At 44.8% G+C, this 71,600-nt stretch overlaps 2 protein-coding genes and 1 long non-coding RNA gene across 9 annotated transcripts; all 3 read right to left on the minus strand.

The window, feature by feature from the left end:
* Nucleotides 1-13,204: 13,204 nt before the first annotated feature.
* LOC309532909 lies at nt 13,205-34,378 on the minus strand. 5 transcript variants are annotated; one of them, XR_014220064.1, is made up of 7 exons: nt 32,915-34,378; nt 32,123-32,196; nt 30,608-30,775; nt 19,346-21,045; nt 18,257-18,424; nt 16,729-16,807; nt 13,205-14,291 (listed from the first exon to the last, which is right to left on the minus strand). It is a non-coding gene; the product is annotated as an uncharacterized lncRNA (long non-coding RNA). The 5 variants fall into 5 exon arrangements; XR_014220067.1 differs by adding an exon at nt 30,076-30,149 and having other exon boundaries at nt 16,729-18,424; nt 19,346-19,461; XR_014220065.1 differs by having other exon boundaries at nt 16,729-18,424.
* A 2,977-nt stretch (nt 34,379-37,355) lies between these two features.
* LOC309532015 (uncharacterized protein) lies at nt 37,356-43,759 on the minus strand. Of its 3 annotated transcripts, none has more exons than XM_082221966.1 (4): nt 42,844-43,759; nt 40,790-40,981; nt 38,929-39,199; nt 37,356-37,915 (listed from the first exon to the last, which is right to left on the minus strand). In XM_082221966.1, exons 1-4 carry the CDS (start codon nt 42,869-42,871, stop codon nt 37,795-37,797), a joined length of 612 nt encoding a protein of 203 aa, XP_082078092.1. In that variant the 5' UTR covers nt 42,872-43,759; the 3' UTR covers nt 37,356-37,794. The 3 variants fall into 3 exon arrangements, 2 of the variants coding, with proteins under 2 accessions (XP_082078092.1, XP_082078091.1); XM_082221965.1 differs by having other exon boundaries at nt 42,817-43,759; XR_014219524.1 differs by lacking the exons at nt 38,929-39,199; nt 40,790-40,981; nt 42,844-43,759 and adding an exon at nt 38,519-38,806.
* Nucleotides 43,760-44,006: 247 nt separating this feature from the next.
* On the minus strand, nt 44,007-46,772 carry SOX14 (SRY-box transcription factor 14). The gene has a single exon (XM_082221959.1). It carries the CDS (start codon nt 46,019-46,021, stop codon nt 45,299-45,301), a length of 723 nt encoding a protein of 240 aa, XP_082078085.1. The 5' UTR covers nt 46,022-46,772; the 3' UTR covers nt 44,007-45,298.
* Nucleotides 46,773-71,600: the final 24,828 nt, after the last annotated feature.

Consider the following 71,600-nt stretch of genomic DNA (forward strand, 5'->3'; position numbering starts at 1 on the left):
GTTGCTGTCCAGTAACAGTCACAGCTTGCATACCAGCCAGGGCTGGTAAAAAGATTCTCCTGGCCACAGTGGTCACTTGGGCCTCTAGTGACATAGATAGAGCTAGGAGCACCCCTAAATTGCTTGCATGCTCCTTCATTCCGGGATTGAATCAGGAGTTGGGATGGCTTTCGTAATTCTGGGACTGTCTCTGGAAAACTGGGACACTTGGAGGGTATGAGGCCTGTATAGAGGAGGGGGTGGCAGGCAGGCACACTTGCCCTGGGCCTCAGAGGGCTAAGCCAGCCAGGGGACCTTGCCAGGAACTGGCTGCTTTTTTGTTTGAGTTTATAACTTGATTGGGTGCCAGATGCAGAGGCAGGAAGGGTCATGACCAGCCCGTGTGACTCTGCAGACTCCCTCACATGTATGGGGAGGGTCATCTGAATCCTCTGTTGTCTTCCTACTCAACAGAGTGTTTTCTGCAGTATTTGCTTCTATACAGTGTACACTAATCAAGTGTCCCTGTTGCTCTCAATATAGCACAGTAACTGTAGTGCAGTAGTGTTATTCTATGTTTATAGCTGGCGGGTGGTGGTGTGGAGTCGAACCTCTCTTTCTTTTTCCAGTAGCTGGCTGAGTTGTTCCCAAGAATGTATTCCCTGTGGAGATCTCACAGTTATATGCCAGTGACTCTTCCTATTCTTAGCAATAATATGAATTGAAATGAAATATCGGCAGCCCATCTTATCCGGCATATCTGTATTTCAGATCTGTATTTTTGAAAAGAATATTGAAAAACATAATACCAAGCCTTCGGTAACCTGCTCCACTTTATTATACAGACCGCATGAGTTTTCCATTTTTTATTGAATTGGCCACTCAGTCATACTAAACATGGCAGGAAAATAAAGAAAATAAAATGAACCAATAAATAAAGTCAGAGTGCCCAGGGCTTTCATACACTGAAGCTCAGTGGAGTGATCTTCAAAGTTTATCAGAGAGCAGATTAAAATAACACTGTGCAATGAGACAGAAAATAAGATGTTAAAGCAAGCACACTATGGACATTCAGAGCAAAGCCCAGCCTGTCCTCGTGCGAGGAGACTAGGGTCCACCCAACAGCACACCTTTTCCCTAAGAGAGTAATAGCCTATCTACAAGTGACTTGTTATGTTCCCCTAAATGGTCAGCTGGGTCCTGTGGCCAGGTATAAATACAAACTAAATAATGAAATCACCTCAGAGAGGTGGATGAGTCTGTTGCCTTCAGCTCTCACCAGAAGGCTGTTTAGTATGTTGCAAAAGTGGAAGAGTTTAGCTTGCCGTGACATCTTATTTTCTGTTCTACTGCACAGTGTTATTTTAACAAGGACACTGTGCTCTCTGATAAACCTAAAGGGACCTAATACTTACTAATATCTTGCATTTAAATGTGTGTGTGGGTTGAAGAGAAGCAGAGAGGGGAAGGTTAGCTTATTACTAAACTAACTTTGACTCCTAAGGACTTCGATTTGCAGTTTGTGCTGTTCTTGATTTGCAGTTTGTGCTGTTCTTTGACGTTTAAGGACCAGGGACAGCTCCAGGATTATGTAATGGAGAGGGAGAAAGAGAAAGCCTTGGCAAAGGGCCATTCTGTGTGTCCCTCCTGTACCGCTGGTTCATGGGGGTTCGACCAGGAGGGACTTACTTTGTCAAGACTATTGAGCATGCTACCTGACACCAAGTGACTTCTGCTGCCATCTTTGTTTCCCCCATAAATCAATTCCATTTCCAATTAAACTGTTTATTGCACTAGCCATAGGCCATGGCATCATTCAGAAGGAGAACAAAAAGAGAGAAAAGAAACCAACAATAACCATAAAAATCATTGGGCACAGACATACAATAAAACCACGGTCATGGCTACTAAAATTATTTGTTGCATTAAATAAAATAGAATAGCAGATTCTCACATAAGATGTGCCAAATTAAATATCCGAATCCCCTTTGCAATTGACCACTATTTTGTCTAGTTCCTTTCTCCTGATCTTCTTAGCCGCCAACGCATAGAGTGCTACTTCATAAGTAACAAAGTCGTCAGTGTCACTCAGCAGCCATTTCACCCTTTCCACCCTATTCAAATGTGTTCCATTCGTAAACAGGGGTTTTATAAATTGGTCTCTTGGGTCTATATATAGTGGGCACTGCAATAAATAATGGCACAGGTCCTTCACACAGGGTTGTCCACACAGACAGAGTCTCTCATTGTAATGTACTTTGCTGTACCGTCCATCCAACACCACTAAGGGCATCGATTGGAATCATAGTTCTGTAAAAGCGATTCTTAGTACGGCAAGTGGAAGCTTTGTCAGGTATCTAGCTCAGCCATGCTCCATTTTGATAAGTGGGAACCATGGTGAGCTCTTAGTAGAAGCAATCATGGTTAGATCCCTTTCTGCATTGCACCTAAAGACACAGTCTCTTAAGTGCCTCTTATCCATCTTCATGGTCACCTGAAGATCTTGTAATTGCCATGAATCAATGAGTTATTCCGGAACACTGACTAAAAAATGGCTACCATCACAAAAACATAGTGGACCTCATTGGTGACCACTATGTTTTTTCGTGGCAGCAGTCATTTTACTTACCTATTGATTGATTTAGCCACAATGTCTACAGAACGACTTGACTTGCAGTGCATTGGGGAGCAACAAAGGTTTTTGTTAGAAGCTGCTTGATGCCAGAGTACTGGGGGGGGGGGAGAATGTGTTTTTGTTTTGTTTTTTAAGATCCCAGTCCAAAAGATTGTGTGTAGCTTATAGGCGAGACAGGGCCAGTGGAAGAGTGGGCAGGCATAGGGTTGCTCTTAAAAGTGATGGCTGGCATATGTGGCCAAGGGCCAGTCAGGGATTAGATTCCACATTGCATTCGTTTTGGCCTTTAGATCAGGCATATCCAACGTGGTGCCCTCTATATGCTGTTGGGCTACATCTCCCATCAACCCTGACCATTGGCCATGCTGGCAGGGGCTGGTGGGAATTGAAGTACAACAGCATCTGAAGGCACCAGATTGGCTACCTATGTCTTAAGCAATAACTGTGGTAAGTTCTAATGTACAGCCTGAGTGCAAAAAAAAAAGCACTCACCTTCTTTCTTAATCTTTTTATTTAATTTCATGGTACAGGAGATAATTTTGAGAAAACAATTATTACAACAGTAAACAACAAATAACTTGTCCTGATAAAATTGCAGAATATTATCATGCCATGGACCTCGTTTATGATGCTTGGTTTTTTGTCATGTGAAGCAAAGGTGTGTCATTCACTGGGTCATACAGAGATGTGACAAGAAGATTTCACACCAGTCTACAGTCATCTCATCCTGCAGTTCTGTCTGACCACACATTCTGCCAAGAATGTTTGCTTCCCATTTTCCAGCTCATTCTGGAATAACTTCCATTTTCCACTTTGAAATGCTTACAAAGGAGTATGTTGAAATGTTGGTGGTAATTTGGAAGCCGAATGCAACAGTTTGGCATGTCAAAATGCAAGAGGGTTTGTCTGTCAGTAAAAATACCTTCAACCCTCTGTTGTGGATGGTTTCCAAAGGACAGGTAGATTATCAGAAGCATAACTGAGGGGGTCTATACTGTGTCACATGGTTTCACTCTGTGCCTCTGTAAGATGAATCTATCTGTAGGAGAAAGGAAGGAGTAGGTCTCCCCAGGTTCACTCCAATACAGCATGCCTGTGGAACTTCTTCACCCATCACTTTAGTGGGGAATACGGGATGCTATTGCATTTATTATAATAACCCTACAGGAAACATGTTTGTGTGTTTTTTCCTCAAAAGCTAAATGCTAGCCAGTCACAGACTGATAGTATATGGCAATCTCTTTAAGTGTCCATCAAAGAAAAAAAATTAATATTAATGACAAATCAAATACCATCAGTGAGAATCACTCTGGTGTGACAAGCTCAATTTCTAGCCTATGGTGTCTTCCAGTTCAACATATTAAAATTGGGCTGACCTTCCTAACCCTATCTGTGAGATCTGCCTGGGGGGATGAATAATAGAAAAGCATTAGGGTCACCCAGATTTTAGGGGTCACCAATCCAGTGTGACTAGCAGCTTTTAAGAGGGGCATTGGTTCCTGTATGCACTGTGCTGACTCACTGGATCCCATCACAAATCTTGAGCTATTTCTAAACCTCAATTTCCCCGAAGGATAACCCAAAGGATAGCCAAGGTGCAGGCCTTCTTTGACTTGTCCAAGGAGAACTGCCCTATTTCCCTCTCCCATGAACAGTCCTTCACATGATCAAAAATCCCATGGTGATTCTATGGTATTGTGATACACACATACCTAGTTACACAACACCTTTGAGCAAGACTGGCTGGCTTTCCCTATCACAAATTCCTAGGTGATAAGATGATTCTGTGTGACACTTTTCTCACTCATTCCTAATTCCCTAATCATATGATTCTTAATGGCACCCAGATAATAATAATAATAATAATAATAATAATAATAATAATAATAATAATTTACTTTGGAGAAGTCACATGGAGCATCTCTGTAACAGCTTCAGGGTAGCTAATTTATGGATGACAGCCATAATTTTCCATTAACATCACAATCCTATTCACTTTTATTCAGGAGCAGAGCCGTCTTTCCCATTGGGTTTACTGGCGTGTTGCACCAGGGCGTCGGCCTCTCAGAGGCGCCCCAGTGAGTGGGGGAGCTGCACGGCTTTGCCGGCTGCCACCGCTTTCCCTCCTGCATGCCCGCCAGATGCACCAACCATATGACTGACGGGCATGCAGCTTCCTTCCCAAGCCCCCACAGGAGGAGAGCAATCCCCACAGATGCTTGAGAAAAGGTCGACAACTCTGGGAAACAGGGGGTGGAGCGCCAGAGGGATCTTTGCACCACGGCACTGGATATGCTTAAGACAGCCCTGTTTGGGAGGAAGACACTTTTTATATAGTGGGGTTTACTCCATAGTATCTGTACATAGGATTGCAGACTTAGGAAGCTACCAGGAAATGATCTTGATCATTTTTGGTCCGTGAACTACATAGTAGAGGAGTAACCAATGCTTACCAATTCTCTAATGACTAGTGAACCAGTTTGCAAACACAGTATCTTAAAGGTTATAGTAGCTTGCTGCTTTGGGTATAAAAATTATTGAACATAATTTTTCAGTGGCTTTTCTACGTGATTCACATCTGAAGTCTATTCCTTTGAATAAAATCTTCTCAGGGTTCCCTTATCCCTTATTTGAAGCTCCATTTCAAAGCAACAAGAGTTTTGCTGGCGTCCATATCTAGTGGGATGAAAAGCAGTTCAAAGTCATTTCCCCGTCTTTCCTCCGCCAGAATCATGTATCATAATAGCACAGCACTAGATTTAAACTGGCCTCTGAGCTGTAGCAAAGTCAGGGCACAATCCACCCAACGTTAAGCACTTTTCAGTTTCATGGGTTTCCGTGGGACTTAAAAGCTCTTCAACTTTGGCTCTGTATTTCTTGTTGTAGGCAAAGCCCTAGGCTGTGGCACTTATTTTATTGAGAGCATGTACTGCTAGTGAAAGGCAGCAGCATCTTCATTATGGTAACTGCTGAGAGACCTTACAGAGCAGGTTAGGCAAGGAATCCAAATAATAATAGTCATTATTGCTATAGTGTATTAAACAGGTAGTGTATGTTCCCCTTGTTGAAAATAACGGTCTAAAATGTGGTTATAGTCGTGTTTTGAGCAGCTGAAAGGCCTAGATACCCATGTTTCAATACTTTAGTAAATTTTATGTTCTGTTTTTAAATATAGTTATCAGGAGGCATTGTTTGTTCCTATAACTAATGCACTCTTTGTTTCATTAGGTGGAGCAACACTTTGTTACTCCATCCTACATTGTACCTCAAACATATGTACATATCCACTGAGTTCAGACCCTCCAAGTGCCCCTATTTTCCAGGGATAGTCCCAGATTTACAGAAGCAATTTCGGTTTCTGATTTGATCTAATAATAATAATAATAATAATAATAATAATAATAATAATAATAATAATTTATTTATACCCCGCCCATCTGGCTGGGCCTCCCCAGCCACTCTGGGAGGCTTCCATAGAAACCAAAAATACACTAAAATATCACACGTTAAAAACTTCCCTGAACAGGGCTGCCTTAAGATGTCTTCTGAATGTCAGGTAGTTGTTTATCGCTTTGACATCTGCTGGAAGGGCGTTCCACAGGGCGGGCGCCACTACCGAGAAGGCCCTCTGCCTGGTTCCCTGTAGCTTTGCTTCTCACAATGAGGGAACCGCCAGAAGGCCCTCGGCGCTGGACCTCAGCGTCCGGACAGAACGATAGGGGTGGAGACGCTCCTTCAGGTGTACTGGACCGAGGCCGTTTAGGGCTTTAAAGGTCAGCACCAACACTTTGAATTGTGCTCGGAAACGTACTGGGAGCCAATGTAGGTCTTTCAAGACCGGTGTTATATGGTCTCGGCGGCCACCCACAGTCACCAGTCTAGCTGCCGCATTCTGGATTAGTTGTAGTTTCCGAGTCACCTTCAAAGGTAGCCCCACGTAGAGCGCATTGCAGTAGTCCAAGCGGGAGATAACCAGAGCATGCACCACTCTGGCGAGACAGTCCGCGGGCAGGTAGGGTCTCAGCCTACGTACCAGATGGAGTTGGTAAACAGCTGACCTGGACACAGATTTGACCTGTGCCTCCATGGACAGCTGCGAGTCCAAAATGACTCCCAGGCTGCGCACCTGGTCCTTCAGGGGCACAGTTACCCCATTCAGGACCAGGGAATCCTCCACACCTGCCCGCCTCCTGTCCCCCAAAAACAGTACTTCTGTCTTGTCAAGATTCAACCTCAATCTGTTAGCCGCCATCCATCCTCCAACCACCTCCAGACACTCACACAGGACCTTCACCACCTTCACTGGTTCTGATTTAAAAGAGAGGTAGAGCTGTGTATCATCTGCATACTGATGAACACCCAGCCCAAACCTCCTGATGATCTCTCCCAGCGGCTGCATGTAAATGTTGAAAAGCATGGGGGAGAGGACAGAACCCTGAGGCACCCCACAAGTGAGAGCCCAGGGGTCTGAACACTCATCCCCCACCACCACTTTCTGAACACGGCCCAGGAGGAAGGAGCGGAACCACTGTATGACAGTGCCCCCAGCTCCCAGCCCCTCAAGACGGTCCAGAAGGATGTTATGGTCGATGGTATCAAACGCCGCTGAGAGATCCAGCAGAACTAGGAAATAGCTCTCACCTTTGTCCCTGGCCCGCCAGAGATCATCAACCAGTGCGACCAAGGCAGTTTCAGTCCCATGATGAGGCCTGAATCCCGACTGGAGAGGATCCAAATGGTCCGCTTCTTCCAGGCGTGCCTGGAGTTGTTCAGCAACCACTCGCTCAATCACCTTGCCCAAGAATGGAAGATTTGAGACTGGGCGATAGTTGGCCATCGTGGCCGCATCTAAAGATGGTTTTTTAAGAAGCGGTTTAATAACCGCCTCTTTCAGCGGGTCTGGGAAGGCTCCCTCATGGAGGGAGGCATTCACCACCCCACGAAGCCCATCGCTCAGTCCTTCCCAGCTAGCTTTTATAAGCCAGGAAGGGCAAGGGTCAAGGAGACAGGTGGTTGGCTTCACTCGTCCAAGCAGCCTGTCCACATCCTCGGAGAATGGCCCACTTTTCCTTAGGACATCCTTATTTTCATTAGAGAACTATTGAAGGGTATGCAGTTATGTGACCCCTAAGCCAAGGAGATAAGTAACTATACAACCTTTAGAAGACATCTGGAGGCAGCCCTGTATAGGGAAGTTTTTTAATGTTTAATGTTTTATTATGTTTTTATATGTGTTGGAAGCCACCCAGAGTGGCTGGGGAAACCCGGTCATATGGGCTGAATAATAATAATAATAATAATAATAATAATGGAACAGGACTCCTGGTTTTCATGGGAGAAATGTTGGAGGGTATGTGAGTCTGTTGCATGTATTTGATGAAGCAGCGTATTGCCGAAGAAAGCTCAACCCACAGTAATATTTATTTGTTTATTTATTTCAGGGCATGTTTTCTCCAAACCTGGCATTAGCTCCCAACATACTGGGGTGTTTGATACTGGCCCACACACCCTGGCAAGGCCCTACAAGATTCAGGCTATGACTGGCCAACCAGTCTCTGTTACGACATATGCCCCCTGGCTTCTGCCACCGCTCTAGCCACCAGCTCCCCCTCAGTCTCATGAGTAAGCCAGATTTCCTAGCAGTGGGACTCTGATAGACCAGGAGCTGCTCAGTGCCTCAGTTCCCCAGGTGACACTCTAGTCCCTGTCAAGGGGCAAGGAAGGGCTGGTCGTCACCCCACTCCTTCACACTCACCAGTGACAGGGCTCCTCAGCCCATTGTAGCCCTAGTGCCACCACACCCAGGTAAGTCTGTTTGTACATGTGGGGACAGGGAGGCTGGTGGTTGTAGTCATCACCAATGAGATACCTAAATGGTTGGTGAGGAGCTATAAGGTCAGCCTGCTTAGGAGCCTTTTCTCACCCTCTCCTCCTCACCCCACCCACTGACTGAAGATAGCAAGACTCCCTGCTCAATCAGACCAAAATCTGACTATCTAGACTAATATCCCCAAGCAGATGCCTCCAGGCACCCCACAAACACCAACATCAACAAGCCACAATGGGCAACCTCACAGATCAGGGCCAATTCAGTGAGTCTGGTGCCCTCATTGTGGAATTCCCTCCCAAAAACAGTTTGTAAGGCCCATTCTGTCTTGAGTGTCAGAAAAAAATGGTGAAACATCAGCATCATGGTTGTTGTTGTTTATTGGCAATAACCAAGCCCTTCAGCTGTAATTTTGACCTCAATTGTAACTTTGCTTGTTTTTTTTAAGCTATTCATCTCTGTTGATCAATGTCACTCTGTATTCTCTTTTTAGTGTTTTGTGCCATTTAATAATAATCGAAGGAAATAATGACAACAGTTTTTAATGACTTCAGGCTCTCCAGAGAAGGGTTTTGTTCAGCCATGTAACAGGGTTAAAGTTTCCAAATTAAACAAATAAATACAGCTTTTCAAGTCTGAAGATTTGCTCTTAATGCAGGACTTCTGGGGCTCACAGTGAACAACAGGGCTCAAAGAAGACGTGTTTGAGAGTTAAGGTCAGCGCAGTACTCAGCTCAGTGATAGATGTGGCAGGGTTTTGTTTTGTTTTTTCCCTGCTGGACTTCCACAATTCCTTATCAACACTGGTATGTTCCTGCCAGATTTCACCACCAGCTCCCATGTTTACAAGGAGGACACAAGTAAAATACATACAGTTCTATACATCTCTTTGTGTGGGGAACAGGGAATCATTTAAAAATTATGATTTTGCTATATGATTGGGATCTGCAAGAAAATGTTGTAGCATGGAATGATGGTGTTCAGTGTTCCTGCCAGCTAGACAACCATGCCCTTTTCCAGGATACACCATTCCATTCTCCCCAACTCATCCCAACCCATTCCAGGAGTCATTCAGTATTCTGTTATCATAGAGCAGAGGGACCATCAGAAATAGAGGGAATGTTTATGTTGCCTGAATTTTAGCAGTGTTACAGAGCTGTGATTGAGCTAATCTTCTCCCTGTATTCCTGTACACCCTGTGAATGAGCTAATCTTCTATTCTGTTTCTGCACACCTTGCACTGGAGGTAAACGGAAACCTGTAAAGCAAGAGCCAGGATGCAGCATGTCATCCATTTTAGCATAATCTGGGTTGGGCTGAAAGTGAAAAAGCTCTTGTGATGTCATGACTACATTTGCCAGCCTTTCATGCCCCTCGGGAAGAAGGAAAAAGCATTGAGGCTGGAACCAGCCCAAATTAACATGGATATATTGAGATGAACTAAAAGCCCCTCATCTTTCAATTACAAGGGGATGTTTATCCTCACTGAATGAAGCAAATAGGATGCAGGTACACTTAGGGCAATGGGTAGTGCAAGCACATACATCCTTAGGACAATGGACCTCCTTGGCAACAAAGGGGAAGCAGTTGCTAGGGGCACTAAAACCTTACAAGTTGATCTCCACTTTCTCTCTTCTCTGTAGTGGGTCTCCTCCCAGACAGTGTCCCTCCTGAGCAACTTCCCCCCTACCCACTGCAAACAGAAGAAACAGAAGACAGATAATGCTCAATAAACCACTAGGAGGGAGTGAGGAGGGAACTTAATGTGAAACGGCCTCCCAAGAGCTGCTTTCCCTGCGTAGGGAAGCACCGGGTGGATTAACCTTTCGTATATGCAGAAATAAGGGATGAATAATTGAGCAGCTCTTCAGAAGCGTCAAGTCCCCCATGCCACCATCCTGTATCATCCCAGTGCATGCAGCTCAGTTTATGAAACCCCTTCAGTGACACCTTTTCATTGGAGCGCATGCAGGGTGGGGAAGGAGTAGGGCAAGCACTGCTCCCTTGACCTGTCGTACCTATCAAAATGCACAACCCGATACTTCGGTTTCACGTTGCCATTTTTTAAACAGACCAGTGCTCTGAGTTAGACGTGGCACAGCTCATTTCACTGCAGCCAGCTATAGAACTGTGGGATTTTTGATCACTCAGCTTTCCTGTAGCTAAGTGATCACATCAAAACTGAGGTAGGAAACTTTTTTTATCCCAACCCAAGGGCCACTTTCTCTCGTAGGGAACATCCCAGGAGCCACATGTCTGTGCTAAAAAAAAAGGTGGCAAAACTGAATGGAGTAATAGATGCGACTCTTACAGTATAAACTTAACATGTTTGTGCATGGCCCTCTCTCCATCTAGGCATGCAAGAGGCATCATCACAGTTCAAGAACACATCTGAGAGGCCAGGCAAAAGCACTCAATGATGGCATGTAGCAGTGTTGTCCTGGAAAGGAGCATTGCCTAGCAAGAGTTCTGGGGGGCACAGAGAGACTTGGGGGGCCACATTTAACCACTAGACCTGAGGTTCCCCACCCCTGCATTATGTCATGTGAGGTCTGTATTTGGTATCTTAGAGATCTGCTGGTTTAATCACCGCATGATCTTTCATAGGTAACAGGCTCCTTCATCAAGCCACCTTGGAGTGACATAAATACAAATGCATGGATGTTTATGGAAGTATATCTTTATTTATCAAGGTGAAATAAAGAAGATACAGTGGTACCTCGGGTTAAGTACTTAATTCGTTCCGGAGTTCCGTACTTAACCTGAAACTGCTCTTAACTTGAAGCACCATTTTAGCTAATGGGGCCTCCTGCTGCTGCCGTGCCGCCGGAGCACAAGTTCTGTTCTCATCCTGAAGCAAAGTTCTTAACTTGAAGCACTATTTCTGGGTTAGCGGAGTCTGTAACCTGAAGCGTATGTAACCCGAGATACCACTGTATATGAAAAGAGTACACATCTAAATGGGAGACAACTGGCTTTTGCTGGTGACCATGACCAGTAGTCCTCATTTGAGTGAGCATATTTGTTAAATAATTTCAGAGTTGAAGCCTCTTGTAGCAATTTATTTATTTATTTATATTAAATTCCTATACCTCTTTATGATGAAGTTTGCCATCTGCCGTTTCTAAAACTTTGTTTGTTTTTTAAATTTTTATTTTTATTTTTTAATTCATCATTAATACACATATACAGTACAAGCATACAAACATACATTTCATACAATCTTTAAAAATGTTCAAACATACTTACACTCAATCCCACAAATAGTTCCTTTCCCCATCACCATCCACCAACCCTTCACCCCACCTTTGTGTTTGACTTCCAATCTACTCAATTACAATTTCTTTCCACTTCTATTACTTTCTTTCACACACCTCACCCTAATTTCATACTTCTTTTTCTATTACACATTGTTTTCCATCTTATTTGATATTTCAGTATTTGAAACGGAACTTGTTTATTCTAATAGGAGTTCTGATTTTTCGATATGAAAACTTTGATTATTATTATTTAAAAAACCTGCTAGCCAATTAACTGGGTGCCCCTTTTTAGTTGATCAAAAATTTAAAATTTAACCAGTTAAACATTGCAGCTGCTATTGTCCAACTAGACTATTTGGCAGGGGTGGAATTTGGAGGAAGAGTTTTGCTACACTTCTGGTCCTTCCTTGAAGATTAGTTCCACAAGGTTGTGTTGGGGAACTTGTGCTCAAGCACTTTGGCAATTAGCTTTCTGCTAGTTTGCAGCAATAACTTGTCCCCCATGTTATTAAACATCTACATGGAACCACTGAAATTGATCGTCCAAGGATTTAAAGTGCATTTTCACCAACATGCAAATGGCACACAACTCTCTCTCTTGGTTTTTCTACTACCAAGGAAGGTGCTGATGTTCAGGATCAATGCTTGGAGGTAGTAGTGGGCTAACAAATGAAGGCTTCATCCAGATAAGAAAGAGATGCTTCTGATAAGGAAGGGGGGGGACTGTAGAATAACATTATTTTAGAAGGGCTATTACTCCCCTTACAGAACAGAATAGATGTTGGTGCATGGGGCCATGTTACACTACTCCTGCAATAGCCACACAATTCAGAGCATTAAAGCCTTACATGACTTAGATCCAGAATATTGCCTCTTTTGATATAATTTGGCCACTCCCTGAGATAAGAAGGAGAAGTCCCACTTAGAGCAGAAGTACATTTAGAATGGGTTGAGGGCAGGGGTGCTAACTTGTATAAAAAACTGGGGGGCCCAGCTAAGCCACACCCTGCATAATTGAATAGCAATGACCTTCAACTTTGCGGATCTTTGGCTCCCTGAAATATCTTATTGGGGGGCAAAGGAACCTTGGCCCCTAGGAGTTGGGTCCTATGGTTGGGGGGGCTTCTTAGTGGCTGCCCCCAGATTATGGAATGCTTAGCCCTATAAAGTACGCTTGACTCCCTCCCTCATTGTTTTTCATTGGATGTCCACTTTATTCTATTAGGCTTTTATGGTAATGGGGGGTATTCAGCTAGTTTTATTTAGAACAGACCCACTGAAACTAATGAACATGTTTAAGACTATATATTTCTGTGGGTCTGAGTAAAACCTAATTGAATTCCAGTTTTATGCTTGCTTTTAACCACTGATCCTGTTTCCTTGGTTGACTGTTGCTTTAATTCAATTGTATTTGTAAAATTAAATTTTGAAAGGTGCCTTGAGTGGTACTTTTGAACCATAAGTGGGGCGGGGAATCAAATAAATGTGTTTTTTTTAAAAAAAAAACACCACACCATTGTATTCTTGTTGTAGTGGTGGTGCTGTCTATTGGTATAATAATGGGAAGTCATAAAACATCCGAGGCCATTTCCCACCAGCCACAGCACGTTCCATTATGACTCTCACTGCAGACACAGATATGCAAACATGGGCAGCTCCTGTCTGGAAGGCAGGATGGCCTGTTTATAAGGAGTGGGTACATAATGTGATATTTGCTGCTTGACTGAACTCTGCATAACCACATGCCTTTTCATTGAGATTTGAATAAAGCTGCAGCCATTTTTTCAATCCAAAACTTTTTTTAAAAAAATCTCAAAGCTAAAATTTGCCTTGCCTCTATAATCCCAAATCTGCAAAAGACTGACTACCCCCACAATAGTAGGAATTCTCAGAGATAAGGGCAGAGAAAAGCTGTCCCAAGCATAGTGTGGCGCTGGAGAGCTATATTTCATGAACCAGCCCAGAGTTCTGAAACTGATGTCCTGCACTATACTGTATTTGTTTTATTTGCTTCTGGGCAAATAGATGATTGAAAATGTAAAGCGCCATGTGATTTAATGTAGTGTAATCCCCCTTCAGCAACCCCATGGCATGAAAAACAAGAACAACAACAGAAGGCAGTAATGAGGCTTCTAAAGTGCAAACATCCCACCTCTCTATTGGAATATGCATCCATCTTTTCATTTCAAAATCTGTGCATACAAATATTAAAGCAACAGGACATCAATTAATCAGGCAGATGACAAGGTCGCCAGACTATTGACATCACCTTTGCAAAAACATTAAACTTGTTCATTGTCATGAACATTTCACCAATGTCTTGTCGCTCTTTTGTCAGATTTGGTTTCTCTTCATCAGTCAGAAATGTGTCCTTTGTGATGCAGCTGCCGCAGGTTTCAGGTGGACACGTCCAATGTTATGGAAGACAGTTTCAATGTGACTCTCTCAAGCGGCATTGCTGTTAAATGCCCCTACTTGCTATGGCCACGAGATGGCACCATAATACTGTTGTGTCTCCTCCAGCAGAGTAGGGGTTAGGAGCAATAGAGCATCCCACCACCCCCAAGTCAAGCAGAGAGGGAGGGTGTTCCTGTAACAAGAAACATGGTGTTACTGAAGTATAATGGGCAAAGGAACTGGCCTGTTGTCCTGGTGCAGTACACACTGGTGCAGTCGCACATTTCACATGAGCACCTTGCCATGCGGAGCAATCCCCAGTTGGCAGCATGCAATCCTGTCCACCATTCATTCATCCACATCAGGGAAAGTGCCTCCAGTTAGGATAGCCAGATGCAGAAGTCCCTACATTTTCAATAATTGAGTAGAAGAGGGAATTGCAGCAAGCGCAGCCTGCAAGTGATACCTACTGCAGTAGGTCTCAAATTTCAGTGGCGTCCGTGTGGGGTGCCAGAATCTGATGCCTTCCATTCTACATCATAGTTGTGGCATCCCCAAAGCTCTACGCCCAGTACAACCAAACTGGTTGTATTACCCCTAAATCCACCTCTGCCTACTGCAAGGAGCTGGGTATGTTTAGCCTGGAAAAGAGGAGACTAAGAGGAGATGTGATAGCCATCTTTAAATATCTAAGGGGCTGTCACATGGAAGACGAAACAAGCTTGTTTTCTCCTGCTCTGGAGGGCAGGACTCGAACCAATGGCTTCAAGTTACAAGAAAGGAGATTCTGACTGAACATCAGGAAAATCTTTCGAAGTTAAATCAGTCATGATAAAATGGGCCAGAGATATTGGTCATAATATACAATTTAATGACTGGATAAAATTATGGAATGAAAGTATTAAATTTACTGCATGTACTGCATTAAAGGAAAATGTTATGAAAATGATATATAGATGGTATATTACACCAGTAAAACTTGCAAAAATGTACAAAACATGTAAGAGGTGTTGGAAATGTAAAGAAAAAGATGGTACATTTTATCATATGTGGTGGGAATGTAAGAAAGTGAAAAGCTTCTGGGAGTTGATATAATGAGCTGAAAAAAATGTTGAAATATACATTTGTTAAGAAACCAGAGGCTTTTCTTTTAGGAATTGTCGGTAATGAAATAAATAGAAAGGACCATAAACTTTTCCAATATGCAGAAACAGCGGCAAGAATATTACTGGCCCAGAAATGGAAATAAGAACAAATACCAACGTTGGAGGAGTGGAGAATGAAGCTGATGGACTATGCAGAACTTGATAAACTGACTGGGAAGATCAGATATCTACGAGATCAAAAGTTCATCGAGGACTGGGGAAAATTAGTTGAATACTGGGAATGTATAAGTGATAATGGAATAACGCTAGTGGCATTTAGAGAAGCTCTGTAACAGCATAAGAAATATTGTAAAAAGGCAAAATAGAAGTGGGGGGTAGGTATAAAGGCAATAGCAAAATTTGGAAATGCGTAATTAAAGAAGTTAGAATTTGGATGATTGGCAGAGAAGCCGAAGGAAGTCAAAAATGGAAAATTTAATAGAAATTGTAATGTGGTATGAATGTATGGAAAATTAATAAAATATAATTTTAAAAAAAAATCTTTCGAAGAGGTGTTCAACAGTTGAACAGACTCCCACAAGGGGTGGTCGTCTCTCCTTCCTTGGAGGTTTTTAAGCAGAGGTTGGATGGCCACCTGTCATGGATGCTTGAGCTGAGATTCCTGCATTGCAGGGGGCTGGACTAGATGGTCCCTGGAGCCCCTTCTATGGTTCTATGACTCCCATCCTCCCTGACCATTGGGCTGTACTGGCTGGGACTGATGGGAATTGGCTCAGCAACAACAGGAGGGCAGCACATTGGGTGCCCTGCCCCTTCATCTGGAGGGTGCCATGTTGGTGAAAGCTGCATCAAGACCTAAGGTTGTGCTGGGTCAAACCATGACCAGCCTTGCCTTTGCAACAGCAACCAGACATTGCCCACTGGTAAGAATGGCCTTCCATTCTAGTTTGTCCTCACAATCAAGGCTTATTCATAGGTAGCCCACCTCTGAATTTCCATTTAGCTACCATGGCTAATAAGAGGGCCCTCCGTGGAAGTGGCTGAGATGCAGCAGATAGGAGGAGCTCATGATGGGTGGAAGCAAGGGAAGATGTGGGAGAAACAGCTTGACAGGGTGGGTGGGACTTGCAGCATCTACACCTTTTGGAATAGCAGTCGGACTAGGGTTAGAAACACCTGGCAGTTTTGGTTCTCTCAATTTCTCATTTCTTCCAGCCTTAAATTCAATTCTCCACATTGCTGCAGCAATTTATGGATTATTATTTTTATTGTCATGAAAATTATTCAGCATTTTAATGTGAATTTCTCCTAATAAACACAGTTTATTACTGTGTTTTGACTGGTGTGAACGTTTTTACAAGCAATTTCTCCCAGTTGCTATGCATACTTCTATGTTAATTTCACACAACTATATCATACATCAATAATACATTGATTTCTATGCTTACTTTCCCAAAATATATGCAACTTTGTACATGTTGTTTGCATGGAGAACATTGCACTGCACAATTCGGATATACGTACGAATTTGGAAGGATGCCTGAAATAGGTTTTTCAGAAGGCAATGTGATCCTCGGGCTGAAACAGGCTCCCCACTGCTGCTCTACAGAAATAAAGAAAAGTATTAGCCCATCTCGTGCATACATCCAGCCTGAAGAGGATGGATCTGCTCCTTGCACTCACACACATGCCAGTTGCCAAATTACAGCTTGATAGTGGCTCTCTCCATGCTTGGTGTGGTCATGTTCCTGTGTCTTGTAAATAATGATGTGCAGAAGCAAGAGACTGGAATTACATTCCTCCAGACACCCATTCAACAAGGGATAGAATAAGGCACACTCGCTGTAATGCTATGCATTAAAAAGCACTTAGGCTGCTCAAACCAGCATTAGAATAGCACATAAACACTGTTGCCAGAGTCTCAATGGGACTCTGGAGTTCAAATGGGAGCTCTAGCGTATCCACAGGGACCACATCAGGTGACAAGCGGGGTGGGGAATAGAGACCTTAGTGTATAATGATGTATTTGATACATGCAGAATCACCCTTCTGCTGTCATAATGGTTATGGGGAGACGTGCTCAACTGTCATGGACAGGCCGGATGCCAAGGAGCAGTGGGAGGTGCCAGCTGGGGAAACCCCCCCCCCAAGGGAATCCCCAGGGAAGAAGGCTCTGAGCTTGGGGATTGGTGGTGGGGTGACGATGACTGGTTGGGGGGAGAAGAGAGGGTGGACTGGAAGGAGGAGGTGTCGGAAGCTGGAGACGCAACAGGGTATAGTGAGCAGGAAGAGTATGTGCTAGACAGCAGTTCAGAATCAGAGGCAGAAGCGGAGGCTGCAAAGGGGGACCAAGAGGCAGAGATGAGTCAGGCTGATGAAGAAGCCAGAGGGTTCTCCCCCTCCTGCTGTGACCAGCTCCCCTCTCCCCTGGTCTCCCAGAACCAGAAGAGGTATGAAGAGATAGGAGCAGGGACAGGCACAGTGGCAGAGTCTCTGATTGCTTGGGAAGAACCTGGGAGAGGAGGAGACTTAGGCAACTGTTGGGAAGGCAGGGATCTTCAGTCTCCACAACTTCCTCATTGGGGCAGGATCTACCAGGACAAATTGCTGTGCTCTCTAGGCTTAGCCTCCTGAGCTGACCATGTTTCCTTCTTTAAAGAGGTTAACTTCACTGACACTGTGTGATTTATTGCCATGCTCCTGCTCCTGACTCCCACTCCTGACATCAACTGTATATGTTCTCCATAAACCAGACTCTTTCCCACTGGCACTGCTCACCCAGGTAAATAGAAGCAGTCATGCAGACACCCAGAGAGATGGGAAAGGGCCATTGCAGGCAGTACTGGGAATGAAGCTTCTGTCTGAAATTCTCCAGAGAGCCACTGCTAACTGGGGTTGCTAACCTCTGACCCTCCACATGTTGCTGACCATTGGTCATACTACCTGGGGCTGGTGGGGGTTGTATTCCAACAATGTCTGGAGGGCCACAGGCTGGCAAATTCTGGTATCGTTGGTATTGAACTGGATGAACGAGGGGACTGATTCCACTCACCTTTCCTTTCATCCAATAATCCCACACCAAGAGTCAACTACAGCGTAGGCAGACTGCTAACAACGCTGCTTGAGTTGAGCAGGTTACTGAATAGAGCTTCTCCACCTCTCTTGGAGAGCAGCCAGTTCTTCTGCAGAATGAACTCTTTCCAAATACATTTAATCTAAGCTGAAGACAAAAGCGGGGGGGGGGACAAAAGCAGAAAAAAACAAAACAAACTGGAACGTGTCCAGAGGAGGGCAACCAAAATGGTCAAAGGCCTGGAAACAATGCCTTATGAGGAACGGCTAAGGGAGCTGGGCATGTTTAGCCTGGAGAAGAGGAGGTTAAACGGTGATATGATAGCCATGTTCAAATATATAAAAGGATGTCACATAGAGGAGGGAGAAAGGTTGTTTTCTGCTGCTCCAGAGAAGCGGACATGGAGCAATGGATCCAAACTACAAGAAAGAAGATTCCACCTAAACATTAGGAAGAACTTCCTGACAGTAAGAGCTGTTCGACAGTGGAATTTGCTGCCAAGGAGTGTGGTGGAGTCTCCTTCTTTGGAGGTCTTTAAGCAGAGACTTGACAACCATATGTCAGGAGTGCTCTGATGGTGTTTCCTGCTTGGCAGGGGGTTGGACTCGATGGCCCTTGTGGTCTCTTCCAACTCTATGATCCTATGATTCTCTGATTCTATGAAAAGCAGAAAATACTGGGAAATGTACAGGAAAAAAGGAATATGCATTTCTAAACTTGAAGAATCATAGAATTGCAGAGTTGGAAGGGACCCCAAGGGTAATCTTGTCCAACCCCCTGCAATACAGGAGTCTCTGCTAAAGCATCCATGACAGATGCCCACCCAACCACTGCTTAGAAACCTCCAAGGAAGGCAAGTCCACAACCTCCCAAGGGAGACCATTCCACTGTCAAACAGTTCTTACTAAGAAGAAAATGGAAAGCAGCTGAAAATCCTCCATCACCCTGTTCATTCCTCAGCACCTGTATTTTCTTAGATGGTTAGACATTTGTCAGTAAATTTGAAGAATATCACTTTCAAAAATAGACACTTCTGTACTTGGTCCCTACTTTTCTAAGCCCACTCACCTGGAGATTCATTTAAAGAAACTGGAGACAAGACTCCGTGCAGATGCACAGGGCAATGACGGGCATTGATTTGTTTGTCCATGATGACACTGGGACCTGGTGGTATGGTCAACAAGCTGAAATGTTGCACAAGTTCAAATTTAGGGGAGAGAATCAGGATTCAACTTTGAAATTTTAGAGTGTTCCAGTTTTGTTTTTGAAGTACAGATCTTAAGGAAAACCTGAAGTCTTTGTTGATAAGTTTTAAGACCGCAACATTAAATGTCAGCTTCCCAAATTCAGGGCTTGTACTCCAGCCGTCAACTATGATTTCAGAGAATATCAGACATTCATTGCTGGATGACATGCACAGTGTGTGGTGGGCTATGAACATGCTGCTTGTATCGCTAATGAAGTAAGAATCCAGCATGCGAATGCAAAAAACAACAGAGGGCCATCAAAATGTCTGCATCACACACAGGCCTGTAAGAGAGGTGATGAAAAAGCAGGACATGCAGAGTTCTTGAATAAATGCAGCTGGCTGGATGAACACTGCTTTAAACTGGCTGCTGCAAAGCCAAATCCTAAGGATTTGCATACAGAAAATGGATCTAAATAAAGCCATTAAATGAGAGCATTACCCAACAACTAAGGCAGTCATAGCTAGGTTCAGCACACTTGGTTTTATTTTTAGAGGAAAAGGAAAAGCTGTGGGGGTCCACCTTGCCACAGAAAGTTAAACTGCAGAAACGATCAATATTAATAAGGCACCTGTTAATGAGATGTTACTACAGAATGTCTTTAGCACATGAGCTACATGGAAGCAAAAAGGCAAATAATATTACTGATTGCATGTGTACAGTTGAAGTATCCTCCAAACTGGGGTGCATAAAACTGTTTCCCCTAAAAGGACAGGACAAAGGGGGGCTAAATCATGGGCTGATTTTCAAGATCCCCTATTTGATTGATATTACTGCTTTGTTGTCATTGTATTCCACCACATCCCTCACACAAAAAAGTTTAACCCTGCTGCACTTTTATATATATATTGTTTGAAGGCTGCTTACACATATAATTTGGTCCACTGGGAATACATAGTGGGTGTAACAACATATACTCGATGAACAGCTCTTAGCAAGGGGCTTCGTAAGACCCATTGACCAGTGGTTTGTATGCTCGAGTGGTCTGGACTTCCATTAAAAATAAACTCAGTGACTGCACTGATCTCTGGTGCTTGGGGAAGGCCTCCCAGGCTTCAAAGAAAGCTTGGGGGAAGACATCATTAAGTAATTTCTCCCATGGGGTTTATTCAGATTAGGAAGCCCTGGCAGCCAGGGAGGCTGCAGAGGGCTCGGAAAAATGTTCCATGAATAGAAAAACTCCCATGTGAGCCTGCCCTGTGAACATAACTCTGGCCAACAAGATGGTGCCAACACCTTATTAGAGGGAGGAATCCTACTGAATTAAGTCTCCATTCAGCCCTATCTGCCAATCAGATGATGACAGCAGGTATGCACATGTACAGATGTATTGGGGTCAACTGATCTTTTCAGCTGAACTGTATAGATGCCACAAAATGTTGTATGTCTCAGTAAAGCCCAAATATGATCAATCCATGGGGTGGGGGGAGAAAAACAGACACATAACCCACAGTCACTTCACAAGAATAAAATAGGCCCAACCCAACACTCACCAAAATCCTAAAGGAATTCTAAAGTGCCCTGTGAAAGAGGCAGGGAAATGGAAGTTGGTTTTTTGCAGTGGAATTTTGAAAACTGAGAAATCGGAGGACATTGCGCTGCTGGTATTCTTGTCTATGAACATCTCTTTAACTTTCCTCCATTTAAGACTGAAAACATTTTCTAGCAGTTTCCACAGAAAGTTCCAGCTTCTTGAGGATTTGCATTTGATTCCTGCTTTGTATAAATTTTGATGACACAGAGATGAAAAGACTGCTTAAGCTCTGGGGTTAAGAGAGTGGATGAAGCAGGGTTATGTTATCTGGGGTCAATTTATTAATCTACAGTTAACATGCTCTGATGTCCCAATGCTAAGCGCAGTTAGTTTGAAAGCCTTCCTCGTTTTAATTAAACACACTTGAAAAATAAGCATTGGATGAAGTATTATAAACAGTGCCATTTTTCTAGAAAAAGAGGTGCCGGAAATCTCCATGAACAGCTCCTTTATTCTCTTATAATGGCAATGGGGCCCACCTGAGAGGGGTCAGAACTGAGTTCTAGTCAGTTCTGGCTGGGGTGAAAGCCCTGATTATAAATGATCCACAAAGCAATCAGGTGGCATTCAGCAGTATTGGAAATCAAAACACATTGTAGCTCTTCAGAAGTTGTTAGATTCCAATTCCCATCATCTCTGACCATTGGCCCTGCTGTCTGAGGCTCATGTGAGCCCCTGCCTCCTCTCTCTCTCTCTCTCTCTCTCTCTCTCTCACACACACACACACACACACACACACACACAAACACACACACATTCTTCCCAAACTGCATCCTATCAAGTTCTTATTCTGGAAAGGGAGATGATTCCTTCTATCTTCAAGTTAGCACTTGCATCTTTCAGGTATGTGATGGAATGATGTGGAAAGAAGAAATGTGAGACTAAGACAGCTGTCAGTAACATGAAGCAACTGAAGAAAAGGAGATAAAATTATAGAACCATTGCCTAGCTATGGCAATCATTTGTGGCCAGACATTTGGAGAATGGACCAAAAATTGTGCCCACTATGATCTGCAGCTGTGAAGCCTATTGGCAACAGTGTTGTGTAGTGGTAAGTGTCAGAATAGGACCTGGGAGACCAGGATTCAAATTCCCACTTGGCCATGAAGCTCACTGGGTGACCTTGGGCCAGTCGCTGCCTCTCAGCCTAACCCACCTTACAGCCAGATGCACTGACCACTTAGACCTTCTCAGGAGCATGGGCTGCCCCAGTCTTTTCTGTGCTGCAGCATGCTTCACTTGTACACTGAGGTTGTGTGACTGGAGCGTTCCCCAACAGTGAAGGAAGCAAGGCAGCCTGTACAATTCTTTGTTTGCCCTGAAATAAAGTGTCTGGGGGAGAATATCTGCTACAACCAATTCAATGAAAGAATATGCTTGCAATTATTTCCAAATTGTGGAATAGGGGGAGAGGATACATTCCACCCGCTTGGCAAGAAAAAGAGCATTATTACCATCTCCCACCCTGATCCTTTATAACAGAAGAAACAGGCTGAATCGTTATCACTGAAGAAGTCCACATATGTTCACACAAGGGACAAAAAGCCATCCTGAAGATAGATCATGTAGCAAAAAATGAAGGTCAGCAAAATTAGAAATGTCCTCAGCTTGAGGCCACAGTTGTCCTCACTGCTCTCTCAGAAACTGCATCTGATCACTGAGGAAGTTAAAAAGAGAGAGAAATGGGACTCACAGCCATTTGTCTAGGTTAGGGTCTCTCAGACTGATGAGCCTGCTTTTCAAACTTTCCCAAGGACTTGTCGTATTCCATTTTACATTCATGCAGTTTTGACTCCCAAAGTATTATTATTATTATTATTATTATTATTATTATTATTATTATTATTATTATTATTTGAATTTATATACCACCCTATACCCGGAGGTCTCAGGGCAGTTCACAGAATAAAATCAATAAATAAAACCACAAAATACATAATCAAAATAAAAACAACCCAATAACCACCCCCTCTCAGGCAGTTGTCTTTCCATTTCTGTGATACACCACATCTAGGGGCAGCCCACTTTATTCTACTCCTCCTGCTTTAAGAAGAGCACTTCTGCATCAGACCAAAGGCATATCTAGCTCAGCATGCGGTCCAAAGTGGGCCAACCAGATGCCTATGAGAAGCCAGCAGGCAGGACATGAGCTCTCAACTCCCATAACATGACCAATGGTCAGGGATGCTGGGAGACGTAGTCCACCCCCATCTGGAGAGCCAAAGGTTCCCCATCTCTGAGATAGAGCTGTGACCAACATTAGGTGAAATCCCATTTGGGCATTCTATTTATTTGGTGGGCTTGGACTTTAATTCATCCACATTCGTAGTTCTGTAAGGGGAGAACATCCAGGCCCTGCAGTGATATCATCTTGAGAGGTTCCCAAAGTGTCCCGGCTCCCAAAAGTATTAACAAACCAGAAAATTATCCCCAGCTCTGCAATTAAACTGTTTCTCTCCTAATCTGTCCTGCCCCAAGAAATCGCAGTTCCCACTTGGTATTCAGAGTGAGAAAAGGAGAGTAACATTGCCTTTTGTTCCCCTCAGAAAGGGTAAATTGGACAAACTAAAGTGTGCTTCCTGACAACCTGTTTGTTGAGCGTTCATCCTGAAAGGACATTATTAGATAACATTGGCAGTTTAGTGAGTATTCCTCCTGATTAGATTGTGAGGAGGTTAGACAATGTTGTGTCGAGCCAGTCTCATCCCACACTTCACAGCACCATTTGCTCATCCCTTTCCCTTTTGCAAAAAGTTTAATATGTGGGGGGGAAGGAGGTTTCTTGGATAAGACCTTCAGATCAAGTCTAATTGTGTATCTTGAATTTGCCAGTATGTGACGGAATCCCACAGCAAAACTGCTTTTTTAAAGAGGATTGTACAAATTTAATAAATAATAATAAAAGAGAAGTTTGTGGAGGAGAGAGCTGGTAGATGATTGTAGACCATGACAACTATGCTGTGCCTTCACAGCTGCAGACAGCATTGTTTCTGAATACCAGTTGCTGGAAACCACAGGAGGAGAGTCCTCTTATGCTCAAATCCTGCTTGCAGGGTTTCCACAGGCATCTGGTGGGCCACTGTGAGAACAGGATGATGATGAGGAAGAAGAGTTTGGATTTGATATCCCACTTTCTCACTACCCGAAGGAGTCTCAAAGCGGCTAACATTCTCCTTTCCCTTCCTCCCCCACAACAAACACTCTGTGAGGTGAGTGGGGCTGAGAGACTTCACAGAAGTATGACTGGCCCAAGGTCACCCAGCAGCTGCATGTGGAGGAGCGGAGACGCGAACCCGGTTCCCCAGATTACGAGACTACTGCTCTTAACCACTACACCAAACTGGCTCTCAACCTGTTTGTTGAGATTCTGGACTAGATGGGCCATTGGCCTGATCCAGCAGGCATTTCTGTTCTTGGCAGTGGAAATGTCCTAAATCAATGGTGGATTCCCAGATGGAATCAGTCCAAAGATTTGTAGGGAACAGATGACCATTTTGCCTGGAATGGAAGTACAGAGTAGGTGCTATAAACTGCTGAGGAGGCTGGCCAACTCAAGCCTCTCGCTTTCTTTTCCTCCTTCTTGTTCCTTGTAATTACTTTCCATAATAAAATCATCCTTTGATGTAATATAATTGCCTTAAAGTGTTGCTAGTTAATGGAGTGAGGAATTGAGGGAGACCGGTCAACTTGGGGGGGGGTGGAATTCTCACTCTCTGTAAAGATGTCATTTGTTTGCTTTCTAATTCTTCTTGTGCACCTCAGGTGTGGGGGGCAGAACAGTTGTGGAAAGACCAAGCCGACAAAGGTTCCTGTGTGGGGAGCCACTGTGCCAATCTGGGAACAATCAAGTTCAGGGATTGCTTCACAAAACTGCTGCAAGGAAATTGAATTATAAATGTGGGGACTTCTATATATTAAGGCTGGTGTGTGACTGTTTTTTTTTTTTTTTTTTTTTTTGTTTGTTTGTTTGTTTGTTTGTTTGTTTGTTTTTGTTTCACTTTTTAAGAGAGGGGAAATCATGTGAAGGGGTGGTTAAGATGGTGATAATTTCTTCCTACGCTAGTATTGCTGCTGTTCATAGTGGGGGCGATGGGCTGGATCCAGAACTGTCCTTCTGCAAATGTCCTTTCTTCCATTCGTGGAAGGGACTGGGATCTAGTGAGGGCTGCCACTGGTGGGAAGAGAAGGTGGCCATTTTCACTTGATTTGCTTCCCTCCTGCGCAACCACCACCACAACTCCTCCCACAGGGTTTTTGGAGAATTCTCCAGTTCTCCAGAGGAGATTTTGAGGGAGGTCCAGGGGCTGCAGGAAGAAGGCAGAAGCAGCAAATATTGCTTCTCCCTCCCACAGCAGAGTTCCACACATGGGAAGTTTGGATCTGCCATCACAACAATAGCAGCAGCAGACAGCCATTAACGGGTGCACGCTTTACAGATGTGTCTTACAAAAAGACACATCACTGCCCTGAGGAGTTTACACTCTGAAAAAATAATAATTGCCATTTCATTTTTATTTACAATCTAAAATTCAACACAAGTGAGGGAACAGAAGACGAGGTCGGGGAAACAGGGGGAAAGTGCATGAGCACTTCAGTTACATAAACTTGGGCTTAGCAAGGCATTTGCCACACAGAGATGGTTCTGGGCATTGTGAAAGGGCAGAAATTTGTTAGCAGTGTTAGTTATTATCTGTGTAGATTTATTCCCGAGGGCAATAAAACCATTAACATCTCAGTGATTTGGAATAGTACGACAAACACCACTCCTTTTCCCTTCCTCTTTTCTAGCGAACCTCAGAGCCAGACATCTCTGACATTGTATTGATTGCTATCAACAAACAAAGAGTCTCTCTAATACATATGAAGTCCAAGGTAATAGTATTATTTTGATACTTGACAGCATACCTACTCACTGGAAAAGGCACACACACACACTGAGCTATGCCATAAGTTTAATTCAAAATTCCCCTTGTGGGATTCTCTGCCTTAGTTGCCAGAATAACTTGGAGGACTGCTGCTCCAGTTTGGGCCAGTTTTGATAACCACCAAGTCCTGGTGACAATTTTAACAATCATGGAACTTCAAAATGATTTGCTCACTTTTACCCTCCCTGGCCTTCTCCTCGCCCGTCTCTCTTTTACAATCCAACTTAAACATTGAGAGATGCATTAAATGAACAGAAACTACAGAAGAGGAAAGCAGAAAACATATTGTCCTAGTGTATGGTCTGAAGGTACATGAGGATACCACTGAACCGCTCAGTGCCTGTATGGGCAGCCACCCAGGAACTCCCTGTACACTGTCTCAGGTCAGACAGGTCCCATGTTGAAAGAAAGGAGGGGTATAAATAAAATTAAGCTGCCTTAGACTGAGTCAAACCATTGGTTCATTGAGCGCAGTGCAGTCTAATCTGAGTGCAGTAGCTGTCTGGGTCTCTGTAACTCAGTCCTGCTACCTGAGATCCAATCTCAAAATACTAGGGATTGAACCTGGAGCTTCCTAATTGCAAGGCACATGTTATACCACTAAGCTTTGGCTCTTTCCCTGCAAATGCATGCTTTGACATCCTCAAAGGAAGAATACACCAACAGGCTCTGCCAAAAAACACCACTCCATTGTTCCCTATCTCCATCAATCAATACAAGTAGAAGGGCAGACATCATCTCCAGTTATATTGATTGGGCTACAGGTAAGAAAAGTTCCTCTCCATGTTCTAGAGCAGGCATCACCAACTTGGTGCCCATGAGTACAGATGCTCCCCCAAGAGACCTTCCCTGGTGCTCACAGGGTCACCTCCCCCTTCCTTCGCCTTGTAGCCAATCAAATAGGTTTGGGGAAATGATTGGTTGTTGAGGATGCCCGCCAACAACAGTTTCTCTGGTTTGCAAATGGGTCCAAGAGCCCAAAAAGGTTGGTGATTCCAGTTCTGGAATAATCAAAGCCTTAGTTAAGAAGGAGATCATTATTATACCTCCTCTAGCAACTACTCACGGGTCTACAGGGAGAGCTGCCTTGCCATTTCAGCGCCCTGACAAAAAGAGGAAAAATATAGCCTACAATTCGTCATGTTTCCCTGTCTAGGCAACCCACAAAAATGAGATCAAGTATACGTTGGCTGTCGCTGAGCATATCTAGAGAACAAAAACTATCTGACATTCCACACAAAGGCCCCTACTGCTCACTTTGCCAATGTGACCATGCAAATTCAGCTGAGCAAATGGCCATTTATCAAACAAAGCAAAATCTATACCATTGGAAACAGGTTTGTTCAAGAAGCCAGCCCAGAAAATGCACCACTAGAATGTTCCCATTCGACAGGACGTTTGCTCAAAAAATATTTGCCTCCTCGCATGTGCCCAATTAATGCTTCCATTTCTCTCCCTGATTTTGAATCTTGTTTCTGTAATTATTTTTGGCTAATTTAGATGTTACTACTGACGATCAGATTAGCTTGGCCAGAGGCTGTTGGATTTAATTGTGGTGAGGTTATTACCAGTTTGGATTATTTTGGAAACCAAATCTGAATAAGAAAAACTTGAATAGCTTCGGGGATAGGCAGGTGCAAAGACAGACACAGTAACATAAATCATGTATTCTTCAGAAGTTGGTTTTCTACGCTAACATTGCTTTCATTACAATACTTGAAATTTCATTTTTTAAAAAAAATAGTTAAAGCTGCAGAAAAAACGTGCCATCAAAACTTCAATAATATTTTAACAATTAATTCCATAATTCTGCTGTAACCCATATAAGTGTCTTAAAGAAATAAGACTGACTGGATGCAAAGGGGTTTACTTCTGACTAGATACATATAATGATTTCACTGTTAATGAAGCTTTTGTCCAAATGATTGGTGACTCGGAAGAATAATCCAGTTCCCTCTCACATACTCCCCTCCCTTGCCCATTTGTGGGTGCCCTTCATCACCAACGCATGTTCCCCATCAATGGCCATCCTACATGCAGAGAACTGCACCCAAGGGAAGATTGCATGTACCCAATAGCACAAGTACACAGGGCTAGGCCTAACTATTAGGCAAAGTGAGGCAGCTGCAAATGCTGCAGGATGAGGGGAGTGGAAATCTGTAGAATGGGTCTCCCTGTTTGATAAAACGTTGACTTAGCACATCTGGTGTTCCCACCACCACTCTCTGAGGATGCAAAAATGAGGAATGAGCAAACATTGGCATGGTGAGGCTATCTATTCATAGCAGACTCCCCTGATGAATAAAAGCAAGGAACAGATTGACCCCCACTGCCCCCACACACCTGTTGCTGTGGAACCAGGCTTGTACTCGTGAGCTATCATTTCAAAATCCCTGTCAACAGAGAGCAGCAATCAGGCACCATCCTCAGGCACCAGAAGTCAAAGAAGATATGGCTGAAGGGAAGCAAGAGGTCTGTCAAAGCACCATAGGATGGATTCTGAAAGCTCAAAAGCTCACCAACATTGTCATGGAGAGGTGCCTTGGATTCAGGGGCTGAATGTTGTTTGCCCTCCGCTGTCCCAAGACAAACCCCTGCAATGGCATTGGGACTGGAGAGAAGAGAGTAGAAGCTCACATCACACCCTCCAGTCCTGAACTACTCATGGAAGATGAGGGAACACTGAGGAGGCCTTGACACTATACTCCACGGATCAGGTAAAGGAACTGTATTCTGGCGCCAGATCCTGAGAGCTCTCAGAAGCAGGACCGGCCTCTGCAGGTCCCCTCGCTCAGTGGATGAGGAACTCAGGGACCGGGAGCTCTGTCCTCTGTTTTCCTTCCTTTTCGCACCCACACACATGTACAAGTTTACTTTGTGGGCTAATAACAACTGCTGCTGCTGCTATAACCAGGGTGCAAAAATCCAGGTTCTCCATTGCCACTAGTTCCTCCTTTATTTAAAATATTTTTATGCAAGGTCCTTTCAACGTGGCTTACAGTCAAAACCATAACAAAATACAGCAAAACAGCATTATCAATGAAACCAGATTAAAAAGAAAAGAAAAGAAACAAAACAAAACAAAATCAACCTAGCAACTGACAACTGGGATGCTGTAGCATTTAGGAAGCAAGTTACTCCCCCCCCCCCCCGGCTCCATGACAAACAGTCACTAGCTCTTACATTTTGCAAAATAAAAAATGCATTCCTGATATTAAAAACAAACAAGCATCCTGACAGTAAAACCTTCTTATGATCACAAAGTGCTGCCTTCCTTTGCCTCCTATGTATTTTTTGAAGCCATTTCAACCTATTCTGTCCCTTGTTTGTGACATGCATACATCTCATACATCTAAGATTTCTCTTAAGAAGCACTTGAATCAATAAAGATGCCAATACTGTTTTGATTTTCTGGATGAAACCTCTACTGGTGGGGCAGCCTCAGAGTTCATGCCTTTCCTAAATGTCCACCGTTCATGAGAATTTCAGAAGTGGTGGGAGTGAACACGGCAAAGGGTACAGTATAAATTCTGAACAAATACAAAGGGTTGTGATATGTCATTTGCTCTCCAAAGGTCAATCTTCCCTTGCTGGGTTGGCTCAGGAGAGAAAAGCGATTGTCATTGTCATTCATTTTTGTTCACTGACCATTTGATGGGCATGTCGCAGACAATCTCTGCCAGATTAGGAATAGTTCTTTGCTCTCTAATATCTTCTGTGCCCCTGTGAACTAATTCCTCATTAATCATAGGAGGTATCGGGGTACCAGTCAGACTGCAGGGACACGTTTATTTGGGCATGTGTGATGCTATATTATACATTCCTGAATAAATAATGCTTTGGTTCAATAGTTTCATTGTTTGTCCTTGAACAGATCAAAATTCTGGCCTAGCCAAGTGCCTTGCCAGGGTGTTCAGTATAACACTGAAGAAAAGAGGTAATGATGGACTGTCCTAAAGTGACCTTTAATAGCAAGAAGGGTGTGCACAGGTCCACATCATATAACCTTTCGGGAAGACCCCAAGAAACCCCAGTCACCAAATGATAAAGTTAGGCCCAAAAAGAGCAGCAGGTTGGCCTAGTTTTACTCACAAGTGCTAAAAGGGCAGCGCAGGATGATCTGGAGAGTGAAAAGTAACAGGAAGTCACCCAAAGCACTCTTTAATCTAAAGAGGATGGAAGAGTCAGGGGTGGGAGGGAGAAAGAGAGAGAGAGCATGAGGAGGGGAAGTTTTTCTCCATTCCACACAATTTCCCTCCTCCAGCTGTTCAGGAAACAGCTGAGCAGTGGTTTCAAATGAAAGCTACTAGGAAATGCACCAGGGGCCAAATTTGGCCTGCAAACCATCACTTCTCCACCCCTGCTTAGGCAGTGATCTTCTACTGCACAATATTTCCCCTCACAATAGTGAGAATGAAGGCATAAGACTTTAAGGTTTTCTTATATTGCAAGTATCATTTCCTTGAAGCCAGCAAGGCATATCAAGACTTTTCAAGGCAGAAGACTAAAAATCAGGATCATTTTCAGATTCTGGAGTGATATACAAGACGAGACAAGGTGTCAAACTGGCCATAATGGGAACAGTCTATAATAACTTACTAAATTAATGATTTCTAGTGCTTACCTTTCCTGGTAAAATTCCAGAGTTCAAGATGGGCTCCCAGGGTTGAAGCTTTAGAGGCATCAGGACAAGACAAGGAGACGTAAGAAGGTTCTCCAGAAAGGAGGGTCCCAGAGGTTAGTTCCCATGCAGCTAAGACAAGCAGGAGTTGACAAGGGATGAGATGCAGAGCTGAGACAGAGAGCAAGGGAACAACAACCCAGGTTAAAAAGAAAGCAAGAGCATATTTGTATAACCAGTGAGATGCATGATTCCTACATCCAACAGACACTTATGACCCACAGCAGCTCACCAGAGAAGGCAACTTGAACTAGCCAGTAAGGAATGTGGTCAAACCCAACAAGAATCAAGTGCCATAAACTAGGTCACTTGCATAAAGCATCTGTAAGGGACCAGTAACCTGACAAACAATATGTAGATGGCTTCAAGAACACCCAGTTTATACAGAATTGAAAGAACCCATAAACATTGTGACTGGGATCTTCAACCCACAGAGTCTGCATTTGCTATGTTGAATTTACTTGGATGTCTAAGGCTGCAACTTATGGGAAGAATCTCACGTGTGAAGCATGTGTGCATGTGTGATACAAACACTCTGATTTAACTATTCATTTGTTTTGTGCTGCCCTCACTTTGATCCTTCATGTATACAGTATCCATGTACAGGTCTCAATAAGCTGACAGGGCCCTTCTCACATTACCCAGTGGTTGCCACTGGATGTGCATAAAGCTTTGAGCTGTAGCCAAAGCTTTGAGCTGTGGTCTCACTGGTATCCCTACATACATATTTCTGCATGTTCCCATTTAACTTTCTCGGGAGGAAACAAACATTTCACATGCACATCTGAAGTGCAGGGCTCACTCCAGTTAGGTCCCTCTGATTTCAAGGAGAGGGATTTAAGCAGGTGCTTAACTCTCATCAAACTCCATGTACACTCAATACATATAAAGCACATGGCTTCCCCCAAAGAACCCTGGGAACTGTAGTTTGTTAAGAGTACTGGGAATTGTAGCTCGGCAAGGGGGACATGGGTGGCACTGTGGGTTAAACCACAGAGCCTAGGACTTGCCAATCAGAAGGTCGGAGGTTCAAATCCCCACGACAGGGTGAGCTCCTGTTCCTCGGTCCCTGCTCCTGCCAAACTAGCAGCTTGAAAGCACATCAAAGTGCAAGTAGCTAAATAGGTACCGCTCCAGTGGGAAGGTAAACAGTGTTTCCGTGCACTGCTCTGGTTCACCAGAAGTGGCTTAGTCATGCTCGCCACATGACCCGGAAGCTGTATGCCGGCTCCCTCGGCCAATAAAGCGAGATGAGCACCGCAACCCCAGAGTCGGTCACAACTCGACCTAATGGTCAGGGGTACCTTTACCTTTACCTTTAAGGGGTAAACTACAGTTTCTGGGATTCTTTGGGGGTGCTTTAAGTGTACAGTATGAACACGGTCTCAGTGTATTATAAAAGTGCTTAATTTGGGCAGGATTGTATCTGTGATTTGTGAAGCAGCTCTGTTACAATACCTTCAGGTAGATTCCCAAGCAAAATTCAGGACAGGCAATCCGATGAAGCTGGCTTTGCAGTGTTTTGTGTGGTTCTGCAAATGGAATAAGTAAAGTGATTACATGACCAGTACAAAGCATTTTGCTGCCTGCACCAAGTCACCAAATGGCTGGCACACACATGCACATACACCTCATGCTCGGACAAACACTTTGAAAAATCCTGCTGCACTGTTCAGTCATCGATTCTTGCTTTCAGCTGTGCTCCCTCAATTTCACCCCCAAAGCAGCCTGCTCATAGCTGTCAAGCGTCCCATATTTGGCGGGACAGTCCCTTATCCCAGCGCCATGTCCCACTACTGTCCCTTATTGATGATGTCCCTTAAATAAGCTACTCAATGTGATGGGGCCCTTTCTATGTCCAGCTGTCCTTTGTCAACAACAAATTGTTGCTTTTTTGTGTTGAATATATGCTATATGGTAATTTAGGGACCTAATAGGTATCTAAAGCCATTTGCATGCAACAAAATATGTATTTTATCAAAGTAATTGTTGATCCCTTATTTTGGCTGCTGTTCCCTTATTTTCAAGGCTGCTGGTCCCTTATTTTCAAATGTGTAAGTTGACAGCTATGAGCCTGCTTCACCTTGCCACACTGCAGGGCCAGCTCTGTGTGATCATAACGAAAGGGAACACATCAAATAAAGAAGCATATACCCTGCACTGGAGCAACTTCTAGATATTCTGGGACAAATGCAGCAGAGAAACAGCCAGAGGGAAAGCATTTGAAAGATGATAGAATGATTTACTCACCAGTCCTAGGAGCTGGCAACAGTTCTGCATGACCAAAGCTTCTTGTGGCAAGGCAGAGAATTCCAAAAGCGTCTCGGGGGGGGGGGGAGAGAGAGAGAACTCAAGACAGAGAGAGGCCGGACTGAGTTTCAGCAAATTGAGCACTTCCACGCAACCCAAGATAATAATAATAATAAAAATTAAGAATCAACTCAAATGCGACTGAAACGTGTAATTATGCAAAACTGCTTTAAATGGGCATTTGTTCAAAAGCGGTGGGCTTTAAAAGATTAATAAAATTAAAGACTCTGCAGCAGCGTTTCAGTTCCCAACCCAAATGGGTCTCTGGAGCCCCTCTGGGAGCTCATGGCAATGCATGGGCAAACTCCCACTGATTGAAATGAGGCTGGTTAGGAAGGACAAGGCTTTTGTGTGGCTTATGCGCTTGCTTTAGAAACCCTCTGCCAAAGTCAAGCACAAAACCCACATTTTGATTAATACTTAATACCATTTAAGAAAAAGAACTATAGTTTGCTGGTGCCAATCTTTCTGATTTCTACTACTGCTTGCATTCCAAATGCATTAACTTCCAGCATTTTGGGGTTTCTTCTTTTGCTAACCTTATTATTGTATGAAATGATCGTGCGCAGGGGAGGTGCATGGATGGGCTCAAACCACAACATGCAGCTCCCATTCAGACCCTGATCTCTTTCTGGGTATAAATTTCAACAAGAACAATCTCTGTCACGTTGCTCATGTCATGGTTTGAGAATATTTAGAGCATTTTACAAGTATGTTATTTAGATGTATATTTCTGAAAGACCGAAAAGGAAACATAAGTTGTGAAATAGGCACTCTTGCTGGAAGTAAAAAAAAAAAAAATGGAGACACAAGCTGGGCACAATCACTTAAAATTAATCAAACCTAAAGATTCAATCCTGTGACGACTTACTTGGGAGTAAGTCAAAGTGGATACAGTGGAACTTATTTCTGAGTGTACATCCAAACAGTGGGACTTATTTACAAGTAAAATGGAACTTTGTGTAAATGGGTTTTTTTTAAAAAAAGGATTTTGTAAACCACCCAGAAGCCTGTCCTGGCAGGAAGTCATATATGCATTAATAATGATGGGAGTATTTAGTTTTGTGCCGCAATTCTATAAGCGCTTACCTGGGAGTGAGTGTCTCTGATTTTGATAGGGCTTACTTCTGACATATATAGGACTGCACTGTAAGTTTCCTTGATGCCATTGAGACACAGAGCCCAAGTCTATACAGGTTGACCCAGAAGTAAATCCTACTAAGTTGAATGGGACTTAGTCATACTTAAGGGTACACAGGATTGTACACTTAATTATCGCTAGCTTTTTTCTGGGTTTTACCCTGTTTGTTTTTGTCCAGTTTAAAATGTCTAGCTTTCCTACTCCCCACTCCCCCCCAGCTTTTAAAATATATTTATACACATACAAGAACAACCCATTAATTACAAGTATCCTGAATCTGTAACTCCCCCCATCCCCACCCTTTAGGTGAATAATCCCACTTCCTTTCCTGAAACCTCTCACCTGAGTAAGCCTGCCAGAGTCAAACACTGGAGAAAAGCCCTTTAAAGCACTCCATATCTTGACCAAATGTGCAGACGTTAAAGATAAGAATGAGCTTTTCTATAATGGTCTTGCTTGACTTTAATGTTAGGATGTTCCGCTGATGGGAAGAAAGGGGTTGGCCTTGCATTCTTTAATACTATTTACAAAGAGCAAAGTGTCTCTCTCTTTCTCAATTCCTCCCACCCCAACCCAGCTAAAATCTCTTACCAATTTTAAAACCAGGTGGGACTATTCTTATGAGACTCTAATCTGATCTTTTCTTTCTAAATGAAAAATAATAATACTTTCGTTTCTTTCATTAACGATTAAATACGCACATTTACATTGTGTTGACTGCAGTATAGCTGTTGTGTTTAATGATGAAAATAAACACAATATAAATATACTGGGTGATTATTCAGAGCTAGTCACACTCAGAGTTGACTCACTGGCATGAATGGACACTCAAATTCACTGATTTTAATAAGTCAGGATATGCATATCACCCAATGTATATGCATATCAAATGGGTGTGCAAATATAAACAACACGATCCCATTGTTTGTGTGTATAATACTGTACTGTACTATATATTTGAATACTAATGTTACATTTACAATATAAATGCATGATGCATATTAATCATGTCTATTATCAGCAAAATGAATGTTATGAGGAGGGGTGCTTATACCATACATATTTCTATATTGAGAATGAGTATTGGTAAAGGTGAATCAGTTTCATAAACAGTATATGAATGAATGCAACAGATTCAACTTCAGCAGTGCTCATTCTCTCTAGAGGGGGGAATATGTGTTTGTGTGTGTTAGTTTCCCCTAGAGTAGAAATGGTCTCATCTTTACCTACTTCAGCCCATGATTTTTATTTTTTTTTTAAGTGGGAACTTCATTGTATATTCTGGAAAAGTATATTGGTTGGGAAGCTTTAACAGAGCTAAGGAGTATGTGCAAGGAGTGAGAAACTAAATTGATGGATGGATGGTTAAATGAATATAAATGAACTGGTACCTTTACAGGAAAATAACATTTCTTTTCTTTTTTTTATTCTATAGATCAGTGGGTTTTGTATCTGTAATTCTTTCATATCAGCAAAGAGGAAATAAACTCCCATGTAAATCATTTCCCCCCACCTGGAAGCATATTAAAACCGTGCCATTTTTTTTTTTCTTTTAAGCAGTGGCCCCCCTCCCCCACCATTTGCTTATCAGTTCATCCACCATTACATTTTAAATGAAATTGCAAGGAACCCCCCTCCCTTTCCCTCCCCTAAATTCTAGGCTGATGTAGGAAAGTCAGAAGCATACTTTTCTTGCTTTAGAATACTGACCTAGATTCAATTACAGATAGACCAGGAAGGGAGGGTGACACCTTACCGTTCCTCTTTTAAAAATTAGAGGTGGGGGGGTGGGAAGGGAAATGCCTCTTCCGCCTATACCACATACGACAATTCCCCACCCCGCAAAACACATCCCAAATGGAGAAGCAATCTGTTTATTTCGTGACAGGGGCTTGGTCCAAACCGGGGTGAAACACACCGCGGTGTTCCTATGCGGGAATCCTGGGGAAGAAGCGATTCTATCATCCTATCGTGCGCTTCGCTCTCCGACTCTCGCGGTGGGTCCTGCCGGAGCGTCGTGGGGAGGGAGAGGCAAGCGGTGCCTACAAGAAAAGAGCCACACTGGCTTGACAGCTACCGCCAAACAAATATCAGCCTCATTACACTAAAAAAAACCCCTCTTTTTTTGAGCATCCAGAAGGACGCTTTGAAGCCCAGGATTTGGAAACTGCTTTTCCTCTCACTGTCTCCCCACCCGCGCTCCGCCCGAGCCTCGCTTCCTCTGAAATACTTACAAGGAGGGGACAACGCTGTGATCCTTGCTTATTGACTTTTATCACTAAATTAGGCATATAAATGACCTGAAAGCGGTGGCTGCCGTATTAAATTAAAAGGGGAGGGGGGAATAAAGAACAATTACCCCCCTCTCTCTTCTTTTTTTTCTTTTTCCCCCGTCCCCTCCCCACCACCTCCATCCTCCCTGCTCTGATCTCAGCCTGAAAGGAGGCCTGGGCGAGATAAGGAGAGATTGGATTCCTCTTCCAGAGCAGCTCTGCTGCTTAAATAAAATAGACCAGAGAGAGAGAGAGAGGGAGAGGTTTTGCATCTCCGGTCCATCCGGATGAGATACAGCGGCGCAGGGGGGGGGGGGCGGATCTGAATGAAATGTCTGGCGGTTTGTTAGAACGCTTTTTAAACTTCTTTTAAAAATTAATAAAAATAAAAGCAATGAAGTGGGGGAAGCATTTTGGGCGGTCAAGCCAACGCTTCTCCCGTCGAAATATATCCGCCTTTTTGCACGTTTTTTAAAGAAGCGCATCTCCGTTTGAAGGCACACAAATGATCCAGAGCTTCTCAGCATCAGGAGCCGCTCCAGGCATCCGGGACTTCCTCTTCCACCTTCTCTCCATGGCCAAAGAGAGGTGTTGAGAGTCTGTCTGCCATGGGGTACCCCCTGGCTGCTAAGCAAGGTAGGATTGCTGGAAGGGGGATTGAGAGAGAGGGGGGCAGGCTTGGTTATTTCAAAGAGCCAGAGATCTGGCCAGCTTTAGGAAGCGATGTTCAGGGGCGCGGGAATTGGGGGTGAGAGAGAATATACCGTAATCTTAATATTCAGCTCAATGAAGTATCCTTATAATTTATAGCCACCAAGATAAGGCTGGAGGATATAATAATAATAATAATAAATCGGAAGACGTCTCTTCTCTTTCTCCTCCGCTCTCCCCCTCCCCACCAGCCCCACAACCCCACTCCCAACCCTCGGTATTGAATTGCACCTTGGGCAACAGTGCAGAGTCCAGAATCTTAACTTCGCTCAACATATGTTTCCAGCAGATAAGTAAACAATCTGGACGTGAAATGAAAATTTTAATTAATGCAGTAATGCTATTACACCTCAAGTGTGCAAATCCCATTGCATTGCAGTGTGACAATGGGCTGGGCGGGGGGGAGGGGGCGGACCACAAAGCCCAGACAAGGGAGCGCACGCGAGCCCCATCCGGAGATGAGCGCTCGACGCTTTTGCGCCGGAGTGCCAATTGGGTACAGACGACGACGCTGGAATCCGGCGTGCACGTTCGCTCCTCTTTCCCTCTCCTTGGCGCCGCCTGATCCCTTTCTTTCTTTCTTTCTTTCTTTCTTTCTCTCTCTCTCTCTCCTTCCACACCCGTTGAGGAGCTTCTCTTTCCGTGCGCAGGTTTAAAATTTGGCAACAGGAGCAGTCTTTCATTCCCGGCCCCTTCTAGTCCTTCAAACTTTTTGGAATGTGATCTTCCCCTCCTCGGAACTTGCACGTTATTTCTTGCTTAGCTGGTTCAAAGGAGGCGGGCTCGGCCCTAATGAAGTATATTGGGTGATTTGTCCTAATAAAAAAAATTAAGAAAAATAAAAAGAAGAAAGCAGGATTGGCTCTGGCCTTTGATGTGCTTATAAAACAGACCGAACCGAAGCCGAGGCGTGTGAAAGAAGAAAGAGAGGAAGATGCTATTAAAACACAAACGTTTCAAAAGGCAGATGAAGACCTAGCAGGAGAAACCGTAAACTCCAGAGAGATCAAACGCCTCTGCAGCTGGCGTGGGGACCGCATCGCTCCCGAATTGAAAAGCAAACGACTGGCCGGCAAGGCTTAACCGATTCCCACGGGATCTGCGGGGAAAGGCCTCCACCCACCCACCCCAGAGCCCCACTCTGAGAATCTCCTCCATCCCGGCTACGGGGTCGCCTCTGCGTCCCCTTCCCTCATTTTCGCCCCATCCCCTTCGAAGACTGGGAGCTGTGCCACTAAAACTTTGCTTCTCCATCCTCCACCCGCTTCTTAACCCATCTGTCTCCCTTGCTGTTATTTTTCTCCTCCTCAACCATCTCCTCCGTCCCGACAATCTCCCCTCTCGAGTGGTAGGAAGGCCACGAGTCTGGCCTTCTTGAAACCGACGGCCAGGGACTTGAACCCATTTCAATCTCCTGACCTTTGCGATTAACTAGCCCACTTTCGCTGGTCTAGTCAATTTCACAAACCCGGAATTTCACACCCACACAAACACCAACTTTTCCTGCATTTCATTTTAAAGCAAATCCCAAAGGGAGTCTAACGAAGCCAGCTTGGCGCATCGCCTCGCCAAGGAAAGGCCTTGGAGGAGTTGTGGGCCAGAGTTCCTCCTTGGGCTGAAGGGCCCCGGGTGCGCCTGGGAGGTTGCGTTGCCTTGGCACAGCTCGTCCACGTCGCCAGGCGTCGCTTTCCACCCCACACATTCTCCTCCACCCCTCCCCAAGAGACTCCTGCAGGTAGCATGCGAGCTCCCACCTAGCTCGGAGGCAGCAGCTGCCGGGAATCTGCGTCGATCGCGGTCTGGCGATGCGGCGGAGAACGTGTTCTTACCTGCGCAACTTTCCTCCGCCGCTTTGAAGCGGCTCCGCCAGATGTTCCGTACAAGATGCAGCTCGATAAGCGACGGCTCGCTGCGTCTGCCGAGCTGACAGCTCCAAATCGAGAGCCCCTTTCGGCAAGGAGGGGAGGCGGCGCGGGTGCATTCGTTTTGGGGTTATTTCTCGGAGTCTCGTTTCCAGAAGGGTCTCCATCTTCTTCCTCCTCCCCCCACCTTTTTTTTTTGTTCTAGACATTGACGTTGCTTTAAAAATACTTTCATGGGCTAGAGAATGAAGATGATGTTACTGATTTCCCGGTTCCCTTTTTTAAAAAAAACAACAAGCAAAAACCCAGTACAATGAAGGAAATTTAGCCAGAAGGAGACGGAGGGAGGGGGGCAGGGATTAAAAAATACATTTTAAAAACCGCACTGTCAAATCACAACCTGGGATCTGTTTGATCTCCCAGAGTCCCTTTGAATGGCTTTGATAGTCCTCGGCGGCGAATTTCCGCCCTTATTATCACCAATCAGCAGAAATCAGTAATAGCTCTCCGAGACTTCTTAATGTGTCCTTTCAAAGGAAAGTTTCCAGCACGTCCGTGGCCTCGCTCGTTTAATCCCCTCCGCAGCAAAGTTGGCCAACAATCCAGCGTTTCCATCTGCAACTAAATGAGGGGGCGCTTCTTTTGCGCGCGCGCGCACCCCCCCCCCCACTTTCCCCCTGGCTGGAGTTTGAGAGGGGTGGCCTTTGGAGAGGATTAGGAAAAAGTATAAATAGTGGGAGTCAGTGAAGTTTACAGCTAGCTAAGAATAGCTTCTTTCCTTCCTGAAAGGAGGGAAATGGATTAAGAACTTCCAGCCCCGCCCGCCTTCAAAGGGGAGCTTATTTGAAATCAATGATTTGTGGACGAGGAAGACCAGATCCTCAGTCCACTTCATCAAGGTTGCTTGAATATATAGCGCGATCTTATAACACCGCAATCTATAATCGTTGAGACCTAGAGAGGATTTTGCTGCCGGTTAGAATGGGCTGCGCATTGGACCCTGGCGGTGTAACCCTAAACGTGTTTACTCGGGAGTAAATCCCGCTGCGTTCAAGCGGATTTGCTCCCAGGTTCGCGTCCCTTTGCAGTCTATTTCCGCTCAGCCAGATTGCTCGCAAGCAAACAGGTTTGAGGATCGGGTGCCACTCCCCCTGCTGTCAATCGGGCTGGCCTTTCACTCCTCAACTCTTACTGGGAAGGAAGGGCCCGTTGGTTTCAGCGGGACTGCCTTCCAAAGAATCACACTGATATTTCTTTTGGAAGACAGTGGGGGTGTACCAATCGTGTCCACTTGTTGAGCGACCGCATTGATCCCGAACCCCAGAGTTGAGTAGCGGTTCAAAACTCCAGCACCAGCGAGGTGTGCGCACGTTCGCCCAGCAGAATCCTAGGCCGATCATTAAAAATGAAATAAAATCTCTCCGCCTGATTCCCCAATCTCCCTTCTCCAGCTGTGTGGGTCCATCTCCATCATCTCTCCAGCTGACCAGTAGGGGCTGGGCACGCTGAGCACCCCAGACAACCCAAACTCAGAGAGAGAGGGGGGGACTGAGGTCTAAATGGGATCCTCTTGCCTTCCCCTGCTCTTTGGGAAGCGCAAGGAAGGCGTGGTGTCTCCTAACCCCCGCAGCCTTTTGTTTAATGATTTTATTGAAAGAAGGAGACAGTTGTGGCGAAACAGGTTTGACAAGGAGTTCGTTCTCTCCCTTTAGGGAATAGTTCTCGCTCGCTCTCGCGCCTTCTTTTGCAATTCTTTTGACATCAAAGTCGGTAATCGGTTCATTTCGGTGTCATGGCGATTATTTAATATTTTTATCTCTACACGCACCTGCAAACGAAGGAGCCGGATAGAGGTGGTAATTTGGCGGAGGAATGAGGAAATGTTGCAAGGGGCGGGGCGAGGGGGACAAGCGATGAAGTTTCAAGACAGTCCTAAAGTTTTGCCCTGTTGGCTTTCGTCTGGATTTCTGTTGAGAGGAAAGTAACCACACAAACTCCCGCGCGTCAATTTCTGTGGCGTCTAGAACACAAATAAGGATAACAATGCGCAAACTTTCGAATCACACAGGACTCTTCGTAGAGCAGAGTGGAAACTACCCAGCATCAACACGGCAAAATCGTTAGATTGTAGTAAATATGGGCAGGAGCTGTATATTCCGTGGAGCTCCTGGTGTTGGGTTAACCTTGAAAATACATAATAAAATAGAAGGGGGTGACCTGGGGTGCTGAAATATTTAGCAGCTCTAGCTCCGTGTGGACATGACATCCTAACATCTATCGTTGAAATCAAAACAGAATTTCGCAAAATGAATATGTTTAAAAGGCGAGTTTGCGCAGTGGAATATGTAACCTTGCTCAGTCGGCACCGTTTTACATTCCCCTTGACGAAGAGTCCTGTGTGACCCAAAAGTTCCAGGAGAAAGATCCTGCGAGAAGAAAAATCGGTCCCTCCCCTCTCCTGCTTTGCATTCCCTTGAGGCGACGCGGCAACCACTAGGTAAATCTCAGTATCACATATCGACTACACGATGACCACAGTAGCGACAGCATTTTACAAAACCAACCAACCTATTTATTTATTTGAGAGGCCGCGTTGGTGGTGATGGTGCAGTATAACCTATTTATTTATTTATTTCCTAGAGAAGCGCAAATCCACACACACGCAACTCCATTTTGCCAAACAGCCAAGTTGCCCCTGGGACCATCACCTCTTAATGTCCTCGCCATCTCGCACTTTCAAGTCAACGCTGTAACCAAACGGAGGAGTCCAGCCAGCCCCTTGCGTTAGCGCCCAGGAAGGGAACCCAGGAGACCGAGTCTCCAGCGCACAACCCCCCCCCCCGCGCCCAGGCCTTTCTCCGTGGGGCTTCTGGCGCCCCCGTCCCAGCCCTCCGGACTCCCTTCCCCAAATCTCCAGAGGAGGAGACAGCTGACGGCAGCCCTCCCGCCTGTACCTGTGAGGGCAGCGTTAAGACTAATCTAGCTAGATGTTAAAGGACGCTGAGCTATGAGTGTTATCACAGGGCCTGACAGCAACTGTCAACTGGGGTTAAATCAGCCCGGGCGCGCAGCTCCTCCGCCTCCGCTGTGGGGTCCATTCATTGCGGCTTGCCTCGGAGTGTCCCCTCGCAACTGTGCCTCTGATTGTCGCCTCCGAGTCAAGCCAGGTCTTAATTGTGCCCATTTGTAAGTGGGCTCTCTCTCTCTCTCTCTTTTTGTCATGCTAAACAAGCGTGGTTCAGCCATTCTAACCTCGCCTTTCAAAGCTTTTCTCCTCGGCTCTTTTGTTTACCTTCGCCTGATCTCTCATTTATTTATCTATCTATTCTTCCTCTGCTTACCCTGCCATTCAGGTCCCATGTATGTTAATTGTGTTATGCCATTTAATTCTAACAGCGGTCTCCAAAGAGCACTTAATGAGAAAAACATCTACAACATGGATCACGTTGGCTATTCAGCTTAGCCAGATGGACAACTGCTACTTCTTCTCTCTCTCTCGCCCTCCCCACTTCACGCCCCCCCATCTTTTCTTTCTATCCTCCCCTCCTTCCCCCTTTAATGAAAAATCCTTTTCTGGACAAAAGGAGAGACCTGATGAATAGGGGCGCCAAACACTGTTAATTGTTTGGGACAAGATGCTAATCTGCCCTGCTCCAGCCTCCCTTCCGAGATGTTTCTTCCTCTTTCCAGGCCTGCGCCCTCTGATTTGGGATATTGGGGGGGGGGGCAGTGAAATGTGGAAACGTGGGCAAGGAAGGTGGTGGAAATTGGGAGTGGGGGCGCTTTTGAGGCACTCCTGGACCCCCACTCATCAGAGAGACCAAGAGGGACCCGAGGACAACAGAGCTGTCTCACCACATTTGGAAAGAAGTGAAGTCCTACATTTTGCCATCGATAGAGCGAAGGTCATCAAATCATCAGGTCTGGAGTCTACATTAAATGATCCCGGGACCTGGGAAACGAGGGCAAAGTGGGCGGTGGTTGCAATGCGTGCAGAGGGACGAGGAAACGGAATTTCTAGAGGCCGAGAAGCCCCACAAACTGCCGTTAGTTCAGCCGAAAGGGATTCTGCACATTCTCAGAAGCGCTCTTCTTTTCCTACATTTTACTAGGCAGGGAGACCGGGCTAAGGTGAATTCCTTCGGGCTATCCCAGCCCTTCGGAGCTTTTTTTGTGCCGCCTCGCTTTTGGAAATCTAGAGCTCCGCCAAGACATAATCGCTTAGCTGCTTAAGTTTGGGGTCAATATTTGGGTACCTCCAACTGTACCGGAAACATTTCGAGAACTTGATCAGTTCTTTTCAGGCCTGAAGCAAAATATGGACCAGTCCGTCTAACTGAGTTTCACTGTTCCTTTTCCTTCCTGCACCTCCCTTTAAATCTCTTTCCTTCCTAATCCTAAACAAGGTGAGACTTATTCCTTTGCCACTCAACCAGACTGCAAATCCTATACCTGAGAATAGGCCCCACCGAACACAACGGGACCTAACTGCTGAGTAAACGGTAAACCTGTAACCGATTGCCCTGTTTTAAACCGGTTCAGTCTCTTAAAACACTGCTGCAAAGCAGGCTGTGGTTCGACGAGCACTTAATTAGGAGTAAGCCCACTGAATGCACGGGAGATCACTCGCAGTAAATATGCAAACAGAGTGTCATTAAAGACTCCCCTTAGCACAAGCATTTGCGTGTTTACTCAAAAGTCGCCCCCACTCTGTGTTCGATGGAGCTTACACTAAGGTTGGGGCCTCAGAGCGGCCCAGAGGACAGATCGCTAGCTGGGGACCTCGCTGAGTGGCCGAGAGCCAGTCATTGTCTCTGACTCAACCTCAGTTTCCCAATCTGTAAAATAGGAAGAGTTGGTTTTGAGAGAGAGAGAGAGAGAGAGAGAGAGAGAGAGAGAGAGAATATAGCATTATACACGCCCCTGGGCCTTAGAGGCAGAGGAACCCAGAAATCGAAATAAATAAATGGATGGGTGGATGGGTGGACTGGTGGATGGATGGAAATGAGTTTGTCAAGCTATGGGCACGATCTCCCTGAAAGTTCGTCCACTGCAGGAAAGATTGAGCAACTGCTTTCGCTACCCACAAAAACCCAGTTCATTTTAATAGAGCGTAAGCAGGATAATTTCCCGGAAGATTTTGCCCAGATCTTTAAAAATCTTCGAGCTATCAGGACGATATTAGAAATTGTTTGTATCCTGACCCTACTTTCTGCAGTATTTGCAGGCCCTACCACACCGCCAAGACGCAGGTAGACTTGGCCAGCTTCCTCGCTGTCTAGAAGGTTTTGTTTTGTGTGGATCGAGACTGGATTCACAAGCACATAACTGACGTGTTCGACGACAGATTGTCTTTATTCAAAATGTCTTTGTTCAGCAAATGAACAGAATTAACGAGGTAAAATCCTTCTGGATACAATTCTTCCCCCAATACATTGTTAAAACATATTTAAATTACCACCATGTTATTCATTTTTTTAAATTTTATTTTCCATTAAAAAAAACAATTCTACTGCCTGACTTCATATCTGACATTCTGTCTAAAAGTAAACTTAGGTCTACTTGCACTGATTCACACAAATTGAAGGACTATCTGTTTTAAATTAAGCAAACACTATCATACCATGTTTGAAATATAAACGTTTTTCACCCTTTTTTAATATCTCTGAAGAGCTTCTTTTTTAATCTTTTTGACATGAAAAGCAATTTTAGCTATTAGTGCTGGATGGTAAAATATAGATATATAGATATATATAACACAGCTAACTCTTGTTTTTTAATGTGCAAAAAAAGGAAATCGTTAAGTCAGAATACTTCCGGGATTTTAGGAATTCAAGTCCGATTCACATCCGTTCATATAAACTCATAGACATTGAGATAATAAATAAAAAAGAAAATCATCATCATCAAAGATGTTTTGGCCTTTCGGCCAAAAAGGGCAATTAAAAGTTTGACACATTTACAATTCTTACAAGTTTCGGGGCCCCTCGGAGCCCCAAGTGCAGAAAGAAAAATACCTTTTGTGTGTTTGTTTTTGGATTCGACTACAAAGTCTCGGAGTCTCCCCATCCCCGCCCTCCCACCCTCGGAAAAAGTCGAGTCTTAAAAGTCTTTCCCCAGGTGAAATCAGGTCTCCGGGACATCTCTCCCGCGCTCAGGTGGCTTTCGCTTAGGCTCTTAAAATATCTCTGTTTCTGAAGTCTCGTCAAATATCACATGCACCACGGAGAGGTTCCGATTCCACCGGCAAGCCAAGGCTATGGCGACGTGGGGGTTTCCAGGCCGCCTGCCCTATGTGGGGCTGTCAATGATGGGAGCTTGCCGGGGGGCGGGGGGGTTACATGGCTGCGGCGTGCGCTGACGAGTAGGGGTCTATTCCAGTCTTGGTCATGCCTGGGAATAATATGTAGGCCACGGGAGGCTGCAAACTGGACGTCGACCAAGCCGTACAGTTACAGGGCACCACGTAGCCGGGGTTGGTGGGCGACGGGTGGGTGTGGGTGTGCTGGCTGGGGCAACTCAAGGTGCCAAAGGCCCCGTTCTGGTATCCCAAGGTGGAGGCGTAGGGCAGGGTGCTGGTGGCCAAGGTGTGGGGCACCTCGGTCATCTTCTGGATGGCGCTGGAGCTGAACTGGCTGGGGTCAAGTAAGGAGTAGGGCGCGGAGGTGGGGGGCAGGAAAGCCCTCGCCTTCTCCGGGGAGCCGAGCAGAGAGTCCGTGGCTGCCACGGGGAGCCCGGCCGCCTTGAGGGGGTCAGTGTCTCCGAGGTAAGGCAAAGGGAAGACATACCTGTCCTTCTTGAGGAGGTTCTTGGGCTTGCGACGGGGCCGGTACTTGTAGTCTGGGTGCTCCTTCATGTGCTGGGCTCGCAGCCTCTTGGCTTCGTCGATGTAAGGGCGCTTCTCGGCTTCCGACAGCAGCTTCCACTCGGCGCCCAGGCGCTTGCTAATCTCCGAGTTGTGCATTTTAGGGTTTTCCTGGGCCATCTTCCGACGCTGGCCCCGGGACCACACCATGAAGGCGTTCATGGGGCGCTTGATGTGGTCGGAAGGTTTGGACATGGTGGTGTGCCGGACGGACGCCTCGTCGAGCAGCCCAACCGCCGCCAGCTGTCCCCAGCCCCGCGCACCTGGCTCCGCTTCGCCGCCGCCTCCTCCTGCCTTCCAGCCAAGGCGACCCCCCACCACGCTCAGCTGATCATACCAGTTCTCCGGGCGATCCAGTCCCCGCCGAGGTACCCCGATGGATGGCTGGGGAGCGGGGAGGGGAGGAGAGGAGAGAAGCGGAGCGAGCGAGCAAGCAGCAGGAAGAGGAGGAGGCAGCCGCAGGGCGAAGGAGCCCGAGGAGCGAGGCCAAAGGCAATCCAGGGGCGCCTAGTCCGCCGGCGAGCGAGCGCTCTCTCTCCCTCTCTCCAGAGGATTGCCAGGGGGGGTCCCCTCGACGGCCCTGGAACCGGGGATCGGTGGCGACGCGGAGGGTGTCTGGCTCGGCTGGCAAGGGACTGAGGACAAGGAGCGGACTCGGAGCCAAAAGCGGGGAAGTTCAAAGGCGAGGCTGTTCGGGACGGCGCGCAAGCTTGACGGAGCGGCGAGTAGGGCGTTCACTCCCTTCACCTGATCGCCCAATCAGCGGCCAGAGAAAGAGCGAGCGAGAGAGAACGAATACCTTCGGAAGAGAGAGAGCGGGAGAAAGAGGGGAAAAGAGGAGGGGGAGAAGGAGGGGAGAGGGCAGAAATCACTAAAGACACAGGATTAAAGGGGCCGCTTTTGTTAGACGGCGCGCTAATAGCAGCAGCCAATAAAACTCCGCCCATCCCCTCGTTTTAGGGCGGAGTGGGTGAAAAGAGCTCTTTTGAGCAGGGAGGGGGCATGGCAGAGTGGTGGCAATCCTCCCCCTAATTTGGGGAGTGGGGTCCAAACAAACGGAGTAAATTTGTCAATGGGGCAAGAGCACGAGCCAAGGACAAGCGCGTCCTTGTTCATGTCCCCCCCCCCCTTGTGTTCGACCCCACCAGAAAAGCACCAGGTCTGGCTGGAGAGAGAGATGTGGAGGAGGGGGGGCGCGGAGGGAGAGAGAAATGACAGGCGACTGGGGGGCGCGTGCGATTGTTTGAAAAGCAAAAGTGAGCAGAGCCGCGCGAAGGTCGCCACGCGTCTCTCTCCAGCTCTTGCCCCGCAAGGAGTTGGGCCGAGCGGGGAGAGCCTGGCAAATGCCGACCTGGAGAAACGGGGCTGAGCTGTGAGGCGGGGGGAGTGGGAGGACGAAGCTGGATCCATATGCATTAAGGGGGTCTGGCACTTCGATGGGGTGGACGGGAGTGGAACAGGATAGACCTAAACTTCCAGCGCTATTTGGAGTTCATTTTTATACCAAAAGTCAATACGTACTTTATGGAGGCGAAAATCTACAGAGCCTCAAAGAGCACGAGTTCTGCCCGACTTAAGTGAACTGGGCTAGGAGGGGACTCTGGACGGGGCGGGCGCGGCGAGGAAGACGTTTGTCCCCTGCGCTTTGGTGACGATGCCCTTTTGTGATGCGCTCTCTCATTCTTCTCCTCTGCTTTAAATCTAAGCCTTTCTCTGTCCTGGGGTTTTTGTTGTTGCATGGAGGGGGGGGGTAACTATTAAAAGATTGGCTTCTAAAGAGAACAAAATACCCACAGGAGCTCTCCCTCCCTCCCTCCTCTCTCCCCTCCACGCCTGTTTTCTTTGAATAATTGCTGCCTAACGCAAAATGCCCTTGGGGAAAATATTTATTAAATGGAAACCATTTCCCTCGAATCCCCAAAGAGCCCGGGTTCTTGAAGGGCCTATTGGCTCTCTGCACCTGCCGAGTTTAAAACTGGTCCAACATCAGCCTTCCCTCGCTTCCTCCACACCCCCGCCCCGCCCCTCGACCCTCTTCCATAGTTTCCCATCGCCTCCTTTAGCTCTGTAGCTGCTCTCTTCCGAAAGACGCGTCAGAGTTAGCAGGAGTTGGGTTACCTTCCCTTCTTTTGTAGATCCGGATCTTTCTTTGATGATGCCTTTTCCGCGTCTCGGGGCGGGGGGTGGGGGTGAAGAGAGAGGATGTTTTAAAACATAGGAATTCTGAGGCTCATTCAGCCAACTGCGTGGTTCAAATTAGATTTTGATTTTTACAAAAAATGGAAAAAGAGCACGCCAGGTAATTTTACACTCGTGATTTTAAAGCTGTCAGGATGTAAATATAGGCGCCTCATCCATTTTTTATTCCAATCAAGTAAATAATAATAATAATAATAATAATAATAATAATAACAACAACAACAACAACAACATCCACTATGCCCCGTGGTGTTAAACATTCTCACAAATATAAAACCATATGATTTGCAGCACTGTCTAAGGGGCGGGGCGGGAACCTGTCATTTTCTTTCCTCTCCGTTGTTATGGGGGGCCCTGCAGAATAATGCTTACCCATTAGCCCCCATTCTCCCAACCTCCACTGCTGATCTGATTTTACTCAACTTCCTATTTAAAGCAATGGAAGGCCAGTTTCAGTCCTTACACCTGTACAGAGAGGCGTCTTAAACCGCTCCCCGCAGGCAACACCTGCTGCCGAGCTCATCCTGGTTCATTTCAAAATATCTCGGAAGTACACACACACACACACACACACACACACACGACACAGAAGCGCGCACACAAATATTCCCCGTGCCGCCGGCTTTCTCTCTCTAGAAATCAGTGCCGTTGCCTGCCGAGAGTCCAAACCATAGTTTTGTTTTGTTGTTGTTGTTTTTCAAGCTTGGGAAGAAACAGCAGCGACCAGCTCTCCCCGCGCTTGGCGACGGCGTAGGTAATAGATCGCAAATATTTGCAGAACACCAATCATTTTTCAGCCAGAGACATTCTCCCCCCTCCCTCTGCGCCCGGGGCCCTCTGCGTTTTGCTCCCCAAGGTATATTTAGAGGTTACATGCCCCATACGAGCGGCTGGCTCATGCATATGTAACGCATCGGTGCTGTGCTGCGTGTGTATTGGTATGTCTTTTTCGAACGGAATCCTCCATCCGACCGCCCCCGCTTCTCAGTTCTGCCACACTTTTATCCAAAGGATGGTTTCTAATATATCAGCGTCTAGAGCAAAAAAACTACCCCACTGTTGGTGTTTTGTTTTTTTAAAATGCTGGGCAAAGAGTGACCTTTGATTCCTGAATTGCATGTGCATGTGCGTAATATATATGAAGTGATCTCCTGAATAGAAAACTACACCAACAGGAGAGAGAGAGAGAAAACCCATGCCATTTCAAATGCTCAGGGGGATATACATGGATTTCGTTAGCTGCCACGATTTAAATAGCTGAAGGCTGGGACCTTGGCTTCTGCCTGTGTCTTCTGCCTGTGGCGATGCACGTCCATACGTACCTTTTTGAGACAACATCAGACATCTTCTCCCACCCTCCCCAACTGCCACCACCGTCGTAAATTGATGGCGCCCGCGAATATGGCTGTATAAAGCTTATTCCTCCCGCACACGCCGGCGTGCTCCCGTCCTGTGGGCTCAGCTCAAGTAATGGCCGCGCGCGCCTGCTATTTCTGAGCCCGGCACGGTGCTCAGCAAGCAAAACCTGGCGCAGGCCGGCCCCGCTCGACATGCGCTTTTACGCAGCAAGAATGGTCTCCTTGCAAGGGCCCGCGTAGACGGCTTGAACGCAGTATGTAACTTAAGTAAACGGGAGTGATTAAAGAGGCGTTTTCCTCCGCTGTCGATTTTTATACTTCCAGATTTAAGATGACCAATAGCGATAATCTATGAGCTCGCTCCCCTCCCTCCCCGGCAGAAGTCGAAGGCGGCGGTGGCACCAAAACACCGACGAGAGAGCTGATGGCGCTAAACATACACATAAGCAGTGATTTTTGTGGGGGTACGCGGGGGTACGCACAAAGAAACATTTTGTGAATCAAAGTTTGGCTTCATTGAGGGCAGTATTTCAGTATGAGTCGGAAAATGAGAGTACCCCTAAACATTTCTTTTAAGAAAAAAATCACTGCACATAAGATACATAATTCACCAAGTCGGAGGAAGGAGCCGCAGTCCCTTGCCCTCACATCCTATCCCCGGGGGAATTGGAATATGATTCAAAGGCGGCAACAGACGTTCCTTAGTAAATTTCGTTGGCTATTTGGAGGCGGGGACCCTGGGAACAGGTGAGCGCTCCCTCTCTCCCATCACGCACCCGCAGTGGCAAGGGCGCGCGCGCAAGCGCACGCACACTACTTTTTCCTCGGTCAGAAAACTCCTGGAGAAATCACTTTACACCGTTTGCCTGCTTGTATTAAGGCGTTGGGAAGTGGGGACTGGGAAAGAAACTATGGTGCCTATCAGGCCAGGAGGAGAACCCAACCAGGCGGACAAAGAGAAGCGGGGTGGGGAAGCGATCGACGTGTTGTTGCTTAGTCAGGGCTACAGACGCTATTTGTCTCCGGGTGAACAAACGTCCTCTCCAAAATACTCGTAAAGCGCGCTCTTGAGCCGAGTTTGCGCCCTGTTTTAGAACACAGCTCACGAGCCTGACTGATTTTTTCTCGCAACTTCCACATTCTCTCCTCAACTGCGAAAATAATCCCAGGTCTAAATCGGGTCTCTGTAAGGGGCTACCCAAAGCAGCTCCCCTCTTGCCCGTTCGCCCCCTCCGACTTCTTGGGAAAGCTCCAAGACAGCTCAGGTGCAGCGCTGTGCGAGGGATCCTCCTGCTAAGCCTAAATGGACAGGGGTCATTCGTCAGCTGAGACTTCAAGTCTCAAACCGAAATGATTGTTTAGCCTCGGGGCAAGTTCCCTCTCTGCCTCAATTCCCCACCAGCAACTAAAAAAAGCTGGGGAGGGTAGAATCGGAGGACCAATAGGAGAGAAACTGCCACTCAGAGCCCTTTGCCAAGGCAAACGTCTCTCCCGCGGCTCATGGCCGTAGTCTGGGATTAGTCAGCAGCCAGATGCGCCTTGCGCGGGGCAACCAGTTTCCTAATGCGATCCCTTCTTCGGGCGCGCGGATTGCTCGCATTCCCAAAGAGCATTGGGATCTTTCCAGCCGGGGTTGCTGCGAGGGTCTGGCTGGGAAGCGCTGTAGCGCAAGGTCGGGAGCTCACATGGACCAAGGTGTGCAGAGCCACGAGGCAAAGACCCGCGCTTGATAAAAGGCAGGAAAATCACATTACAGACCTGAGCTTGGGTGTGCGGTCCCTTTGACTCAGGCTCGATGACATATCGGTTCTTTCCTCCTCCTTTCCTGCCAAATTATATTTTATCCATTTATTTATTTTATCAAAGACATTGTTATTGGGGATGGGTGGGAGGAGAAGTATGTATTTATTTGAGGGGGGGGACATGCTATCATTTTCCCCGCTTAGAAACAAGTGCAATTTGGTCTCTAGGTTTACAAAATAATCCAGATAGCAAGACCAATCGTTTGGGAGCTGAAGGCTGCCCTTTGTTGGCTGTCGAAGACCCTTTCAAAAAACACTCTATAATTGTTGGGACTATTGATGGAGCGAGATTGCTCTGCCAATAAACTCCCCGACGCTCGTCTAGGCGCGTTTAAGAAGCCTGGGAGGGAAATGGAGAGCGCGCGCACTCACACTTTCTCTTGCATTGTGTCCACATCGTTCCTTCCCATGGGAGGAACACCCAAATGGGGGATTCTATTGAATAGCCCAATAAGTCCCTCATGGAATTCCAGCGACCTCGTCTTCAGGAAAAGAGAACTCCCACCTGCTGCAAAGACAAATCGCTCGACTTCAGCAAGCTTGCGAGGAAGTTTGTGGGGCTGGTTCCCCCTCCCCTCGCTTCTTTCCACCAAAAGGTATACAAGAGAGAAGGGTGGGGACGGGGTTATAATTGCGGGGGGTTTATCTCCCGCAGAACAAAAGATATGAGTAAATGCTGCGCCCGAAGGCAGTTCAGCTTCCTTTGGGAATCGCGTTCAAGCCCAATTAGGAGGCGCCCTCTGCACAGGCGAATGTCATCCCGGTTTAGAACTGGGCGCGCTTGCTATTTCGGGGGCAGGAGAAAATAGCAGCGAAGCAACAGGAGAAGGACCGACCAGGTTAAATATATTCTTCTCTTCCCGGCACCCATCTAACTGGAAGCGCCGGAGAAGTTCTGAGTTAAATTGGAGACGGGGGGCGGGGGCGGGGAGCAAGTTAACCACTTCGTTTCAATGCTAAGAATGAATCAGCTTTAAAGTGCGTTGCTTTTCACGCACAAAAGAGCAAAGTCAACGGGGGAGTATATGGGTCTCAGAGGGTGCGTAAGAAGTTTTCGCGACACTGTCAGGAACTTCAGCATCACAATCCATTCCCTGTCCTCACATACTCTACACATGCAGTAATTCCCTTGGCGATGTGAGAAGCGGTTTTCTGGAGCGGCATTTTGATGAAAATATGTGGACCCGAAGTATTGTGCGATATATATGCAATGCATATCCGGACATTTACATGCCACGAGCTCCACTAAAATAAGTGCGGGCGCTCAATCCCTTTCTTCTTCTTTCGGAGAGTCCCCGGAGTAGTTACAACTAACAGCATTTAAGATTGCGATCCTGAATATGTATTGGCAACTATGGGACTTACACTGATTAAAAATTATTAGGATAGGGCTAATAGTTTCAGCAGAAAGCAATACAAAACTATTAAAGCAATGAAGAGATCCGACCACTCTTCTTGCTGCCATTATCACCATCATCACCAATAACCACGATGACGATGACCACTGCCATCTCTTTGGTCCATCTATTCCTGTATCTTTAAGGATGGTTGAAGGTGGCATTGGTACAGCAGTGATGCTCAAAGGATCACTTTGAGCATCACTGCTGATTAGCCTGAATTAGCTTGAGAAAAGATAAGTGAAGTTAATAGCCCTTAGTCATGGATCAAAGCTCTCTTCCTTGTTCAAGAGGCCACCGTCCTAAACATATTAACATGAAGAAAGTCCAGTTGATTTTAGAGGGGGTTGCTTCTTAATAACATGCTCAGGCTAAGTTCAAGTCTCTGTTCTTATTTTCCATATAAATGCCAGTGTTATTTTTGGAATTGCAAGCAAACACATTGGCATCTGCTGGCATTTCAGTTTCTTTCACAAACAACCACTTCATTATTGTTATTTATTAAATTTCTATGCTGCCCTTCATCCAAAGACCACAGGATGGTTTGCAACATACAAAATACAAAATGAGAACACAATATACACATGAAAACGAAAGAAAACCACTAACTCCCTTCACCAAACACATTATTATTGTTGTTATTCATTAAATTTGTATATAAATTTATTAAATTTCTAGAGTCACACCTGAATGCTGGCCTGCAGCTTTTAAACATCTTTTAGAATTGTCAGATTTTGTTATCTCTTACTTATTCCCTCATTCAAGGACCACTGCAAGTCAAATGAACACCTGTCTTTCAACTGCCACATGAATGGTGTTAGAATAAAATCTGAGGCTAGGCTAACACAGTCTTCAATTTGGCCCTCCTGTGTCACAGAAAAGCCATTTTCCTGTCACTCATATGTAACGCATGAATGTCTGTGGCTGCAGTCATATAGGAAAGTATCTGGAACTAAAACATTGAATGGGGCTTACTTCTGAGTAAAGACACATTGTGTGTACACATACCTGGGAGCAAGCCCCAACAAACACAGTAGAATTTGCTTCTGAAACATTATTATAACTCACATATATTTGGATATTTTTTCGTAAATTACATGGAAATCTGTATATGCCATCATTTATGTAGCATCACTGCAGAAAGTTTATTTATGTAGCATTACTGCAGTAAAGCTTCTCTGGACAGTAGTTAAGGGGGAAAGGAGGAGAAAGTACCTTGGAGTAAGTTTCAGCCCGTTGATTTAGTTAACCTTTTAGCAGAGTAATCTGAGGATTGTTCTATTGAAACATATGTGCACATATACTAGAACATCCATGAAAATGTGTTTGTGATGATTCTGAAGGAAAGGGATAGTTTTCCTTAAGTGAAAGGCAACACATTTTATTAAATTGAATAACAGAACAAAACCACCCCTTATTGCTAGAAGGAAGAGTCACCTTCATTTTCTTCTCTATCAAACAAATATGTGATATTTCCTATTATGATAACATCCCCAAATAGCTTCACAAAAAAAGCTCAAATTCCATCAGTATTGTGGAAAATTCAGATTTTTTTTTTGCCGATGTGTGTGTGATATCAGCCAAGCACTGCCTGCTCCTGTTGCCATAGGTTCTTTTTACTAGAATTAACAGCCTAACTATTTCTCCTAAAAGGCAAATATTTGCTACTTTTGGATACAAACTTGAAGGAAAAGGCATTGATTTTGTCTTTTTCATCAGACCTAATATATAGTGGATAGAGTTGGCTATTTGCACTGCGCACTGGCAGGCCCTTCAGCAGTTCAAATATGTTTGATTTTATCTGTAATTTAAAACAGAAGTTGATTAACTGGGGTACTTAACTGATTAAGTTGTTGCATGACAACTAAGGAATCAACCTAATGCTAGAAATTCAGGGTTATACTGTATTCAGGCCATAAAACATACTGGGCTCTTAAATCTTGTTGGCTTCAGAGGATCTCTTAATTCACATTTAACTTCCTAACATTTACACCGAGAGTGGGAAGTGCTGGAAATGTGTTAGATGCCAAGAACAGTTAACTTAAGGAAGTCCCCTCCTCCCCACTGCAGCTCACTACACATGCTCTAGAAAGCCTCTCTGGTGGACCATTATGAACAATGTGGGGTGGGACACAGTAATCTGCTGGGGGAGAGTGGCTCCCTTCTCTTCTGAAAACTCTTATAACTTTTTTCAATAGAACATTTGGCTCCCCAGCATTCAAAATCAAATCAGCCACCATTAAATTGTTTAACTGGGAAGGATTAGACTGCAACAAAAAATGGCTAGGATGCCTTCAAGATGTCAACAAAATGACCTAATTTGTCATGTTAAGGGTAAGTTATAATCACGAACCAGGTTGGTTACTCCTTCTTTAATGGGAATAGACCAAAAAACCTGCCTAGAGCCTTGGAGGATATGTCTTAGCTATCTGACTATGTCTATAACTATGTCTTTCCATACTGAAGGCACGCCTCAGCCTTATGGGGGGGGTGAGTTTGATTAGGAATTGGTCACTTCCCAGTCAACAACCATAAAATAATCCAATCATGGAACTGCTGCGCAGGAACGAAGCAGGTAAATAACGCTCCCCCCTTATGAAGATAGAAAAATATAATGACATTTGCAGTCTCTACCTCCTCTTCCTCAACAAGTGATCAGCTGATGTATAATTAAAAGCTTATAATCGTGTCCCATTCTGGTATTAAAGCCACCAGCAATTATTATATGAGGGCCTGATGTCACGACAGTTATAACACATTGTTTAGATTTTCCCATATGCATTTCCTACAGTTCTTAGATTCTGCAGACTATATCTATCTATATCCCTGCACTAAACCTTGGAGCCAGGTAAACCCAAAAAAACCCTGAAAAGTAGAAGAGATGGGAAAATACAGGGATTAGATAGTGGCTCTCAGTTCGCTAGATGCTAAAATGACCAGCTCACTCTGAGCCCTCCCTATTTGTAAATGTAGGCAAAGCTAATATGAGTCTTGTAACAAGGCAACTCATGCAAATAGGGGTTCAATGTGCCATGGGTCATCTATGCTAAAATAGCTCTCTCAGTCTGATAGTTTATAGTTTTTAGTCAATAGGTTTGACTGACTGACATTACTAAGAAATCCCAGCAGCAGTGATAATTAGCTAGAAGTGAAATATCAGTAAGGGATGCTCCGATTCAGAATACGACCGAATGAAATTAATTATTTGGAAGAATGTGGATTTGATACTTTAAACCAATTATGTTCAATGATTCCATTTGTTTTTGAATTTCGCTAAACTTTGAAAACAATTATTGTTAATTGGTTTGGTGAATTGTGCCCCTGCCATAGGCGTAGCTAAGATTTATGTTAGGCGGGGCAGGCTTTATGTTGGGGGGGGGGTCAGAACCTCAGTTAGTTATGTACCTTGGCTATGCCAATGGCCCCTGCTACACTTCCAGAGATGTCACCAGGATCTTGAAGCACCCTAGAACTCTTACCCTCCATTCAAACCCTTCTTTTTGCTGCCTCTCTCAAGGAAACTGGTGTGCTGTGGTGGGGCGTATTGCCTATACATTGCCATGAGAATCCAATCATGGGGACTTCATTTCCCTGTTCTTGTTTTTCTCTTTTGCATCCATTGATGCTGCTGAAAGCATGTGCAGCAGTGTCCATGCATAGCAGGAGTCATGGGAACTTACATTCCCCAAACTTCCATGCCTAAATGCTGCTGTGTGCATGCTTAGGGGTTTCCAGGTGAGCATGGCAAGGGGTTTCCAGGTGAGCCATCCCCACCAGTCACCTCACAGTGGGTAAGTATTGTGGAAAGAAAGCAGTGGGGAGGATTTGTGGTACAGAATAGGAAGCAGAAGGACGTTTTAAGTAGGAGGCCATCATGTGAAAATTGGGTGTATGACTTCTGCCTGGCCCCCTGCTATTCTCCCAAAATATACAGTAATTGGCGATATTAGAGAGAGTAGATTACAAATAATTCTTTTATTTTGTCATGGGTTGCCTGAGCTTGAAGCTAAGAATACTGGAATATAAGGAATCTCCATTTCATGTTTCAAATATGTCCGTTTCTGTCTCTTTTGGGTGAGGCTGCCATTTGATTTCTTAAAGGTGGAGAAACTTGAAGTGTTCTTAAAAACAGTATTTTTTTTAAAAAAAAAACCACACACACACATGCAGATACTATTTGTGGAGGGTCTATTTATTATATGGAACATTGTGGCAGTACATAAAATGTGGTTATCTGAACTATGTCAGCATATATCCTAAAATACTTAAAAGTCAGATAAACTTAGTCCAATATTCATCCAGTATTTATTGCTTCACATTTCTAGGCAGCTGTATTATATTTAAGTATTATTTACACCAGGCATTAGTATTTTCTATATATGATAAAGATTATATGGCACACAGAACACAACTTAGCATAAATTTGTGTTAACTATCTTTCTCAATTTTAAAAACATCTTTCTGGATTTTTAACCTGTTCCTGGTTAGTAAAATGGAGCCCCTTCCAATTACTGGTATCACTAGCTTTTCTTGGGAGGGTGTTTAAATATAATAAAGTTGTCTTGATATTGTTTCCTAGATTTACTACAGCCCATTGTGATCCTCTTCTTTATGCAGAAGATCTGTTGTGGTATTTTCAGGAGCACTGGATTTTCTGGGTCTCTGTCATTTTGGCTTTCGAGCTGGGTATGACACAGATTACACTTGTGTCCTTGGTTAGTGATCTTTATGTAAAGTATCATAATGAAAATTAGAGCTGGAAGCTTTGACCAGTTTGACGGTTAGATTAATCAGTCAAAGCCTGACTTGATTCATCAGCAGATGACCATTTTAATCAGTAACAGCAAATTCTAAGTGGTGGAGCTGCAAGTTAAGGTCACACTTGTTTGTTTGTTTGTTTGCTTATTTATTTAGCTAATAGGAGTCTTGTATGTTACTGTAATGGAGAATGAAGGAGAAAATGGTAACATTTATTCAGGATTTAATTGGATGATTATGAAGAGGAAATTGTATTAGATCTCTTACATGTCATTGCATGCAATGGTTTCAGGCATGTAGATTTTGGTCCCTCAGAGGTGGACCTCAGTGTCCGAGCTGAATGATGGGGCTGGAGATGCTCCTTCAGGTATACTGGTATGAACCTCTTGGGTACCCTTCCAGGGTAGTAGGTACATCTGGGGCTGGTTCAGAGGGCAATCCTTTTTCTTACTCCAAATATCTGAAAATGAGGAATCAGACCCCGAGGTCATGCCAAAGAGATCGCGAAGTGTTGGACTCACAACCAAGAAACACATGATCATTTGCAGGGTAGAATGGGAGAATAGTTGTCACTCATTTCTTGTGGATGATACAAACATTGTCACCCAAAATTGTGCTTCCACTGCTCAGGCATTGTCCCCAGCATTCCAGTCACAATACATTGTTGTTTGAAATAATAATATAATAATAATAATAATAATTTATTATTTGTACCCTGCCCATCTGGCTGGGTTTCCCCAGCCACTCTGGGCGGCTTCCACAGAAACCAAAAATACACTAAAATGTTACACATTAAAAACTTCCCTGAACAGGGCTGCCTTAAGATGTCTTCTGAATGTCAGGTAGTTGTTTATGGCTTTGACATCTGATGGGAGGGCATTCCATAGGGCGGGCGCCACTACCGAGAAAACTATATAGTTATCTTATTTCTTGCAAACATGGCCAGGCCACAGCTCCTTGGTCATACAATGTATTTATCTCTATTGTATCATTAAGAAGACAGGGAGAGGAAATGAATACCTCAAAACTATGTAAAACCTATTGCCAATTTCCTTTACACACTCCAACCCAGTTAGCACTCATCAACTAGGCTCTGAGGACTACACTTGCAGTCTCTACTCTGGCCCTCAACTATTTATCTCTGAAGTTTCTCAGGTTTCTGTTAGCACTTCTGATATAATTTTCACCTTGGTCCAGCAATCTCTCCTGCCTCAGGAGCTTCACAACTCCACTGACTCTTGAAGGCGGCCTCTCTGGACATTTTCACCCCCTCATATACCTCCTCAGAGCCAACCAATGATTTCAGTTCTTGAGTTTTCTCAGTTTTTCCAAGCCATGATGTTCATTAGAACGCAAGAAATTCTGTCTTCTTCCCATGATGACCACGGTCTTCCTCTTATCAACAACCAACCCACAGTGACTCTCCCTGAAGATTGACCCCACTCTGGTTCAAGTTTGCCCTATAATTTCCAGCTAGGGCCTCTCTCCAGCCAATCGCTTCAGAGATGCCCCTTTCATCAAGCCACCACTCTGGTCCAATGGAATGAGGCAGAATATTGACTGTCTTGACCAATCAAAATCTACCAGATTTCAATCCTTTATCTCTGTGTATAAACAGGACCTCACTCTCAAAACTATTTTGGATTTCTCGGTGATGTGACAGTTAGCTGTCAGGCAGGCACCTGCAGCTCTCAGTCTAATACAGTGGTATCTTGGGTTAAGAACTTAATTCGTTCTGGAGGTCCGTTCTTAACCTGAAACTGTTCCTAACCTGAGGTACCAGTTTAGCTAATGGGGCCTCCCACTGCCGCTGCGCTGCCACTGCACAATTTCTGTTCTTAACCTGAAGCAAAGTTCTTAACCCGAGGTACTATTTCTGGGTTAGTGGAGTCTGTAACCTGAAGCATCTGTAACCCGAGGTACCACTGTACCAGGCATCCACTGCTCATAATCGAAAGCCTGGAGCCCTAGACAGCTCATATACAATTCTTCAAAACAAAACTTTACCTCAGAAGTAATCTTAAAGAATGATTTCTACACACATACGCACACAGGTCAAATCTGCATAAATACTAAGGATAGCTTCTAGTTTTCACTCCAGATTTCTTTTTCTGATGAGTCACTCAGTATAATTGCACAGATTTGAGTTCTATCTGCAAAAACAAATATCATAATTCCCCCCAGTCAGATAAGTGCTTTATGAATATTAATTTGGGTTTTTAATCCCATCCTTTCTCATGTTACAACAATTAAAAAACCAACTATATAAAAATAAGTTCTCAACACATAGCATATAAAACATCAAGATATCCTCTCTAATTCTAATAAGATCAAAATCCAAATTCCTCCTACCCTGTGGTATCCCAGTTTGAGCCTATCAGTGTGGTACCAGTGTAGAAAGGTGAAGGACTTTAAAAGCAAACAAACTCTTAAACAAATGCAGCTGTGTTTTTGAGATAGTTTACAATGATATATAACCAATGAAGCTGGTGAGGTCTTCCACAAGTTTTCCCAGCTGTCAGAGATGACTGGTAGCATTCTCCAACAGCATGTTCGAAGCTCTATGCATCAAAAGATTTAGTAGCTTAGCATTCCATATTAATGCCCTTTGTTGGGAAGAATCACTACCAATTGGGCAATTTCTCCTGCCGCAGTATCAGCAATTAACCAACCATATTCCTAAGAATAGATTAACAACGTGTTACCAGTTAGGATGATCTTTGATCATCATTGCTTTTAAGTTACTGTTCTTAGTCAAGTTAATAGAAACACATTACTGTGCTGTTGCATCTGGGATTCATAGCCCCCTTTATAAGATAACTCCTTTTACAAATGGCTGTAACCTGGTTCAGACTCCTGCAACCAGACAAATGATGATATCTACTAACTTTTCCAGTAGATATTCAGGCACTATCCACTATGGGGGATGGAATACCAACCAAGAAGCAGCCAATGAGAACACCACTTGTCATATAATTTGATCATTTTCAGTGGAACTGTTCACGCTTTATAGCGTTCAGAGGGAATTCCAGTTATATTACTAACAAATTCATAATTGCGCAAGATTATTTGTGGCAGAATGTTCCATTTGTAAACACATCACAACTTAAGCAAGATGTAAGTGTGGATCTTGCTAGGTCCCAAGTGATCGCATGTTATGGGTCCAGTATACCTGAAGGAGCGTCTCCACCCACATCGTTCTGCCCAGACACTGAGGTCCAGAGCTGAGGGCCTTCTGGCAGTTCCCTCACTGCGAGAAGCCAAGTTACAGGGAACCAGGCAGACGGCCTTTAGTGGCACCCGCCCTGCGGAACGCCCTCCCACCAGATGTCAAAGAGAACAACAACTACCAGACTTTTAGAAGACATCTGAAGGCAGCCCTATTTTCCATCTCCGCCAAGCTAAGCAGTTGGCTCCTTACCTCTCTCGCCCTGACCTAGCCACTGTGATCCACGCGACGGTCACCTCCAGACTGGATTATTGTAACTCGCTCTACGTGGGGCTGCCCTTGAGACTGACCCAGAAACTCCAGCGGGTGCAGAATGCTGCAGCGAGACTCCTTACGAGGTCTTCACTGCGAGATCACATTCACCCGGTGCTATACCAGCTGCACTGGCTCCCGGTGGAGTACAGGATCAGGTTTAAGGTGCTGGTTTTAACCTTTAAAGCCCTATATGGCCTAGGACCCTCGTACCTACGGGACCGCCTCTCCTGGTATGCCCCACAGAGAAACCTACGGTCTTCAAATAAAAACATCTTGAAGGTCCCAGGCCACAGAGAAGTTAGGCTGGCCTCAACTAGAGCCAGGGCTTTTTCGGCTGTGGCTCCGATCTGGTGGAACACTCTGTCACAAGAGACCAGGGCCCTGCGGGACTTGACATCCTTCCGCAGGGCCTGCAAGACAGAGCTGTTCCACCAGGCCTTTGGCCAGGGCACAGCCTGACTCCCTCCCTCGGCAATCTTCGCAGAGCTCTGGCCCAATGGTTGCTAGTGGCTTGAATTAATTAATTTTTATAATGAATGATTTTAGAATGTTGTTTATGTTGTACTTTTGTACTGTTTTATTGTTGTTAGCCGCCCTGAGCCCGGCTTCGGCTGGGGAGGGCGGGATATAAATAAAATTTATTATTATTATTATTATTATTATTTAGGGAAACTTTTAATGTTTGACACATTATTGTATTTTAATATTTTGTTGGAAGCCACCCAGAGTGGCTGGGGAAACCCAGCCAGATGGGCGGGATATAAATAATTTATTATTATTATTATTATTATTATTATTATTATTATTATTATCATTATCATTAGTTATTCACCCATGTTCAATTCTGACTAAATAGTTTCCACTTGGCTTTCATACCAATCTAAGGAAGAAGAAGAAGAAGAAGAAGAAGAAGAAGAAGAAGAAGAAGAAGAAGAAGAAGAAGAAGAAGAAGAAGCAGCAGCAGCAGCAGCAGCAGCAGCAGCAGCAGCTGGACCTTAGTGTCCAGGCTGAACAATGGGGGTGGAGACACTCCTTCAGTTAACTGGTGTTTCCAGACTGAGAAAAATCCCCGAGGCAACAGCAGACAAAGAAAATAAAATTCTGAGAAGTATAGGTCTTAATCTGAAGGAAGGGCCATAGCTCAGTGGAAGAGCATTTGCTTTTTATGCTGAAGGTCCCTGAGATCTCCAGGCTGTGCTAGGAAAGGACTCTGTCTGAAATCCTGGAGAGCCATGGCCAGTCATAGGCTGAGAGCCATAGACAATACTGAGCTAGATGGATTAATCGTCTGACTCAGTGTACGGCAGCTTCCTATGAGTGTTTATTTCTTAATTAGTCATTCAGGAACGAGATCTACAGTCTCACAAAACTTATGACCTGCCAAGCTGAATGAAACCCACAGGCCGTGTTTGGGATGCTATAATTTTTTTTATGTGCTACTTGTCTAGCACCGCAAAAACAGAGACTGCAAATTAGTAGCAGTCAAGCACCAGACAGCCAAAAATATATGAGCAGTAGACCGACTTCATCTTGGCGGGTCACAAGTCATGCAGGTCACTGAACACAACCTGCAGTATCACTGTAGAGAAGGCAAACAGAATGTTAAAATAACAAATGGTGAAAAGTTAAAAAATATACTGCCAAAATATCATGACCTGAATACAGCGTCACATTTTGGCTGGCCATATTGACCCAAAGGCACTGGAAAATATACCATGAATTACAAATGACACTGGGAGTGGGATTACAGAATAACCTTTAAAAGGCCTTAAACCCTTAACTTGGGGCTTAATAACTGGGCAAAGGAGCGGGGAGGAGGACAGGGAGAGAGATAATAAACATGCAGCATCATTCAAGGAATGGGGAAAGTGATCATGCACAAACCAAGCCACTGTCAGGATGTTTAAATAGTGGATCTTCCCCCCTTTTTGCCCTATCAATGCATGCTAATGGGGAAAAATAACCACACTCTGATTGGTAGCTGCTCAAGATCTAGGTGTTTGCTTTTGCTTATAAGGCATTTAGTGCAATGGGAAACAGATGAGTGCACCAGCTCTTTATGGGAACTATTGAATTAATGCTGTGAGTATGGAACAGAAAAATGGGAATTCAGATGATAAGTAGCCAAAGAAATAAGAAGCAGAGGAATTGGAAGCAGAGACCACAGGCTGGAGAGCTGAGTGGATGCCAAAGTAAGACACAGTCTGCATGATCTTTTTGATGATCTCTTGAAAACTACAACTGGTTCAAAACACAGTTGCTACAGTTACAACTGGAGGAGACATAGGGAACCCATCTCACAGTTTGAAATTAGCTTCTTTGACTCCCAGTTGGTTTCTTGGCCCAGCTCAAAGTTTTGAGCCAGGTATGAAGAATCTGTGACCCTCCAAACAATGTTGGACTCAAATTCCCATTAGTCCCAGCCAGCCTAGCCAATGGACAGGGATGATGAGAAGTATAGGACAATAACACCTGGAGGACCACAGATTGTCTATTCTTGATCTAAAAGATCTGGGCCCAGAGCATCTAAGGACTGCCTGCTCTCATATGAACCTACCCTTAGCAGGAGATCTTCCTAACATGTCCTGTTTCAGGTTTTTTTTTTTTTTCTGTTCACAGTTTGGCTACTTAAGTCAGGAGCTTTTTGACAAGGGCACCAAAATTATGGCACTCCCTCCCTGTGAAAGTCCATGCCAGTTTGAAGGAATGATCTGTTCTATTTTTGTTCTAATTCTATTTCGCAATGGCATTCTGCTTTACAAATTTCAAAATTTGTGAGCAATAATGGGGAAAGCTTTTGCAGTTTTAAAAATAAGTTTCTAAATACTGCTACTATAATGACAATAAATGGTCCTCAGAGTGTAGATCTGCTGAAAGAAAGGATATTGGGTTTAGGTTAGATATAAAACACAAATTCCTATTTACACAGCACAAAACTTACAAGGTTTTAGGGTTTGAAAAGTCCACATCAGAAAGGCATGTACAGTAAGTACTCCTCCTATGACACACTCTGCATTGTGGTTGGGCTATGTAGAATCATCTTAAAATCTTGGCTATATGTAGAACTGCATTTCTATAATTTGTTTTTTATGTGTACTGAATATCTTCCATGTATGCTCCTGTTATTCTTTGTATGATTATGTGGTTAGTTTGAACATTTGTTCATGATAAGCCAAGAAAAATATATTTGTAAATGGAAGAAAGGCAACTTCTCCTCATTGCTGAGTCCAGGGAATCAGAAGGCTTGAGCATCCCACAACATGAAATGGTTTTGAAAAGCCATAGGCTCACTTACATTTACTCCAAGACACAGCAGCCTCACTACTAAATCAGGCATGTGAAAATCCCCACCAGAAAGGCTTTGATTAGCCTCACCCTTCTGAGTAATAAAGATGCTGCTTTCAAAATATCAAGGCGGTAGACTTGCCAATGTGATGTCTGTAGGAAATGCAATGCACCTTTATGGATAAATGTGCAGTGGCCCCGGCTGTCTATGTATCCTAGAGCTAAAAAGAAAAAAGGAGACTGAAGCATCATAAATGAGTCAAGTCTTCATTTATTCAATGCACACTATTTGCATGTAGAAGCAATTATAGCCTAGGCAAACAAAGAACCAAATGTTATTAGAATGTTGTGCAAATAATATCACATTTCAAGGGGATGTGTAAAAAAAACACCCTTATTATCTTTGAACATCAATTTGCAAGCAAAAGTGGTCCCCTGCCATTGCACAGAGGAGGGGAAGAGGATGAGATGATAAGAGTTCAGTTTGTCAGACAGAAGCTTTGTGGTGATGGCATTAATAAAATGTCCACATCTGCTTAGGAATTCCTGGTTCCACCAAACAGAAAAGCATCCCAGCAATCCCAGCAAAGCCTTACCAGTTGCCCATACAGAAGAAAAAAGAGTGGGCAACAATGATTTTTTAGATCAAAGACAGAAGGACAAAAACTTCAAAAGGTGCTAAGGAACATTATTTTATTTGTGCAATGGGGTGGACATTTGTGAAACAGACTAGACAGAGCCTGGGGAGGTCTCAGAAGACCAATGGTCAGGGGATGAGATTTTAATATGGATGGACAAAACTGCCTATTTTTTATCTCTGTCATTTCTGCATTATTTTTACCCATAATCCCATTCCATTTCTGCATTAATCTGTGGATTTTGTTCTTTTTAAAGTCCTCTAAAAATAAATATTTAAATGTTGTTGTTGTTATTTATTGATCACCTTGGACATATACTGGTATATATCTCAAGGTGATGTACAGAATACAATAAAAACTACTTTAAAAAAAGAAAACCAGTTAAAAGTAACACACACGAAAAGCCAGATGATTATAAACGATACAAAGTGGACACCCGTGGCAGAGATCTAATCATCTGGCAAGAAAAGCTGCAATTTAACATGTGCCAATATATTTTTAATGTGCCTTTTCTTTTAAATGCATTTAAACTTCTGAGAACTGTATCGTAACATTTAAAGAACTGTGAGGTCTGGTGGATATAGCTAAGGGCTCTGGATCTGACCATTTCGTGGAGGAAATTTCAAAATTCAAATTACTCAAAGATCCCTAGGTTTTATTGCTCTGGATAACTTCCTGTTCCTCTCTTCCAGCAGAATTCATTGAAACAACAACAACAACAACTGCCCTCCATTTATTCCCTGGGAACAAAATGCCGGGGAATGGGCTTTGTTAAACTAAGGAATCTGGCACTTGATCCATAAGGTATATTCCTGTGTAACTCCACAGTTGACTGAGTAAAACCCAGGCAATACACTGAGATGCAAGTCAGTTTTAAAAACAACAAACTCTAACTTCCTGTTGCTAGGTTAATCGTGGGGGTACTTGGGGCCAGCACTGATCATTCAGGAGGATGGAGAGAGTGGCAAAGATATGCTGCAGGTTTCCTTGACTCCCACGCAAATATTCCTTTAATTCTCCTTTTAGATCTAATAAAACAGAAGCTTGCTGTCCCTTTCAGTCTCCTAAGGAGAAATGTTCAAAGTGGTGCGTGGGGATTTAGCTGTTTTACTAATACATAAGTCAATGGGAGTTGCATGGCTGAATCTCGGTGCAATGCTTTGAAAAATTTTCCTGTGAGTTTATGACAGCGTGGAACCACAGTTCTGAGCCCCTGGCTTCCTCTGCTTACATGTCAATGATGCTAATACTGCCTCTGCCTACCAATGTGACAAGGCAAGGATGTGCTTCTATTGGCATCTTTTCTTTGAAGTGAAGGGAAATCCTAAAGCTTTCATTCAGATAGTGAAAATCCTTGCTAACAGCTCTCCCCTCTCTGACCTCCACATAGGACTCTGTAATCCAGACTTGATGCTGGAGGCACCACAAGTTCTCTGCCTGTATAGACCTCCTCAGCAAAGGTAAGGCTCAATAGGAAGCAACCCCAGTCTTAAGGGGGGTGGGAATGAAGCTCCCCCCCAGTTCTAAATGCACAGGAGCATTCTCAGGTATGGTGTCTGTTTCATTTTCACAAGCATGGCAGCACCTCTCTAGGTAGCTGTTCCTTGGGGCAACCCTATGTGGAAATCAAGAAACCAGCTGAGGACACTGTATAGACTACACTGGTGCTACAATCATCCTTAGCAACCACCAGGTTGGTTAATGCCCCTGGCCCCTGTTGAATGCACTCTGTGAGCACACTTGGTACACAGAATAAGCAGCATGTGACCTCTATGTTACTGGTACTTATGTCCTGCTTTATCAGGGGTTGCCAAACATTTTGGGGGCCAGTGGGCACATTTGGGGTTCTGTGGAAGTGTAATGGGTACCAGCCACAAAATGGCTGCCGTGGAGTGTGCGGTATAGCACAAAATGGCTGCCACATCTAAAATAGCAGAATAAGATACAGGACCACAATGCCCCCCAGACTCCCCACCCCTCATCAAGGAGGGGGAAATGCTACTGTCACACTGAATCACAGCACAATGATCTTTGCACCTTTCCTCTGTCCAGAATGGAAGAGAAGGTGTGTGGCCAATCCTGGCATCCAATAAAAGGTGGGCATGTGATTTGTACATGAAATAAATAATACAGTGGTGCCTTGCAAGACGAAAATAATCCGTTCCGTGAGTCTCTTCGTTTAGCGGTTTTTTCGTCTTGCGAAGCAACCCTATTAGCAGCTTAGCGGATTAGCGCTATTAGCGGTTTAGCAGCTATTAGTGGCTTAGCGGCTTAGCGGCTTAGCGGCTAAAAGGCTATTAGCGGCTTAGTGGCTTAGAAAAAGGGGGGGAAAGCGAAAAAAATCTCAAGACTCGCAAGACATTTTCGTCTTGCGAAGCAAGCCCATAGGGAAATCCGTCCTGCGAAGTGCATCGAAAAACAGAAAACCCTTTCATCTAGCATGTTTTTCGTCTTGCAAGGCATTCGTCTTGCGGGGCAACACTGTAATCATGTTTAAAGGGTAGGGTGGGGCTCGCCGACCCATGAGGTAAGGTGAGGCGACCTGCCTCAGGTGGCAGGATATATGGGGTAGAAAATCCAGCCTCCAAGGAATTCATCACCCTACAGCTGCAGCATGCTCTTTGGAAGCCAGATCTGTTACCTCCTTGGCAGCCTCCACAGCCACATCTCGGTAAATAGGAGGCACTGCTGGTCTCCTCCTGCCCTGTACCCAGTTTGTTCCCCACTTGTTACTGTTGTAGAACTTCTCTCCCCACTTCTTCTCTGGAGTGCGTGTCTGCCATTTTGTGGTTTGCCTCAAGTGCCAACCCTGAAGTGCGGCTTTCAGTGTAGGAGAGGAACTGAGCAGGAAGAACAAGCAGCCTCTTGTGCGCTGTGGGTTTTTGAGGGGATGTTTATTGAGACCTTTTGCAGGTGCCATAAGGGTTTCTCAAACACACATTGGAACCTGCAAGCACCACATCAGTGACCCCTGCTCTACATTATTACTCTGCTACCTGCCAAATGTGGAACCAACCATTGCTCAACAACAGTCACCACCTGTCCTGGATGGAGCAGGTAATTTCCTAGCTGATGTGTCTTGGCTAAGATGACACTGAAGTGTTTTAAGTAGACAATCACCACAAAACCTGCCGTACGCTGGAGGGTAGCAAGAAACCTGCCCAGTGTGCTGCTTGGAATTCCTGAGTTTTCCATATTTCCTGGGCAGCTGCCAGAGTCCTATGAGCTGCCAAGTCATGGATTTCCCTGCTGTAATCAGGGACTGGAGAGATTATTGCTCAGCTGTCTTTGGGCCTGAGAGAGATAGAAAGAGGCAGTCAAGCACCACTGCACTGATCAGGGCCCCAGTGTTTTCGTCTCCCGCCTTCCAGGCTGGCACTAAATGTGTTATCTCTGCCCATAAGCAGGCCCCTTTCAAGAGAGAGATGCATCACTCAAACCTTGGAAAAGACAATCTGTACTGCTTCCTGTGCTGCTCCATTGAGTTCCAAGGTAGGAAGCCAAGCATAGGTTACTAAGAAAGGTTCTAGGCAGGCAGTAGTTTCGATGAGAAGGCGAAGAGGCGACATTTCTTAGAAGGCAATGTAACAGCTTGTTCTTTCATTCATAAGGTTATGAGTTCTGCACATTCTAAGCTATTATTCTTCCCTTCCCTCACCACTCCTTGGCGGTTATGCATCATTGTTGCTTCCCAAAACAATTCACTCTCAAACAGCATAGGAAGGAAGGAAGGAAGGAAGGAAGGAAGGAAGGAAGGAAGGAAGGAAGGAAGGACACACTTTAGAAATTCCCCCAAGACCTATTTCATAGAAGTGAACCTAACCCAGCGAAAACTCACCAGAGAATTAGAGCCACAAACAGGACCATCCCTACCATTGGGCAGAGTAAGGTGGCTTCCCAAGGTAGCCGATGTTGAAGGGTTGGCAGCAGGATGGGGGGGATGGAGCTGTGTGTGCCACATGGCCTGCCCTGCACCACCCAAGCTACCCTCCTGCTCTCAGGTGCAATGGAGGATGCTCTCCCATGGCTAGCTTTGAAGCAAGATTTAACTGCCAATCAGGTTGGTTTATGGAATGGGGGTGGGGTGCCATCTTGTCCTTCAACTCAGGCAGCAAAATATATTCAACTGCCCCAGCAGAAGTCCCACTATGTCTGCTGGCATTTTTGCCCAAGGTCTCATTTGATTCTATTTGCAAATCACTGAGCTTTCTACCAATATCACATGACCCCAGAACTTATCTCTCCCCCACCCCCCAATTTGGGAATTTGAGAAACCAAATTCAGTCTGAGATGTAATGCTTCACTGTTGCTATTTGGTTGGAACGGGGGAAAGAGCATAAGGATAAGGCAAGGGGGAAAGGTGGAGATGTTTGAAGGAGCAGGACTTCCTCAGATGGCTGAGGATGGTTGAGGTGGTGAGAAGGTCACAGAAAGGATATCTACTGGGAGGGAGGGAAACCATGGATTACTTCTAAGGCCAGGACAAGCAGTTTGTGCTAGATTTTGAGACTAGGCAGGAAGTCAGAAATTAAGGAGTGACATCGCATGATCTGGACAATGAGAGAGATTAATTGCTTATACACCTGTGAACTGTGGAGAGGATCAGCCTCTACTTCACAAGTATGGCAGTTGCTTCTGTCCTTAGTTCATGCACAAACCAAGACTGCAGGACTCAATTGGTGAAAAAGAAGGGAGATCACCACACTGGTGCCGCAAATCCTATGGCGTGCTTTAGTCCCATGAGAATGCTCCAAAATGTAATTGCATAGGCTGAAACCTTCATGACTCTGGACCATGGAGCCTGGACATGCAATGGATACATAACTGACATGTTGCTAGTAAAACTCTGGCATCCTCTACCCCAACTCAAAAATATGCAGCCCACACACTTTAGCCATTGGTAAAAGATCATGTACACTTACTCTTCACATATATCCCATGGTTCTTTGGGGGAGAACAGTGGCTCAGTGGTAGAACATCTGATTTGCATAGAGAAGGTCCCAGGAATGGCTGGAGGAGAATTCTTGCCTGAAACCCTGGAGAGCCACTACCATAGACAATACAGAACTAGACAGAGCAATGTTCTTAATTGGTGTAAGGCACCTTCCCATGTTCTTAGCATTGTTATATATAACTAGTATGATCACAGGCCAGGCTATCACATGGCCTTCAAGTGTCTTCCAGCAGCGCTGCTAGCATGTAAAAAAGAATACAATCATACCTTGGGTTACAGACGCTTCAGGTTGCGTTTTTTCAGGTTACGGACGCACCGAAACCCAGAAGTACCAGAACGGGTTACTTCCAGGTTTCGGCAGTCGAGCATGCATAGAAGCGTTAAAGCGCGCTTTGCGCATGCGCAGAAGTGCCGAATCACAACCCGTGCATGCACAGACATGCCGCTGCAGGTTGCAAACGTGCATCCCACACAGACCACGTTCGCAACCCGAGTGTCCACTGTAGTCAAATTATAGGGCTGGCATGGGTTCTCCATGCTATCAGACGCTTTAAAACATATCACAAAAATAAGTTCCAGAGCACCACCTGCTCCACTGCATCTTTTCTGTATAGACTCAGGGTTGTTCTCAAGAGTACCATGTCTGTAGGACAAGGAGACAAGACAGCTTTCTGAAACAAGTTAGCCTAGACATGCACAGGGTTGTACTTTTAGTTATGTGAATGAGAATTTCTAATAATCAGCAGGTGAGAAAACTGGCCTATAGACAACAATACATTCAAAATAGACCATAAACCAAGCCTCACATTCTTTAACTTTCATCTGAGTTTCTGTCTGTTTAGCATTTTAGCCAGTTTTCTTTCAAGAATTTTTTTACTGGCTCTTCTAATACTGTGTATTGTTCATGTTTCATTGTATCTCCTTATTTGTGTCCCTCTAATGCCATCCTTCTTTCATCTCTCTAAGGCCTTTTTTCCTCCTCTCCTGATTCTGACTCTTTCTTTAGCTTCTTATGTTTCCCTTTAAGTACTCTTTTGCTTATTTTGTATTGTAGCAAATCAGTGTAGGACTTCATGGTTGTCACTCTGCTGCACAAACACAATGACTGTGAAAAAGAAAGCAACCACAAAGACATAACTTGGTTCTTCCCGCTAAGAACCATCCCTTCCACCAAACAGGAAACTCTCCCTTGCTGCTTCCTGCCCAGAGAGAGACCTACATAGTTTGACTCCACCCACCAGAGGGCAGTGTTGCATCTACACATTGGTCTCCTCATTGCAACTATTGTTTGATAATTTTATACAGTGGTGCCTCGCAAGACGAAAAGAATTCGTTCCGCGAGGCTTTTCGTCTTGCGATGTTTTTCGTCTTGCGAAGCATGGTCCGTCGCAACTGCGCCTCTTCAAGCGGCTTTTTAAAAAAAGCGCAAGACGTTTTCGTCTTGCGAAGCAAGCCCATAGGGAAATTTGTCTAGCAAAGCAATGCAAAACCGAAAAACCCTTTCGTCTAGCGAGTTTTTCGTCTTGCAAGGCATTCGTCTTGCGGGGCACCACGGTATATTGTTTGATAATTTTATCATTTTAAATCATTTTACATCCAGCTTATCCCCCTTCTTGAAAACTTTAAAAGCTTATTTTAATTCATTTTATTGCTCTTTTTTTTAACCTCAGAAATAGCCATGGGTCTTTTGAAATGTGCATTCATTCAAATACATGCACTCTTGCAAATTTAAATTAAATGAATATGCAGCTTGGATCTTCTGACATAGAATGTATCATGTTGCAGTTACATTGAATCTCATCTCCCACACTCAGTTCTGTGAAAATAACTGTCCCCCCAACTCAAGGTGGCAGCATAGGAGCAGAGGTAGAGCTAGCTGTTCCGGCACCCGGAGCGGCG

This window comes from Podarcis vaucheri, assembly GCF_965113315.1.
Source record: "Podarcis vaucheri genome assembly, chromosome: 5".
Classification (NCBI taxonomy): domain Eukaryota; kingdom Metazoa; phylum Chordata; class Lepidosauria; order Squamata; family Lacertidae; genus Podarcis; species Podarcis vaucheri.

Bases quoted from the DNA above. Each gene is read 5' to 3' on its own strand.
- SOX14 (XM_082221959.1), bottom strand. From the start codon at position 46,021: ATGTCCAAACCTTCCGACCACATCAAGCGCCCCATGAACGCCTTCATG.
- LOC309532015 (XM_082221965.1), bottom strand. From the start codon at position 42,871: ATGACCTTCGCTCTATCGATGGCAAAATGTAGGACTTCACTTCTTTCC. The intron at 39,200-40,789 runs GTGCGTGTAGAG...TTCATTCTCTAG, and splicing joins TCCGGCTCCTTCGTTTGCAG to CCCATGAAAGTATTTTTAAA. The intron at 37,916-38,928 runs GTAAGAACACGT...TTTTTTTATTAG, and splicing joins GGCGGAGGAAAGTTGCGCAG to GACAAATCACCCAATATACT.